The 60,580-nt window shown below is 43.6% G+C and overlaps 1 protein-coding gene across 9 annotated transcripts; it reads left to right on the top strand.

Moving 5' to 3' along the window:
- The first annotated feature begins 4,736 nt into the window (after positions 1-4,736).
- CEP170B (centrosomal protein 170B) lies at positions 4,737-59,399 on the top strand. 9 transcript variants are annotated; one of them, XM_054161761.1, is made up of 21 exons: positions 4,737-5,027; positions 5,943-6,078; positions 18,343-18,432; positions 21,226-21,306; positions 24,134-24,190; positions 25,417-25,555; positions 33,581-33,682; positions 34,652-35,128; positions 37,298-37,360; positions 38,150-38,916; positions 41,001-41,189; positions 41,379-41,487; positions 42,844-44,619; positions 48,040-48,184; positions 50,364-50,523; positions 54,087-54,125; positions 54,637-54,780; positions 56,270-56,358; positions 56,891-56,984; positions 57,752-57,803; positions 58,540-59,399. In XM_054161761.1, the coding sequence occupies exons 2-21, from the start codon at positions 5,974-5,976 to the stop codon at positions 58,773-58,775; spliced, it is 4,914 nt and encodes a 1,637-aa protein (XP_054017736.1). In that variant the 5' UTR covers positions 4,737-5,027; positions 5,943-5,973; the 3' UTR covers positions 58,776-59,399. The 9 variants fall into 9 exon arrangements, with proteins under 9 accessions (XP_054017736.1, XP_054017737.1, XP_054017733.1 ...); XM_054161758.1 differs by having other exon boundaries at positions 4,738-5,027; positions 47,935-48,184; XM_054161762.1 differs by lacking the exon at positions 54,087-54,125.
- Positions 59,400-60,580: the final 1,181 nt, after the last annotated feature.

Raw genomic sequence — 60,580 nt, 5'->3', positions numbered from 1 at the left:
TGAAAGGGAGTGTTAATACATATAGGGGTTTATTTCAGTAAATTCCATAGCAGTAAAATTAAATCTCATGTTGGTACACAGGTCTATGTTGTGGGAAAAAAAAAACAGGGAAAAGTCTTCAGCAGGTATTTTATGAGGATCCCAAACAAAAGCCATTTTGAATAATGCTACCATACTCTAGCTAGGAATCTAGAGTGAGAGCTGGCTAATAAATGGGTTAAAAATACTAGTATTATAGAAAGCCATCCTGTAAAACCATCCAAAGGAGAGAGGCCTGTCCCAGTCAGCCTGTACCTCTGCAAACATTTATGCCAGAGAATAACCATGCACATGAATGGTCTTATTGTTTTCCAGTTGACTAGGCAGGTTTGGGGCCTGTTCCCAGCTGTACAGGAGATGGGAATGTTGGCAACCAGCATAAGTGAGATAGTGCACAGAGCAAAAGACTGATGCTTAGACAGAGAGGAGAGGCAGATCGCTTTTGCTGGTCCAAACTCAGCTCAGCAACATTGTTACACCAGTCTTGCTAAAATTAAGGTAAACATTCATACTCAACTAATACCTAGTCATTTAAAAAGCAATCAACAAAACAAATTAAGGGAAATAGTTTCAAAATGGCACTTTAAAAGCACATTTTCAGAAGGGGGATTATTTGCATTTTATGATGATCCAGCTCATTCTGATACCCAGAGCCAGTGATGAAAATCTTTAATCTTAGGCTGTGCAGGAAAGGCCTTGATCCTACACTTTCTGCTGGCAGGCAACTGCACCATTAGCTGTATAAAGGACACACGTTTAGACTTGCAGTGTCCTCTTGCAAAGTCCACAGATCTTTCCATGCACAGCTCCCTGCAGCAGGGCCAAAAGAACTATCTTGGCTGCAGTTTTGGCTTTCTGCAAAAGAAAATAATCACTGGGGAGCAGCATCCATCCAAGTGAAAAAAGGGTGTTAAGAAACCCTGTGTGATCAGCTTGCAAACTTCTCCTGATGCATCTCGAAGTAAGTTAGCGCAGAGCAAATGAAATAATCTTGGGGAGCTATGCCTGATGACTACTTCTATAATCTCTTTGATGCAAAGCAGCCAGGAAGTCATGAGCTGCACATGTTTGCGAGTATACATGCGTGCAGCTGGGCGTACCAGATGTCAGCAAGTCTGTTAATCGGGCAGAGTTCACCTAGCTGTCCCACATGCCCTTACTCAGAAGCTACCTGTCATGTCAATATCTAAGCAATAACGAAAATAATTTCTTTCCCTTAACTCATGCACAGTGAAGACTGCTCTTAATGGGGAAAGCCATGTGGGATACCCGAATCAGGCAATGATCAGTCTGGAACAGAAGCCTCCTCTGCAGCAAGATGCAGCAAGACAGTTCATGTTTTGGAACTCTTGTCAAAAATTTCCCTTACATCAGAACCTGGCAGAAAGAGCTTGATTTAGTTCAGCTCCCCTGGGACGGCAGGATCTTAGTTTCAAAACACAGATCTAAAGTAGTTCTGCCTCAAGTTGTGATAGCTGTGGGTTCAGTGTCAGATAAAAGGTATTTCAGTAGAGCAGATGACCTGATTCAACAGCTCTGGGTACAGAAACCTGGCTTTCTTATAGCCCTGTGACCTGCTGTTATTATTCTGCCTGGATATTTTATCTCACCTGCAATCTCATTGTTCACTGAGAATGAGTGCTTTTGGATGAGGACTAGTCCTTACTCTGCATCTGCACAATGTACAGTACAGTGAACCTCCTGCAGGTTGTGCAGGTTAATACAGCTGTGGGCATGTCCCTTGTAGTTGAAAGCGACAGTGATGAATGTGAAGAGATTTGCACAATAAGCACCTTCTATTGCAACCTTAGTGTGAGTCATATTGTGCTGCTGCTGCACCCAAGTTCTTGAGGTCTTTCCCAGACAGGAATAGAGGAGTTTAAAATGCTTCTACAGTCTGTATGTGTGTATGGTCAGACTACATGGTTGAGCAGGCCAAGGGTAGCAGTGGCTGGAAACGGGGCTCGCTCCAAAATGACAACATGTGAAAAACAAGCACAGCGATGCAACAGCTTCTCTTCCCCACAGACACTCTCTGCCTGAGATTTAGAGCTAATAGTGTAACACCAGGCTATTCTGCAGCCCTTAGTGCTCACACACTGCTTTGAGAGGAGCAGTAGAGAGAAGAAAGGACTTCACTTATTAGCTTTTTAATTCCCTTTAGATCACTGGAGTAAAACAAAGAAGCTGTAATGCAGCATTCAGCTGGGTCTACTGTATTGGCCTGAACTCCATCTTCAATCAGGTCAGAAGACATGTCATGGAAGCAGGAACGATTTTTCTTCTCTATAAACAGTGAAGTACTGACTGCTCATATAAATACACATGTATAAATGAACAGTAAAATTTGGCTTAAAGAGGGACTAAAGCAAACACTAACCTTTTTATAGTAACTTATAACAAAGCTTTGCCTAGATGGCAGGCTTGCATAAAGAAGTAAATTATCCTACTTCCTTACAAAACTACAGAGAGGCTCTACAGATGGGCTCAGAGAGCAGCCTCTCCACTAAATAGATGTGGTTCATAACAAAGTGAGTCATATTTATAAAACTGTAAGCTATAGGTCAAATCAATAACAAAACATCACTCAATGACAGGACAAACTGGCAAATATGGTGGAAGCCCATTTTTTATTTATAAAGGATTTCTGTTACTTTATGGCAGCATTCAATGCAAAGGCCTTTGAAATGCCCTGAAGGTGGTGGATGTTCAATCCGTCCTGCCTGGTGACTGAGGAACGTGGCATGCTGCAAGGGTGTGGTGCTCAACTCTGAGGAGGTACCAAGTGCATTCCAATAAAACATAGATGCTGCAGTCTCAGCCAGTTTTGAAGCCTTTGAAGATAATTACACCTTGAAATTACTCTGGGGCATGATGTATTTGACAGGGAAGAAGCCAAATGTTGATTTTAAAAAGCAGTAATATAATCAATTAAAAAAAAATAACAACATCCTGCTGTTCTTCAGAAAGAGGAAAAGAAAAAAAAGCTGTTTTCCATCTCACAGTCCTGCTGCTGCTTGCTTCACCCTCCCTGGCTCCTTCAACTTGCAGTAAGGCTGTAGGCTGGGAGTCAGCCCATGAAGTGACACTGCTGTAGGACTGCCCCCAGTGAGTGTCAGAGTGGACCTGTGCCATCAGACTTTATTATGGTTATATCCTGAGCCAAAATTCTACATGATAGCATTGAAGACACAAAGGGAAGCTTGTGTAGGTGAATGAGAAATGATACTCAAACATACAGCATATAAATGCAAAGACACCTTTCCAGATGGAATATGAGCCTGGGGAAACATCACCAAGAACTTGCTGTCTTCCTATAGTCTTTCCTTAGCAGTCTATGACAGTCTGAGACAGAAAGACAGTGTGAAGCTACTGCTGTTTGCAGCTTCATTGATTCTGCAGGAGATGGGGCTTCTCTTGAAGATGCTTTGGCATCTGCAACTAGTTACATCTGTTACCATGATACTGTCTTCCTCCCACTGGGGAAAAAAAAAACCAAAAAGCAAGGTCATTGGTGTCTGCACTTAAAGCTCTTGAGTTATTTTCTAGTCACCTACAATTGACCCCATAGACTGGTGTCTCCTTTCACAGCACCCATTTCAGGTTTTTTTCCCATGGTCACATCCTTGAGATAAATTTATTCACGTTAAGAGCCTTTAGATACTGCATTGCAAGAGGACCTAAAGGGTGCAGGTGAAATGGATGCCATCCTACTCCCTGAAGGTCAGGGCAGTACCTGGAGGGAGAAAATGATGGTGTTGGGACTCACTTGGGTGGGATAGGAGGATAGCGTTGTGTCTTGGGTGGGACTGAGGCTTGGGTGGAAGAAGAGGCTAGTGTTGGGGCTCACTCCGGTGGCTAGAAGAGACATCATCTCCCATCCCACGACCTTGAGCTTGCCTGTGAGGCCTCCCAAGGTCACGGACGACAGCACTCCGATCAGGGTGTCGTGAGATGTTGAGAGGTGTCCTGCGGCTCTTCTGGCGTTCAGCGAGTGCCTCCGAGAGCCTGAAACGGAAGATACTGAACGAAGGCACGGCTGTTACTGCCCCGAGGAGCCAGAAGACTGAAATCTCGCCAGCCTTTGTCACACCTGTCGTTCAGGTACAGGACCCCGGGAGGGCCAGTACCAGCTACAGCCCGAAGCCGGAGCAAGGTTGGCTGCCCGGCCCAGCCCAGCCCAGCCCAACCGGGCCGCACACGGCCGCAGCAGAGGCGCCAGAGCGGACGCGGCCGAAGCCGGCGGCTGGAGCCGCCTCCTGACGTCGGGAACCTGCCGCACGCGGGGGCGGGGCGGGCGCCGGGAGCGGCCCGCGGGGCAGGCAGAGCCGGCTGGCGGGGCGCGGCGCCCGGCCTGCCACCGCGCGAGGGCCGCAGCAGGTAAGGGCGAGGGGCTGTGGGGGGAGCTGGGCGCCGGCTGGTCCGCCCCGCTGCGTGAGGAGGGGAGCTCCGCGCCGTACCTGGCCTGCTACGGCCCCTCGGCGGCTCCTGGCGGGGCTGCACGCCCTCCTCTCAGCAGCGAGCGCGGCCCGGACGGGGCCCTGGGGAGGGGGCCGGCCACGGTGGCTGCCCAGCAGCCCGGCTTGGGGCGGTGCGAGGCAGCCGCGGGGCTTGACCGGCGGCTCCCGGCTCCCCTCCCCGGGCGCTTTGTCGGGGAGGCAACGTTTGCTCGGCAGGCCCGGGCGCAGTGTGGCGGGGCCGCTCGCCTGTCGTGACACGGGCACGCAAGCCCGTGCCGCCAGCTCTCGGAGCGGCTTTGCGTGTCCGCAGCGGCGGAGCAGCGGGAACTGCGGTATCTCTTCGCCTTTCCCCAGGCCTGCTCTTTGCCAGGGAGGTCATTCATCCTGCCTGCGAGTGTCACCTGCACGTCCCCGCGGCCGCTGGGGCAGGGGGACCCGGCGATCAGGCCGGGGAGCGCAGTGCAGCCCAGATAAAATGGAGATCTTCTTTCCTCGCTGCATTTAGGAATGCAACTTCGATCCCGGGAGGTGGGTGAGGGGAAGGCGAGAGCTTGATGTGTGCCACTTTATTTTCCTTCAGGCAGGGGGAGGAAAATGCGATATTGTGGGAGAGGGAGGAGAGGCCGCAGGAATACTCTTCCCGCAGCCGGGCTGTGGCAGCCACAACAAACAGGTGTGGCCGGGAGAGTTCCCGATAAGTGCTGGTCGCCGGTGCTCCCTTGCATGTTACAGCTGCCTGCTTTTCTGCCTGTTGTGGGTGGAAGAAGGGTGGTGCACCCCAAAAGCCTCCGGTGGGAATTGAAGCCTGCATTTTCTGGCTTGGGGTAGCAGCGTCGTTTGGCTTTTGGTCCTGCTCACGCAGCGATGAAGGAAGGAAGGAAGGAATGATTTGTGGGCCCTCAACTTAGATCACTGTGGAAGTGGGATGAGCAATGGGGAGGCTGTTCTCCTCCCAGCACCGGTGTAACAGCTCCAGGGAGTGTACTGTGAAAGGTTGTGTGAGCCAGGTTATGTCATCTTACTGATGTGCTGGTGCAGATCATTGATGACGGGGAAGGCTCAAACTGTGATTTGTGCGCAGACCTGGTAATGAGGAAATGTTCTGGAAAGGAGATTTTTATATATTTTTTTTTACATTATTTTTTCTCCTCCACCATATTTCATCATTTCATTGATTGGACTCAGCTGCATGCTTCATTTTTCAAACAATCCTTTCTTCAGCTCTTTAGTGTTATTTTGCCATGGGAATATTTCCAGGGCTGCACATGGCACATGAGCAGCAGATCCTGGCACACGCTTCACAAGTGCTTGTTGCCACGAGACATTTCAGATGTGCAAGAAGCAGCATGGGTTCCATGGCACAGGGAAATTTGGGAGCTGCAGCCCTGGAATACTTACACACTTCATTAACAACTCACTGTGACATGATATTTTTGTGTTTAGGATGTATAAAGATTAAGTGCCAAGTGCCAAAATGAGCGTGACTTCGTGGTTCTTGGTGAGCAGCACTGGCATTCGCCACCGGCTCCCTCGGGAGATGATATTTGTTGGCAGAGATGACTGTGAACTGATGCTCCAGGTAATGTGTTGGTTTGTTTGTTGTTTTATTTTCTTCTTCTGAAGATGCAGTAGATGTGAATGAAATGCTGAGAATCTGTAGAGATGTTGCATGCTTTCTTCAAATGACATCTTTTAAAAGGAACTTCTGGTTTTATGTTGAGTCTGTGGTTCCCAGGAAGGTGTTGTATGTTTGTGAAAGTAGAAGTGATGTTTCTTTCAAATTGCCATGTCATCAGATGGATAGGATCTGATGCTGCTAGAAGCAGTAAGCCAAGACATGCCATTCTGTCCTGATCTGCAATTATGCTGCTGTTTTTTGTAGCTTTTAATATGTGCACTGTTTACTTGTATGTGTGATTTGAATGGGGGCAGGGTTTTTTGTTTGCCTGTTTTTCTCTTGAACTTTGATTATGTTGTCAGTGCTTGCATCTCTCATTTAGGCTTTCTTTATTAAGGAAATACTGATGCTTAGCAGAGAAACACTTACCTGTTTTGGCAGGATGAGTAAGGTGATGACCTCTTCTTAAAGTAATTGTGTTACTTAGGCAAACTTGGAGATTCTGTTAGTGCTTCCCATACCAGCATATGTCTCTGCTGGACCTAATCCAATGTGTTTGAAGTGTTGTCGGTGGTCTGATAGTTGACAAATGGAGCTGGAATCTTGCAAAGAGCTTTTGACAGGAGCAGTTTAGCTCAGAAATTTGTAGAAGCTCAGAATTAAATTGATGCTTCTGCTAGGCCCATGCCAGGAGTACCTAAGTGCAAAACCAACCAAACAAAAAGACAGCGTGATTGAACCTGCCTGTCCCCCTTTTGCAAAGGTGGAAAATACTCCTTTTGGTGTTAAAATTAGGAAGCTGCCTGCACACTGGGGATTCTTTCCTCAAAATTTCCACTGCTGACCTGGTCACAGGTATGTCCTAAATGCTTTGCTGATGATTTACCAAGCAGGCTGTGTTTGGAGTTACTGCAGAGGTTTTGTGTAATACGTTAGTAGGTCTTTTTAGGGGGCTACCAGTTCTTGTACAAGGTGTGCTTGGAAGGCAAAGTGTTGTCTAGCTGTGATAAAACGTTAGTGTCCACAAAAGGAGATCTTGCAGTGTTTCTACTGCTCTGCTGGCTGGCAGTGAATGGCAAGATTGTGCTGTAGTGGTAGAGTGAAGCATACTCTAATAGCAGATTGTTTGTTTGGGTTTTCCCATGAATCATTCTATCTTTCATTTCATGTTTGTACATGTCTGACTGGTGAGGCATGTGAAGGTGAGACATTAAAAAATGTCATGATACTTTCTATAAGTCTGCTTTTGGCTGCTCAGAAATTCGATTACTGCATTCTCTTCTGACTTGAAGGGAGAAAACATGCACAGTTGCCTTGATTTCCAAAGACAGCCTGAGTTTTAAACTGCCCATCTTAATACCTTTTGAAAGTAATTGTGATAGGTTTTTTCCCGTCAGTTTTTAGCACTTCAAGAGTCACATGTCTCAAATTGTGCACCCTGAAATTAAAGTACCCAGATATCAGTTATGCATTGCTTATTTCTCTGATTACTTACGGGGTTAACTGCACAGCATGGATTATGAACCATTCCATACCATGCAGAGTATTTCATGCTTCTTTGCAAGTCTGAGCTGGCTTGTCAGTCTTGAGTGTGGACGAGCAACCTTGTGATGTTTTTCATTTGCTATGCTCTTTTCTACAAGGTAAATGGGTTGTGATTCCTGGAGGAGCCAGCAGTACCCGTGCGAGTGAGGTGGTTGTATTTGGGGGCTTATAGGTGATGGTATTAAAGGAGGTTTTCATTATGTCATGAGATTGAAGGCTCTGGATTGTCTGTAAAAGCCAGCTCCTTCTGTTCCTAGGGTGATTTACATGTGGCCCTTTATAAATATAGTGGTTTGCTGTCTCCAGTAATAAAGCGTTTTTCTAGGATCACGTGTAAGGTCCTATTTTGAACAGCACAGCACATTGTTTTCCTAGTTGTTTGTTTATAAAGATGTTTTCCAGAGCTACCCTGGGCTCCGACTGAGGTGGTTGTACTAAGTCTCAGTGCAGAAGAGAGACTGTGAACTGAGACTTGATGCCGAGCAAAATTGTGCCTGAGCAGATGGAGGATGAAATCTAAAAATAGACCTTTTTTTCCTACTGTGGCTGTCCATGTCACAAAATTGTGCAGACTGGCACAATCATTTGTCTTGGGGAAAACTCATGAAACAGGGCAGTTAGCAGAGCAGATGGACAGAGCTCTTGTGACAGTGTTTGTGCTTTTACTATTTCTGTGATACTGACCCTGAAACTGCATATGCACTGCACAGTTATTTTGCTTACATATTCCAAGATTTTAATCCCTTAAAATGCACAACTGGGAGCAGACTGGCTTCTCTGGGGAATGGACTGGATGACCTGGTCAGTGGTTTTCATCTCTAAGACTGATACTGCTTAGTGATTTCATCATGATAAGGTTTATGCTTCCTTGTTGAGATCGTGTGTATTAGTGCAAACCCTTGTCCTGAAGACTTTGTCTTGCCTTTCTTATTTTACTGTTTTATGAGTGTTCTTGGAACATGTTGTCTCAAGGTATCAGATCCCTAAATGGCAAAAATGGCTTTGCCACCAGCCAAGCAAGCTTTAGTTTCACTGGTGTTTGCTTCATACAAGTACTAGATTTGCTTTCTGGTTAACAAAGAGATGAAGAAAACTAGAGCCTTTAAGTTTAAAATTAAGTAGGTTTGATAGTGGGGAAACATAATCTGCCTTGAAATCTTCTGTGCCTTCTAAGAGGATTGGAAATACTTTAAATGTTTTTGCAGCACTGTAAAGCTTCTAGTACAAGTAAATGCAAGATTTACATTGGGTTTGAATGTTAATGCATGGGTGAAAATGCTGTGTAACTTGCCATGCACAGTGTCATTGCACAGAGTCGGGGGCTCAGGTCAGCCTTTTTTCTGAAGAGTAGTGCTTGATTTAACAGTCTCACTGGCTCCCTTCAGGTAACAGCAGGAGTGTGAAAGTCTAGACATTCACTAACTGGCACTGGCATGTTTTTTCTGTGAAGCTTGGTGGTGGTAGGAAGTAATTATCTTTTTTTTTTTTTTTCTTTTAAATAAGATATTTGTTTTGGACAATCCTGAAAAAAGTAAATTTCCCCCCCTTGCAATGCAGTTGTTATTTTTATCAGCTTTGATCATTTGCTTAATGTTTGTCTCATTACTAAATACCTGTGACATAACTCAACATTTTCCCTTAACCATGAAAACTTTTCCTTCTGCCCCTAGAGAAAGCATATTTTGCATTTTTGCTAATTGTAAATATTTAACAGAAGGGAAAGCAGGGTCATGATTTCCCTTTTTTTGTTTGAGAGGAAATGTTTGCTAGGAATTTGGGAAAGCAAAATGTTTAACTAGTGCTTCCTTATTTCCCTCTCTTTAGAGACATGGTTTGGGCTTGCTATTGTCTTACACTGTGTGAGTGTGTACACGTGAGGGTGAGTTACAGCAGGAGTAGGTGCAGAAGACATGATGTGTTCTGGTTTATGCCTTTGTCCAGTTTCACACCTCCTATCAGAAGGTGCTGTTTGCAATTGATTATAACTCTGCTACACTTTGTAACTGTTTGGGATGAGAGTTTATTTTCCATACTTCTGTTTTAGGCAGTGTGTTTTGGATGGGATCAGCTCCCTTCTTTGGTCTTTGCTGTAAGCAGCTAAGAGAAAATGCCATTTCCTTCCTGAAAACTGTTAAAAAGTGTATTTAACCTGCTCTTTCAAGTTCTAGCATTGTAGAGCTGGGGCGGTGGGGAGGGGGCAGGAAAAGGAAATTAATGCTTTTCAAGAATGAATGCCTGGGCTGGAGGTGATTTTTGCCCCTATCAATTACCTAAATGAGTTTGACCAAGTTCCAAACCTTTGGAAAAAAGTTGGAGTTTGCATGTGGTCAGCAGGGACTTGTTTGACAGTTTTAAGTCCTATTTCATCTGGAAGCGAGGTTGTGAAGGAATGGACTGGAGGTTGGCCCAAGAGGATCTAGGCTCAGGGATGCGCAAGGCTAGGGGTTTAGATGTAAGAGCAACTGTGCTAGATTAGATCAAGGTTTGTCTAGCCTGGTATCCTGTTTCAGGTGGTGGTCAAAGCAGCTGTTGAGGAAACTGCAAGGTCAAGCTAAGAGTGTGATGATAACTTCCAGAGTATTTGCTAAACCTCTTGACTTGTATTTCAGGAAGCCAAAGGCCAGATCTTTGCATATAGTCATTGAATTTCTACTCAGAAAGGCTGCACTAGGATATTAAGATTTGGCTGAGCAGGGAGGCACAAGTAGTCTGTCATTTATGCAGAGTGAGAGGAGGAGCAGTGGGACTTGTAAAGGTGGAGAGTGGTGCAGATAAGGGCAGAAGCTGTTCAGTGTGGGGAACGTGAACATTACTGGACATGACTGGGGAGCAACATCTTCCTTAGGCCTGGGATGGGTACAGACTTGCTTTTATTCTGAGGCTCACAGATAGCTGTGAAAGCTGCTGGCCAAGCATCTGTCAATGGCCCATATGGGGCATTGCATGCTGCTTATGGTACCAGTTAGTCAGTCCAAGTGCTAGGGGCTTGTAAACTGAACACACAAGTTAGTTCTGCTGGTGAATCATATAGATGGGTGCTTGAGTAGGTACTTTCCCTCTCTTTGGCTTGCTTTGGTAAAAGGTAGGGAATTACAATGTTTTAGTCACTGAAGGGGCATCAAATGTGTATAACTGCTGAGCAGTTATGCCATACCAGTGGGAAGATTGCCTGTGTAATCCTACTTCTGCCCCTGCATACATAGGCATGGAAATGCCATCTGTTACTGTATTGCTACTGGGTAATTCTTCCCTGCAGGAGCTGTTCTGTGTTTGGTACACAGGGTGCATGGCACACACTACAAATTACACAGTGTGGTGGTGAACTCTGTCTATGTGACATCTGGTCAGATTGACCTGATGTATCCTTCCCTGGGCCATACTTGGTCATACAATGTTTCTCCTATGTAGTTTAGTAAGTATACACATAAACAAGTGTGAGTAGTTGTGGAGTGGTTTGTCTACAGTATTGTGCTGGGAGGAAGCAGATGGTGTGAACTTGGTATATTTTTTCCTGGTACTTCTGGGTGAATTCACTGTGATGTGGAAGTATCCCTCCATCACTCGGGTATTTTCTGCATTGGGAACTCCTGGTAGAAACCTGGGGAATCTCTGCTGCCTTTTGTGTCCCAATCTCTTCCCCTATGGAAGTGTGGGGCTGGGGTAGGAAGGTGTACTTGGGACAGGGTGGTGTCCCACTTAACACTGCTGCAGCTGCACAGAGGTTGTAAACCAGCACCTTGGTTAGTCCCTGGGCATTGGGAATTGCTGAGAGCAATTAGATGTCACAAGGGAGGTAGGTGTCTTACAGGTAGAAGGGGAGAATCTAGCCTTGGGAAAGCTCTGCTTTTGGACAGGCAGTGTTTGTAGGTGCCTGTACATTTGTGGGAGGAAGGATGCACATCCCGTATTTCCAGGCCTAGAGTTATTTTCTTGGCTTTTGCCTCTCCCATTATTTTCTGTTAATGTGCCAGTGATGGGAGGATTACACTGTCTGATGAAATATGGGTTGAGTAGGCTGGAGGCATGGCAGGATCCACACACTGAGAGGGGATTTCACTGCCAGAGGCAGAATAGGGAGAGGGGTGATGGTGGGACGCATTGTAAGCAGGTAGCTATTAGGGGTGAGAAGACTGCATGCACTTGGCAAGGTGCTGGAAGTCTGGCCTGCAGAGAGAAAGTTTGACTCTTTCTGGAGCAGGCAAGGTTAAAGGGGACCCCTTCCATGTCTGAGATCCTAATCCAGGCACTAGCATGTAGCTAGGCTGTCCTATAGAAATTCAGGCTTCTGTTCCATGGCTTCTGGGTGGCCATGTAAAATGAAGCCAGTGCATCTGTGGGCAGCACATTCTCTGCCTGTGGTCAGTATCTGACCCTGGGTCACTTGAACCAGTGCTTGACTTTGGCAAAGGGGAGCCAGAAAGCAAAAACCCACCTGCCCCAAAGTAATGGGTTAAGTTATTATGGGAACTATGCCAGCCTTCAAATCCTTTTGCCAGGCTGTGGGAATTACTGTTTCATTTTCCTGGGGGATTTCTCTCTTTTGTTCAGTACCTTATTTATTTGCATGAATACTCAGGCCCTGGTCCTGCCACAGATCTGCTAAGCCTATGATCTTGACTGCAGCAATGCTGAACGTAGGAGCCTCTGCAGTTCGGGAGCTGTAAAGTGAGTCTAGCCCCAGGATGAGGTGGCTATACTTACTGAAGAGACATTTGTCTGCTGAGGCAGAATAGTTTAGAAACTATGCTGGGTGCAATCAGGCTGCCTCATGTGGGGGTGTCACACATGAAACCAGACTGGGGAAGCATGGAGCATTCACTGGTACTGTGGAAAAGAGCTGTAGTAGCCAATATACACAACTCTATGAAATGCTTTGTGGGGCAAGAGGGAGACCAAATTTCTGCATCTGTCATGAAATGTTACCTGGGGTTTTACTTTTGAGGAGCAAAAATCATTTCAGGCCAAAATACATGGAACTTAATTTTTTAAAAATTTATTTTAATTTGGCTTTGCCTATTTCCCTTCTAAAGTGGAACAGTAGATGAGGTTTGTATTTCCTTACTGGGATGCTTGTGCAGAGCATAGTATTTGCAGAAATGTAACCTGTTCGCCATGGAAAATATTTGAGCAAATGTTTATTGCGTGCTGCCACCAGAATGCTGCAGTTATCTTGTGCCAGACGTGCACAACAGACTGCAGCGAGGAATAGGGAAACTGCTCTAGTTTGTTTATTTTATCTCCAATACCATGATGCCTTGCAGCACTGACAGGGCTTAGGTCCAAATCTCAACCCCAAGCAGTAGGTCTTTGCCCATGGTAATTCTCCTGGGGGAAAAAAGCATCATCTGTATCTATGTAGACAGCTGAGCTGCGTCTGCTCCCTGGCCCTGTGGGGAAACATGCAGTCTGGCTGTATTTCTCCTCCTGCCTTCCTAAGCAGGTCTTGTTTCCCTGTGGATTTTACTTGGCATCTCTGTAGCTTTTGCTTTCATCCCAAGTGCCCTGTTCCGTGTTTCACACCCTTCACCAAACACAAAGCTGTAGGGTATCTGCATCATCTGTAGCCAGCATGAGACTGTGCAGGCTTCTGAAGCTTCTTTTGCTGCTCCCATGCTAAGCAGGGACTTTTGCTAGTATGATGTGTGCAGTTTGGAGATTCACAAGTGAGCTGCTTGGTTGCATGTCTGATTGGAGACTCTTAATTTAAGATGCAGGTACTTTTATAGAACTGGCAGACCCGTAGGTACCATTTCTGTTTGATTTGGACTATCTGATTAATATGATTGTGGGAAAAAAAAAGAGCTATAAAGTAACCTCTGTCTTCATATTGCAGAATCACAGAATGGTAGGGGTTGGAAGGAACTTCTGGAGTTCAACCCCCCTGCCAAAGCAGGCTCACCTAGGGCAGGTCACACAGCAGTGTGTCCAGGTGGGTTTGGAAAGTCTCAAGAAAAGGAGGCTCCACAGCCTCCCTGGGCTGCCTGTTCCAGTTCTCCAGCACCCTCACAGCAAAGAAGTTTTTCCTCATGTTGTGATGGAACTCCTGTGTTCCAGTTTGTATCTGTTGCCCCTCATCCTATCATAGAGTACCAGTGAAAAGAGACTGGCCCTATCTTCTTGATGCTCACCCTTAAGGTATTTGTAAACATTGATCATATCCTGTCTCAGTCTTCTCTTCTCCATGCTAAACAGCCCCAGGTCTTTTAGCCTTTCCTTGTAAGACAAATGGCACGTGGGCATTTTGTCTGCTAGATATTTAAAATGTGATGTCTTGTAGATAGTATGATGGAGAAGCAGTATGGCCTTTTATTAGGAAGTGATTTTAATGTCTGGAAATGCAGTAACAAATCAGTGTCTATGTTTTGCCTTCAGAGAAGTGTAAATGTTGTTAATCAGAAAAGCACATGCTGGGTTTTACTCAGAGTTGCTTTCATTTGATAACAGGTCCGGTGCTAGGATGTGGTGAGAAGGCTGTGTCCCTTCTTCATTCCCAGCCTGTCGTGAGTGTAGCCTTTTTTCCTGCCTGCAGGTCACTAGTGCTTAGGGAGGACATCTGCTGCCTTTGCCCCTTCTCATTTTCATCTGAGGTGCTCTAGCTCTTGTTTTGCTGTTTGGGTCTAAGCAGAATCTCAGGGATCCTTGACGTACCTCAAGAGGGCTGCTCACCCTGTTGCCAGTGCTTTTCCAGTTAAACAGATAAACTGTGAGAGTGTACCATCTGGGTACAGGCACTTCAGGGTTTTTTAACACTTTGTGGAAATTCGTATCTCTCTTCTGCTTGACAGACGGATCAGTCTTCTGTTATAGAGGTTGTGACTGATCATAAGCAAGGTGCAGTATCTGCTGCAACTGTGCAATGAAGTTAGGAGTCCTCTTACATTTGTGATTTGAATTAGTAGTAGCTTTTCAATTTACAGATGGCTAAATCTTTTCCAGTGGTGTTGCAGACCATTGGGAGCTCTGCACCTATGGGCTGCTCTGTAATGTGTGTTGACTCAGGCTTCTTAAATCACTTTGTGTGATTTAGTGGGTCATGTATTAAAAACCACTGGTCTGCTAGGCTGAAGTGACGTCTGCAGGACTGTTCTCAGGCTCTCAGCTGTTACCAGTCTGAAACTGGCTGGTCTTCTCTTTGGAAGTGGGGTTGAGTCAGTCTGCTCCTCTGAGAACAAAAGCACGATCAGCTGCTGGGTTGCTGCTGTCACTGCATGCAAGAACAGTTTATGTGAAATGTGGCTGATGTTGAAATAAGCCACACCTTGGCTCTCAAGTAAGAGTGACCTTTACAAGTCTGCATCAAAATAAATAAGGTGTGATTTCAGGTATTTTAGGTTGAGTTTCCTTGGAGATGAGCCCTTAGGAGCTCCTGCTGCCAGTTCCTGTAATGTTTGCTGGTTTATCATAAACAAATTTCCTCTCTCCTTCACAGAAGTGTGAAATTTCACGGAAGGGTGATCTGTGTAACAGTTTACCATGTTCTAAATATACTCTTTAAAGAGATAGTGGAGGTTGTATCAGGACTATGGGTCAATTTTTTTGTATCATATTGATTCGAGCTTAAACATAGCTGAAACTTCCTTGGAAGACAGAGACGTTTTGGCATAAATTGATTTTTTGGGTGACCTCTTCTGACTTTTATGTAGGGGAATATCATGCTGCTGGAATGCATCTCTCTCTGCTCCTCTGTGATGACCTTTGTCTGGTTTGGGACCCTGGAGTGGCTGTAGTCAGCTGTTGTAAAATATGGCAGCTCAAAGACTGTGCTTGGTTACACCAGGGTCAGATGCAGGGCAAATTGAATTTTTTTTTTTGGAGACAGCTGGTTCCCAGAAATAAACCCTTTTTAAAGTGACTTGTGACTAGGTACCAAATAAAATCTACCCTAATTTTTTGTCTAGATCAGCTTTTTTGGGATGGAAGCCTTTCTGCCCTTGGAAGAAGTCTAGAGGGATTGTTCTGCTTTTAAATCCTGTTAATCTTTAAATGAGTGTCTGTGACATGCTGTAAAAAGCTAAAGCAAACACTGCTGCCCTGGTTAATCAACATTCTCTCACATCCTGTTGGGAATAGTGTTGTCCACAGCTTTGGGCAGCAGAGGGAGTGGGGAAGACCTTGTTACCTCTGCTGTGCAGGCAACATCCTTGTGTCTAGCAGGATGAAATATAGTTATATAAATGTCCATGGTGGGTAAAGGGGTTTCTTATCCCATGATTGTGGCGATGGACCCTGGGCATGCAGGGCAGTGTAAGGAGACCACCTCATATATACTTGGAGAGTGAAGAACAGTGTGGCAGGTCAGGTACCACCTAACTCCAGCTCTATGAGGAAAAGCATAGGGTTGTTTAGCCTGCAGAAGAGGAGGCTCAGGGGAGACCTTATTGCGATCTACAAACACCTGAAGGGTGGTTGTAGCCAAGTGGGGATTGGTCTCTTCTCCCAGGCAACCAGCAACAGAACAAGAGTCTCACGCTGTGCAGAGGGAAGTTTAGAATTGATCTTAGAAAAAAATTCTTCACAGAAAGAGTGATTGCCCATTGGAATGGGCTGCCCAGGGAGGTGGTGGAGTCAGCTTCCCTGGAGGTGTTTAGGAAAAGACTGGATGGGGCATTTAGTGCCATGTTTTAGTTGATTTGATAGGGTTGTGTGATTGGTTGGACTTGATGATCTTGAGATCTCTTCCAACCTGGTTGATTCTGTGATTCTGTAAATTGTCAGCTGCTTTGAAGTGGATGGAGACATTCCTGACCTCAGGGCTATGTGCTGAGGTGCAGGTCCTGGGTAGCATCCGTCAACCATCCTTACCTTATGCTGCACATGCCTTCAACAGCTACTTGGGTGATTGCAAATTGGACTGAGGGGCTGAATCTGTAACAGAGAAGCAGCAACTTCACACTGCAAATGCTTAAGACCTGCCCTACATTGAGGTCAGGGTCAGATACCAAGTGTTGGGGACTGCATGGGGGTGAGAGGTTTGTGTGCTCCTCCTGGCAGGGTGTTGCTGTGCATTGCTTCCCATGTTTAGGGCTTGACCTAGCAGGCAATGCAAGTGGGGTGTCCTCGACTGTGTTGTCTCTGCTTGTCCCATTGGCTGTTTGTTTCTTTGGGGAGTAATTGCTGTCTGAGCAGCACTGGTTGAGCAGCAAGGCATCGAGTGCTGCATCATTTTTCATCTGCAACTCATATGAGTTGACACCTTGTAAATTAAGCAGTGTATAGATTACTGTATTAGTGGGCAGCTGGAGTCTTGGGGTTACTTGCTGTTCCTGTTGCCTCTGCTTGTGGTGGCATCTTGTAAATGCTGTGAGGGACCTCACAAGGTGGAAGGGCAGTCTTCTGGTCAATTATGTGCTTATTTCATGCTGGTACTTCAGGGTTATTCTGAAGGACAGTTCTCCTGGGCTGACATAGGCTCTGAAGGGGAGGAGGTGCCATTTATCACCTTTTTTGGTATTACCAATGTACTCGAGATTGGCAGGGGCAGAAGAAACTCCTGCAAATGGCAACAGTTTGGTAAAATCCTTTTGTGTTTTCACCAAGGAGTTTTCCTGAAACAATATTTGCCTCTGCATGCTCACAAGGAAGTAGATAATGGCTTGCTGAGAGCAATGTTGTGGAAACCAACGTGTTTATACTTGGGAAAAGGGAAGGACTTTTCACCAAGAACCTGTTGGTTGATGTCCAGGAAGAGGAGGAGTCTGGCTCGCCTTGGTGCGCTGGTGTCACACCCTATCCTCCACAGCCTGAGATACCAGGGAGGTCTTATTGTTGTGTCCATGTGTTGATAGAGTGACTGGTCCCAGTAACCCAGTGAGGTCAACTGCAGCAAGAATTCAAGTTATGAGAGGCAGTAGGTCTAAATACAGTGTCTGGTATCTTTATAGCTGTAATGCCATATTTGAACATTGAGAGATTTTATTCTAACACTTCTTCCTCAGAAATCTGACAGTGTTCCTGCTGAAGCATTATACTCTCTTTTGAAGATAAAGTGTACTTGATACTTGTGTGCAATGGCAAAGCCAGTGGCACCAAATCAATGTCTGGTTCAGTGTTCTCCAACCAAGCTTTAAATTTGGATTTTCTTACCGTTGCTTACTTTCTCATCTCAAGTTTGTTAACCTCTTTCCTGTGTGGAAAACATCCTAGAATTTAAATCAACTCCAAGGCATAATCCTGGGAACAGTATACATTATTGTGAATAAGTTTGGATTGTAACTTAAGAAAGTGATGATTTTCTCTTTGAAAAATAGGAAGAAATCCTCCCAAATAGGAGTGTCCCTAGTGATGAAGCCGCTGGCTTCAGCTGGTGAAAAATGGAGCCCTTCTATTTCACCCTGGATGAAATCCTGCCCCTAGGCTTTTGGTTTGACTGGTTTTGTTTTCAACGTGTATTGATATACTTTATTGAAATTATGGCATAGTCTTGACAGCCTTCAGTGATATTTATTTTTAATTTTTTCCCCTCTGTAAATCGTATATTGTCTTCAGTGAACTGTTTGAAGAGTGATGGAAGCATTTACTGTTTATCCTTTATTTATTGTAGTAAATAATATTTAATCCTTCCTACTTTCCCCCTCTCTCCTCCTTCCCTATGTCAAGTTAGTTTAATGCCTAAATGTTGCTTTGGCTCACAGTGTCTCTCATGCCTGACTGGTCTCACATTCATTGTGCTTTCATTGCCAGTCCCGCAGTGTCGATAAGCAGCATGCTGTAATCAACTATGACAAGGAGAAAGATGAGCACTGGGTGAAGGATCTTGGGAGCTTAAATGGCGTAAGTAGCAAACCTCATGGCTGATGAAGGTGAACATGCGGCGTGCTGAGTCTGCAAGTGCTTGTGTGCTTACTTAATTCTGCTGTTAGACCTTTTTGGGTCACTGGAAGTGTTGGCATGAGTTAAGCTAAACATACATAATTATTTGCAAGGCCTGAAATACGGAGGTCATGTAGCATCTTGACTTAGAAGAAAGCTTTGGCGAATATTGCTTTTCTTTTTTCCCTCTGGTGCCCTTGCAGAATGCCTTGGAGCTCACAAAATCATAGAGCCTCTTGCGAAAGAGGAGGAAATAAATTCAGTCTCATTTTAGGAAGGTTAACATTAAAGTGGTGAAGATTCTGGAGCAGCTGTTCAGTATGAGCAGGATGACCTTTTGGCAATGAAGTCGTCGGTGCATGGAGTGATTTACGAGACGATGAGATGTGCAGTTTCTTGGTGAAGAAACTCTTTAAAACCACTGCCCCTTTTTTTTTTAATAATAAAAATTGTTTTTTGCCCACCCTGAGCCTGGCTTGTGTGAAGACCATGTGGTAATATGAGCCTAGAAGAGGGAGCTGAGCCTGCCTGAATTTTAACCCTTGCTCTGGTCCTGATTCATGGGGTGGTGTTAGGCCGCTTGGTGAGGACTTTTATCTGCCCACCTTAATTCTGTGATTTTTAAATACACTGTCATATTTAAAACAGTTCTAATGCCATGGCATGTTTCTTTTTTGGCTGTTTCATCATACCAGCAAAGCTGTTCCTCTGCTGGAGCAGGTCTAAGCTAGACTCACATCAGTCATTGTTTTGGGTTTAGAAACAGAAGCCCTCCACCATCATAACCACAAAGCCACAAGATGAACCCAGAAACTTGAACAAAAACAGTAACTAAAGCAGACTTAAACTGTTCTGCCTCTTCTGACATCTGAAAACATCAAGAATGAGTGCTAATCCTTCTCAGCCTAATTGCTGAAGGCGAAGAGCCCTACTAAAATCGGAGTATTTCCAGTGACTGGTCTGGCCTTTGGCTGGATCTCTGGTTCAAAACTTAGTGGCAAAATAGCAGCTGAAAATTCTGCTTGCAAGAGAGGGAAGGCTCGTACCATTAATTCTCTTTTATCTTTATGTGCTAAAGCCTGTGAATTTACAACATCTTAATAATAAATGTGTGCTCAGAGGGACACTTTTGAGGACCTTGATTTAATTCCATTTTTAGAATGTGCTTTTATTTTACATTTATTCTATGGCTTGTCAACAATGCATTACATGACTCTTCTGGGTAATCTGGTTCATATAATTGTCAACATGTTTTTTATTATTTTTGTTACAATGCTTATCAGATTCTGCAGTTTTTGTTCTGGGTTTTTTGGTTTTGCAGGCAGCAATTAGCAGTTTACTTGGGTTATTTCATCTGAAGTAACTGCATATGAGTAGATAATGACATAAAAATTTTCTTGCAAACTTCTGTTCTGCAGAAAATTCAGCAAATAATGATTTGTGTTCCAAATCGGACTGTTGTGGGATTTTTAAATATTAAAATATTTCATGCAAATAGACATTCCATGCCTTTTAACCAGCTTCACTGCTTTTTTTCTGAAATTACAGGCCTGTTCCCCATTAAATTGCTAGGAAGCTGGGGACTGTTGTCTGCTGAAGTTCTAGTTTCCTGCTCTAGTATTTATTTTTCTCCTGTGGTTAATACTTTGTCTTATCATGTATGTTTGGCTTGGCTGAGGTGAGAAGGCAGAAGGAAAAGACTGCCTCAGTGGTGACAGCATGTAAATTAATTCTTTGTCTCATCAGAGTGCAACTGCATTTATATTGAGGCTACAAAGACCCAGCAGTGGGTTTCTGGTCCATGAGGCTGAGTGAATCCCACCTTATGAGGCAGGGTGACTCTTGACATCTGTGACTGCCCCAGGTGCAACTCAGTGCCCCATCAGGACATTGGTGCTTCTTAACCAAGTTCCTGATTGGTTTATATTTGGCCCAGGTTATTACAAAGGTACATTATTTGTGAAAGATGCCCACAAGCACTTGATTTGTTCCATGAGAATTGTACCTTAGGGAGTTGCCTCAGCAGACATCTGAGGCATCCATGACATTTGTTCACTGTGAAGTACATTTCTTGCACCTTTATGAGGATAACTTATTTTCTTTGCCTGGAGCACAGGAGAAATGAGCATGTGAATCTTGTGTGTGAGTGGCCTGCTGTACTGATAGATGGTGTCTTGGATAATGTGGCCTCAGACATCATGGTGAGGCCACTTCAAATGCTTCCTTTTCCTGTGTATTTCCATTTCACCTTCCTCTGTGATAGATTTTGCTTGTTAAATTACCGGGCCTTGGGGCTGACACCAGTCTTGTTTGACATGAATGGAAAGCTGGTTCCCAGCTCAGTAATTGGAGTGTGAGTTGTACTGTTTGCAGCTCTTGCTGGTTGCAAAGGGTGGAGGAGAACTGAGACTGTCTGAAGTTCCTAACTTCAGGCACCTCATTTACATGTTCAAGTCGGGGACTAAAATTTCCTTTGCAGCTGGTTGAAGAGTAAATCTCCCTAGAGGTCCCTTCAGAGCACTGTGTTTTGAAGCATAATTGGAGTGCACTAATGTGCCCATGGGAGCTACTTGCTGTTGTTGGTTTTCCTAGGGAACTTAGCTCCTCACCTGGCTGACTTTGTGCTAGTGCGCCTTGAATGTATGCAGTACTGCTGAGAGATGGGCCTGCGTACCCTTCAGGAGTGCTGTCCATGTGAGATGCATCACCTTGATACCCTCATTCAAAAGCCATTCCTGTGCTTCTTTCCTGCAGACATTCGTCAATGACGTGAGGATTCCTGACCAGAAGTACATCACCCTGAAACTGAATGATGTTATTCGCTTCGGCTATGATATCCTTCTTATCTGAAGAGGGAGTGGGCTGGGATCTTTGAGCTTTGTGCTGTTTGGTGCATGGACAGTAACAGTGCTAATTGTGAGTAGTAAGTAAGGGTGTTTTTCATGCCTCCTGAAGCCTTTGGCTAGCTTATAAACTTGAGCTTCTCCACCATGGACCTGATTTAGAGCATATTAATCATCATGCCTACTCCCTTCACTGGACTTTGAATTGAGCCCTGCACTGACAGTAGTGCCTGGAGGTTGTGTTTGGAAGTGCTTCTTCAGTCTCTTTCTAAGGAAGCATTGTGAGTTTCAATTTTTCAGTGGTAATTCTAGCTGGTATTAAATAGGGAGCAAACATACTTCATATACTTTTGTATGAACTAACATCTTCCTACTTTTTTCATCTAGCTTTTGTGATTTTGTTAGTCCTTAAACACAAATGCTTGTGTTTAAGGTAGTTTGTAGGTCTTCAGCCTTAAACACTTAGCTTTGGGTTTTGTGATCAGACTCTTGATTCTGCGTTGATTGATGTTTGCCTGTGCAGGTTGCTTCTGACACAAAATGCGAGAGTAAATCTCTCTTCAGCAATAGCAAATTTCACTTCTGTTGAAGGAGGCTAGATTGCAGTTACTGCTTCATTTACAGAGTCACAAATCCTGCTAATGTCTGTCAAAATACCTTTGCCTTTATCCCTTTCCTTCTTATCCTGATGGGAGTGTATGCCTGGCTATAAGCATAGATGCTAGAATGCCTTTCTCAGCCTACAGAGCAACAGTGGTAAGTAGAGGCTCTTATTGCTGCCTTTTCATGTAAACTGATCTTTTTTTTTCCCACTTTTTTTCAGTTGCTTCTGTCTGCCAGACTTTACCCACTCAGGCTGAATTTAGAAGTAGCAAGTCTCTTCTCTAGGTTTCTTTCTTTTGTGGGAAAATTTCAGTTAAATGGTTTAGATATTTCTGAGAATAGAGGCAGAGACTAAGTTTTACCTTGAAAGGGGAGGAATTGTTTGGCTGGAAAACTGTGCATTCTCGATCCCAAGGCCACATTCTTGTGCCTTTTGTTGGCCCCATTGCAGTCAGTTTGTGTTTGGTCATGCTGTAGCTCTTGAAATACTCCAAACATTGCTGAAGCAGTGAGGAGAAGCTGAGCCTCCCTGGTCTTCCAGGGGCTGTGGGCACCTTGGTTCTAAGCAGTGACAGCGCAAGAGCTCACTGTTACAACAGAGGTGCTTAAACTCTGATGTGTATGCAACCCTGAATCTGCTGGGAAAGAGTTTTCAAGGGCTTGTGTGAGGTCATACTTTTGGTCTTGCTCTGTCTCTTGCCACTTTAGAGATAACAAATCCTTGCCTCACAGTGAGGTGGTTATTTTTTTTTAAAGTGAGGGAGGTGTTGAATCTTTTTTAATAAAAAAGGAAGGAGACAGATTATTTGCCTTCATATCAGTATTTAAACAAGATGCAGCTGATGAGGATTCAGGCATACATGAGAAAAAATACTGAGTGCTGCCCGGTGATATAGCCCTGTCATCTACATCATTAAAAGTGGCAACTCGGTGCACATATGATAAAGCCCGTTAGAGTCCCAGGACAGCCTCAGTTCTGGCTTTTCTTGACTTGGCAACTTTGCAAATGTTATTTTGATGTCAGTGGTCCTGTGTCTTCTAGTCTCTAGATGTGTGGGGAAAACTGTGCAAAACTTGCTGTGAGCTCCAGCCTAGTGAAGGCATAAGGCACGCCTACCGTGTGGGTGGGTTTTAATGGATGCGATACAGGTTTACACTTATAGAAAGCAGTTCTGAGCACTAAGCAGCTGAGCTGAAGAGTTTAGTACTGCAGCCCTTACATGAATATTCATGTTAAATGAAGGATTGCTTTTATGAATAGTCAAATTTATTGCACTCAATAGGAAAACTTTAAAGAATGGTAGGTTTTAGAGTCATCTTTTTACTTCAGAATTCTTGCTATGGCAGTTACAGTCTCTTTCTCTCCTTTGTAGCACTTTCTGTGTGTACTGCATCCAGCTCAGTGTAGATGGCAGCTCCTGAGGTCTCAGCCAGCTGTGTGCTGTTGCATAGGAGCCTTTGTCACTTTTCCATTTACAGTTTCACTTACAGACTGAGTGGCGTTTCCCTGCTGTGCCAGTTTCACTGGGTTTATTTTTAGTCTAACATTTTCCATCTTTTCTTTTTCTTCCTCTTTGCTCTGTGCTGATTGACTTGTTTGTGATGGCATTGCCAGATGCTGCCCCTTTTATTTTTTTTCTCCATGCAGTAGTGCTGAGGATTATTGCCTAGGCACAATCATGTGGAATGCCTCCCTCCATAAGAGGTCACAGCAGCTCATGACCTGATTTAATTTTCATCCAGGAAACTGCAGTGGCTGAAAGGTCTTGTCAGCCAGGAGAGCACAATAGGCCCCAGCATTCCTGCAGGGAGAAGAACTTGTCTAAAGAATGCAAGATAGCCCCATTTTGGCCAGAATATCATGAAGACAGAGTGGTCTGCCTGGAGCTGCCAGCTGAGTGGAGAGGAGCAGGATGTGAGTTGAGTCAGGGCTTTACTTGCTCCCCTGAGCTGCATGGAGCTGCTAGTGCTCTCCCAAGTTGCTCCTGCCCTGCTCCCCCATCTGCTGCCCTTCAGTTGACGAGGGTCTTGCCAGCAGACTTGATTGCATGCTCTCTTGCAAAATACGCTCAACAAAGACCATGGTGGGGTGCAGTGCAGGCAACTTTCAGAACCTTATGTATTTTAAGCTTCTCTGGTTTTGTGATCTGTGACTAAATGCTACATTTCTCCATCCATCAAATTCCTTTGCCGTCTCCTTAACGAGTGCTGTACATTCAAACATGTACGTGCTGGAACAAATTCAACACAAAGTCCCAGAAGAAGCATTAAAGGTAAGGATGTCTGCATACAGGTGCATTTAAAAAAATAATTTGATAAGTGCTCTAGTAATGGTCAAGCAGAGTGAAGTAGTAAAGTGCTCTTGATGACAGTGAAACATTCCACTATGTGAGGCTCTCCTTGGATTGGAACTTAAAAAAACTGCCTTTGAGGAGAGGTACATTCTCCAGTTATCTCAATTCTTAATTTCTCTTATCCCTTTGCTAACATATAATTGAAATTATTTATGATATTATTGCTGCCAAAAGAAAATGGTTACCAAAGCTGTAACCTGTTAAAGAATACTCAGCACATTAGTTTATGGGCAAAACACAGCAGAACTTGTTCCCTCCCAGAAGCAGAGTGCAGATGCCTTTTTCTGAGCATGGTGATTCATATACATCATCTAATTTTTGCCTTCAAGCTCCCAATTTTTACTTACTGAGCAGTCTTCTTATGAGTGAAGTGTTGTTTAAACAAAAACTGCAGTAGCAGGTACAATCTATTCACGCATCCTCTTATCTAAGGCAGAAAAGCAACCCCCTCTAGGCAAGAAAGCTGGCTTGTTCAGCTGAGGCACTGGGTTATCAGTGCCAAGGATCACCTCTTGGCTAGCAAATAATTTCCCTAGCCCATGTTCCATGTATAGGACTTGGAGAAGATCTGAAATGTAACAGCTAGAATTGGGCAAATGATTAATTGAGTGTGCTCAGGGGTAATCTGGATGTGTACACCCTTTTATTAATTTGCTTCTAATAAACCCACTTTTAAATAGCTCATTTACTATGTTAATGGGGAGGCTGTTTTAAGGCAGAATCGTTCCTAGCTGGAGAGAGGGGTTTGGAGAGAAAAAATTAAAGTATATTTTAATTGCCTTGGCTGAAAAGCTGAAATAATGCAGCCCTGAAAGAATTTATAATGTTGCTTTGAGAACAAAAGGGATTTCAGGACTTGAATCCTGAAAGGATTCTTCTCAGTTTATTCTTTAAAGGGTTTCCTGATTACCTGTTTTGCAAACTTAAGGCACAATAACCTTCTCCTGGATTTAATAACTTCCAAACTGCATATTTGAAAGCATTTCTGTAGCCTCTACTCGGGTGTGCTTTCTTTTTATGGCAGAACATGGCTGCAGTATTTGCCTTTGTGTTATCCATTTGTCGGGGAGAGTGGTTTTGTCTTTTCCATAGCCTAGCACACTGGTGGCACGGGCATCCTACAGCTGTTGCTTGTGTCTCTGCAGCATGAGAAGTACACCAGCCAACTGCAGATGAATTACAAAGGCACGCCAATGAAGAGGGCGGAGCAGCCCATGGAGCATGGTGTCTACACTGAGTCCCCACAAGCAAAGATGGAGAAAGGAGAGAGGAAAGCAATTACAGGTACTTGCTTGGAAACCAGTTAATCAAGATTCAGAGCAAAGTGCATCTTGAGCTCTGCACTGGGTCATGATTCTGACAGTACAGTGTTGTGGGTTGTGTCTAGGAGCAGTTCCAGAAGAGTCATCTTTCTAAACCACTGAGTATTCCAGACTCTAAATTTTTGGAGATTCAGCCTCCAAAGAAAACCAGCTGGCATTGATGGCTCACACATGCATTGTCTGTGTGTGTGTGCTGGAGAACCTGTGGCTGAGCAGGTTTGGCAAGTTCTTTGGCACCTGTCTGGTCTATTTTTAATTTCCTGATTGTGAGCTGGTGTTTGAACAGAGATGATGACTCAGAGGATGTATGGCTGCTGTGGCATGGTGCTGGCAGGCAGGCAATGGAACAACAAACCCTTTCTTTCCAGAAGCCCTGTATGGTTTTTAATGGCTGCATTTCCTAACATGTGGAACTGAAACCGACTTCCAAACTGGGAGATGCTTACTTCAGGTTATTGCCGTTCCCCAGCTCAAAACTTTTCCATTTGAAAAAATTCCTCCTGTTCTCCATTTCTTGTGCCTTCCTTTACAGACCCTTTGCCAAACTTGTTCCCTCCCTGCTCTCCAGCAATCTTGTCATGCCCATCTGACACAAGTTGCCCCCTTCCATACATATTGCCTCAGCAGGTCTCTCCCCAGTTCTCAGGTATTGGTGCCCTTCAAGAGGTTTGTGATGCAGGGGGGAGATAGATATGGTCTTGTAGAATCCCAGTGACAGATGCCAGTCTGGTCTTGTGGCATCAGGGTGCTAGTGATTTGAAAGCTTTAGGGTCAGCAGGAGACTGCCCTTGGAATCTGTTGGAAGAAGAAGCAGGGAGATGAATGGAGGGAAGAAAACGGGTAGGGGAAAGAGTGAGACAACATTTTGGGCAAGGTGACCTAGAGGCAGATACAGCAGCTTTCTAGAAAAGTGTACAACTTTGGGTAAATCTGTTAAGTCTCTGTGGTAATTAAATGGAGTGGGTTGGATGACCTTAATCTCCCATGTATTGTCTTTATGAAAATCTGTCTAAACTCACGTGGTATACTAAAACAGAGTAGTATTTCTCCCTGGTCTCATAGTGGCTTCCAGCTGTGAATCAAAGCACATCCAACATGCATCCATGTGCCCAACTCACATTTCCCACACCACAAAACCTTCCTATGTTTTGCTGTAGCTGTGCCCGTGTTTTGCCCTCCCCCTGTGGTGTGTGTGTAACTTTGCTTCACAAGCATGCAGTTAAAGGGTGAAGCTGGTGATTATTAACCTTGATATCATGGAGGGTGAGAAAAAGTGAACCTCACTGTGGGGAGAGCTCTCCAGCTGCCTTTCAAGGGGCATGGGGTTTGTGGAAAGCATTGCCAGTGACTGGAACCAGTTTGCATTTGCTGCTGCTAGGTTGTATGAACACTCATTTTTATTCTTGCCACCTTTCAAATTACGCACTGGTTGGTTCTAACCTACATAGCATAAGCACTTATTATTTGGAACACCTTCAAAGTCAGGTCGTTGGGTGACTTTTCAGCAAAGTGACCCATTTCTCTAGCGTTGTAGCTCATAGACCTGCAGATGTTTCTGTCATCGTTAGTGGGTGTGGAGCATAGGTCTAAGTCGAAAAAGGCTGTGAGTACGTCCTGGGGGACTGTGCCGAAGTGTGTCATGTGCAATGGGACTAAGATACAAACAAAAATAATCTCTGAAGTGCTGCTAACCCCACTGAAAGATGGAAGAATTCGGGACTTTTTGTTGGAAATGTTTTGCTAGGTTGGACTGAAGCCCGTGGAAGCAAGATGGAGTCTGAGCATTAAATCAGCTCTCCAAATAGCTTCTCTGTCACACGAGCAGAATGATCAGTGGGTCCCTTTTTTCATCTGCGATGTGACTAATTCACCTTGTCTTCAGCTGCACACATGCACAATTTCTCCTTGGTTGCTTGGAGGAGTGGCAGCAATTTAAAATGAATAGTGGAAAGAAGAATGTAGTATTCTTACTGGTAGTGGGCTTGCTCCCTGGCAGCAGAAAGAAGCTGTGGGGAAAGAGCTTTTTGCTAAGCCTGTAGGTATTTAGGAATTTGCATTCACTAATTAAAGCAAGGTCTGGAGTGACAAAAGCCTTTAAAGGATCGCTTCCCAGGGCCAGGGTGGAAAAGAGGCAGAGGGAATGCAAGCTTTCAGGGAAGAGGTTTAACAAAACAATGTGAACAATTAGAGCTTCTTAGAAATGGGAGGAGGTGAGGGGCTGAGGATAAAGAGTTCAAGCAGAGTGAATGGGAAACAGTCATTTAGTCTTTTATGCTGTTGAACTGGCAGCTTTGGGTTTATGTTGCCTGTAAGCAGAAAATCGTTGATCTTTGTGAAATGTTTGAGGTAAGGAGCTTGGTAAAGCCTATGAGTTGGATATGGATATGAATAAGAAAATTGCCCACAGGTCTGTCAAGTATATTCTAAAAATAACCATCAGCACTTATGTTTAAAACCTTAAGCAATCCAGCCTTGAACCGAGCAGATTTTGAGACTCACAATCCCCATCTGTTGCTACCTGAGTGGTGGTACTGGATGAGATAATCTACTTTGTAGTCTTCTGTTCTCAACACATAGTTAATTCTCAAGCTGAGGTCAATTATTTATTTATTTAAAAAAAAAAAGCCCTCACAGTCTGATGGGACTAGATAATGCTGAATCTGATGACTAACCTCTGAATAACTGCTGTAGGTCTGAGTTTCCTGGGGTGGAGGCTGCCCACAGCATCCAGCTGAAATGGGCATCACCAACTGCAGGAGCAATATTCAAACTTTTCCTGGGCTGTGTGAAAGAGGCTTACTGGTCAGGTTAGCATCTGTGTCATTAGGGTGTCCTCTCAACAGAGTGACCTGCTTGAAAGTCTGGTTCATGTCCAGGGCTGAGGCCAGCAGGCAGCATGGTTGGAGGCAGTGGGAGTTACGCCCAGCAGTGAAGTGGTTTCCATGGTCTTTGGCTGCTTTCCCCATGAGATCATGGCAATAGTCATTTAGATGCACAGCTCTACCCTGACCTTTAATTTAGACCAGTGGTGGTGGTGAATCTGCTTTCCATTTGAGCTAGGGTGGTGGTAGCTGCAGCATGTTAAAGGTTTTACTGTGTAATTGATACAAATAAATTTGTGATTATCGACCTGATTTGAAAGCCTCTGGAAGCTGTGTATGTTCACAGCAGGTACAAAAGACCAGGGCTTAGGTTTGCCACACATGTGAAATAAATGCTGCAGCAAAGTGTCAGAGAATTCTTTTTGATTATCACAGTGTAACTAAGGTTGGAAGAGACCCCAAGGATCATCGAGTCCAACCTGTCTCCACAGACCTCACGACTAGACCATGGCACCAAGTGCAACGTCCAATCTCCTCTTGAACACCTCCAGGGACGGTGACTCCACCACCTCCCTGGGCAGCCCATTCCAATGACGAATGACTCGCTCAGTGAAGAACTTTCTCCTCACTTCGAGTCTAAACCTCCCCTGGCGCAGCTTGAGACTGTGTCCTCTTGTTCTGGTGCTGGTTGCCTGGGAGAAGAGACCAATCCCTTCCTGGCTACAACCATCTTTCAGGTAGTTGTAGAGGGCAACGAGGTCACCCCTGATCTTTCTCTTCTGCAGGCTAAACAATCCCAGCTCCCTGAGCCTCTCCTCATAGGGCTTGTGCTCAAGGCCTCTCACCAGCCTTGTTATTCCTACTGAGTCTGAATTCTTGATGTTAGAGGGGAGTTAAAATGCAGAGATGTAAGGAATTAATTTTAAAATGTTCTGGCTAGATCATCTTTGTGTTTTACTTTAAAACCTCTGCTGTAAAAAGACTACTTTGCATCTTCTGAAGACGGACATTATTGTTATTAATAATGAATCAAAAATGGTTTGACTTTAAGCAAGCTGGATTTCTCATGCTTTTGTTGTGAGTTGCTGTAGACAGCTTTAAAGCTGTGTATGTTTCTGTCAGCAAAGAAATCTGCTCTTGCTGTTCACTTCTCCTTTGTAATGGTTTGAAGCTTTGTGAGGACCTTGGGGAAGCGCAGCCCTTATCATCTCATGACCACAGGGGACGCTTTCAAGGGAAACCAGACCGTTCTGCAGTGGAGCTGTGCGCCTGTCATAACAGCTCTTCTGCCCACGCTCTGATTGAAAGCAGTGTTAATAGAGACTTTCCTCTGTCCCTTCTGTCACCTTGGTCCTGCCATTGTGGTCTTCTGTGTGACTCACTTATCTGTAAATACATCTTTTGTATAGACATATCTTATTTCTTTTGTTGTGGTGCCTCTCCTTCAGGTGATCAATAGTTCTCTATTAATTTAACAAGCCATGTTCTTGTAAGATTTGTTAAACAAATGAACCTCCTTTGTTCTGTGCTAAAGCAGCCTTCATTTTTCCTTTTGAGTGACTGCCCCAAACACTGAAATGCAGGAGCAGAACGTACATGTCACTGGTCTTCCCTGTATTACATCGTCACTGGTGGCTCAGTATTTATCTGTCTGAATGCTTGTGCTGACCTCAATTCAGGTACCTAGAAGGATGGGTTTCAGGCTGTCTGCCTGAATTGATGAGCCAAGAAATATGTCTAAATGAATTGGCACCATCTGGACAGCCTGGCACTGAGTGGAGGGAGGTGGTAACAAGCTGCCATCAATTGGAGGAGGTCTCATATCATTAAAACGACTGAGCAGTTAGTTTTCATTGGTGTTCTTAGCTTCCATTGCTGATTCAGTCTGCTTTTGCAAGAGCTGACATCTTTCACTAAAATGCAGCAGACAGGTGGTAGCATCAGAGTGGCATACATGTCTCAGGACACAGGCAGATGCACTGCTTTGGATGCTGCAGATCCAGGTTGAGACTGCCACCCAAAATGTATCCCAGCTGGTGAAGAGCAGAGTCCTCTGGCATAACTGCATGTAGCTGCTCTCTGGCTTGCTTCTGTCACAGGCATCTTGTTTTTCTGCCTTACTATCATGCTGTTTGTTGTATGTGGTTTGGGTTTTTTTACCCCTCCCCTTTTTATAGACTATTATTGTGTTAGATCTGGAGTGGAGAGAGACATCAGCTTGATTGTACTGGCTAGTTAGAAGGGGTGGAGGCTTCTGATAAGAGGAGTGCAGTGAATTCATACAACTCTTCTGAAGTCAGGAATATTTTACTCTGGCTCAGGATCTGACCACTTTCAGCAGTAGCCACAAATGAAGGTGTCTGTGTCACTTCATGATGTTATTCAAAATGCAAATTAATATGAAGGCTTGGTGGAAACATTAATTGATCTTAAAATATTGAAAATGTCCCCAGATAATGAGATCCTGCCCTGAGTTTCCATCTGTGCCTTTTGCAGGCTTTGAAGCGGAGCGCCAAAAAAGTGAGCAGATGTGTTGCACGCGTTGCAACAGAGCATTGCAGGTGGTGCCACATAAGGTCTATGTCATGGGGCAGGAGGGACCTTCTGCCACCATCCAGTTAGTGCAATGAAGCAGCTCACATGCTGGTGGCCCCAGGTCTGTGCCCTCTGGCCAACCCAATGTCAGGGCTCCTTGATGTGGCCTGGGGGTTTGGGTTTGTGCTACCTTTTCTCAGAGGGAGAATTTGGGGAATACCAGGACACTGCTAGGGTTCTTCAGGGTAGGGGATGGAACTTGAGAAGGCAGAGGAGATGACTCATTATTCTTTATAAATATTTTTTTTATTTTTCCCTTCAACTTTCCTTGCAATCCTAAAGATTCTGTCAGCAGAAAGTCTAACCAAGGTTGACTTGCTCCCATAACTACCTTCTACTACCCTGTAGTAGAAAAGCTCCTGAGGGACAAAGGCTGTAGCTGCCATGTTTGGTACACAGGGGAGGGGTACAGATCTTGGGGCAAGAATAGCTTATGGGAAGAATTGTGTCCTGTAAGGATGGATGTGAGCTGTCTTGTCTTACTTCTGCCCCTTTGGAAACAAAATGTTCTTGGAACAGGTAACTAGAACCTAATAGACTAGGGTGCTTTTGTGATCCTGTGAGAGGATGACGTGCTGAAGCAATGAGCTGTAGTGAGGCAGCTCCTTGTAAAGTACAAGTAGTAGCACTACCCATGTTTGTGCAAGATGCTGTTTGTGCAGAGTAGAATCTGAGATGGTCTTTGCAATTCATCTGCAGGGTAGTATGCTCAGGATTTGTTCCACCAGCAACTTACAATAAGCCACTGATGAGTTTTTATAATTGATTGTATTAATCTGAGACAGGAAGCCAAAATTTCTCTTCAGGCTTGAGCCCTTCACTGTGCCCCATTGACCTTTAGGTGGGAGCTACCTCAGACACGGCTGGCTGTTATTAGTGGATTTGTCCATCACCCCAGAGTGGTGTTCTGGCAGTTTAGAGGGTGATAATTCATTGCAGTTTGTGCCTAAAAGAAGAGCCTGACATTAGTAGAGCAGATCCTGTGTGGTTGGGGTGAGGATCTGCTCGGTGGTATAGGGAAGGATGGCTTTCTGATGGGCTGTGTGACAGAAGGTCTCAGCCTAGCAGAGATCAAACCCAGCATTTGGGTGCCTCTGTTAATTGACAAGCTTGTGAATCGGTTTTTGTTGTGTTTTTTTTCCCCTTTTTTCTTTCCACTCTCTCGAGTGGTTTACCCATCCTCAGTTCTGAAACATATTTCTCAACAGTTCCAGTTTATTCAATGTGAGAAGTGCTTTCTGCTTTGAACTTTCAAAGACCGCCTACGTAATGGCAACAGAGTTTATCTTCTACACACTCTAGGCAGAAAGGAGAGTAATACTTCCAGTCTCTTTTGATGTTCAGTGTGAAGAGAGGCAGTATGCTTAATTTTGAAACACAAAGATTTCTTGGACAGGGACTGTGGGCTGCATCTGTAAACCAAAATTCTTGCCTGTGGACTGTCAGTGTATGAGCTCATCTATCTCTGGAACTATTCTAGAATAAAAACATCTACTTTAGATGTAGTAGTGCTCATTGGGTCTGTATAGCTTCAGAAACAGCAGCATGAAATCAGGCTTTTTTTTCCTTTTACTTAATTCCCCTTCATCTCTTGACTTCTCTTATGCTAATGAGTGCTTTCTGTCGTGTCCCTGTTAAAGTAGGGAATGCAGAGCTGGAGAGCTGTTTGGTGGCTGCTGTACACAAAGCACTGTGTGGTTTAAAGCTACTAAGCAGCAGCTGACAGTAGAAGCCCAGCTATTGCTCTGTAGCTGGAGCCAGGGTTTGAGATGTGGTCAGTAAAGAGTGTGGTGATGGTTGCTTGGGTAGAGGCAGAAGCAGCTAACAAAGCTGGAGCTTAACATCAGCCCCTTTCCTATCCTTGTGTTTCTACTACCTTTAGATGAAGAAACAAAAGCTACTTCATTTGCTTCTCTTAAACCATTATAAAAATACAATAATAATAACTATACCACATGTAAATTGAGGCATATTCTTTTTACTTGTTGCATAAACAGCAGCAGCCCCCAAGGCACTGCCCAAACACAATCTTGTTTTGTGAAGACAAAAGCAGAAGCAGTCAGTGGGTTCCTTTTGGTACCAATTGTTGGAGCAAAGCCTGATCTTCCAATGAATGTTTGCTGAGCAGAGAAAATGGTAGAAACCTGGCTCCATAAGAAAAACTTCTGTCCTGCGTAGAATATGGAACCACTTGGTTCACATTAAGCTTTAAAGAGCAAGAGTCTACTTTATGTATGTGTAAGGCAGTAGTTTTACCATTTCCCTTAAAGCTGTAATGCTGCAAGAATTTCCTGTTATGGGATATATGTCACTTAGAGTGGGAGCGGTGGAAAAAAACATGAGAGCAAAGGGGGAGGGCGAGTCAGCATCTTGCAGCAGAATGTAAAAAGGCAAAAAAGAGAGGGAAGAGAAGACTTAACATATTCACTATGTATAATTTGCTGTTACAACTGCAGGTACAAGATCTCGTCTGGCCCTGCTACTTTTCCTTTTTGACATGCGGGTTGACTTCTATGAACCTGGTAAATGTTAATGTTTCTGTGTCAAAGTATTTGTTTATCCTCTTCTAGAAGCCAATACCTACCGCACCCCTCTTTATGGGCAGCCCTCCTGGTGGGGGGAAGATGATGCAAATAACAAGGAGGACAGAAGGCAAGAGGAACATTACTCAGGTAATGGAGGTGATTTGGGGTGGGAGAGGGTGTAAGGGAGATGGGCAAAATGTTTGCACCCTTTTGACATTTACCATGTGAAGCCATCCTGCTTCAAGGCTGTAGTTACACTTCTTTTTTTTTTTAATGTGCTCATATTTGCATATTCCTATCTGTAGATTGATGAAACCAGAATAAGGGAATATTAAATTTCCTCTAAAATACCTGCACTTTAGAAAGATCAGTTGTGGAATAGTTCACTGTGGATGAGAAACATCTTGCTAAGCTTGTTTGAGACCTAGTTATACAGCAGTGCCTGTGATTCTCTGCAGCCTGCCTGAATAAACCATCCACTGGGTCTCCCAGGAGTTTCCTGAGATGGTTTAAGATCATTGACTAGATTTGAGCAATGTGGAAGCAGTCTGTTTCTCACCTCATCATCCTTGGAAGCCATTTAGTCTTACCACTCTTGTTGTTGTGAATCTGTATATGTGGAAGATGCATCTTTTCTCATTCGTACAGTAACTTTGATGTTTCTATCAAATGCCTGTGCTTCGCCCCACAATGTAGCGCTTTGATGAGTGTGCAGCATATCTGTTCTCTACCAGAGAGAGGTGGTGATTGGCAGCCATCTCAAGAGGTTGAAATTAGCACATGACCTTCTAGTCAAGAAATTTGGGTACTACCGAAAAAAGTGTGGCTTGGTGATATTAGAGAATTAGCTGTTGATCCAGCAAATTCATGCCTGTGATTACCTTTGCACACTCATGCTTTTCCATTGAACTGTGGAAAGCTGAGTAGGTGTACACATAAGTGAATTCAGCAAAATGGAACAGGTTCTCCCCACATCAGCCCATGCATACAAAATGCCACCGACCACATAGGTTTCTGCCAAAACATTTAACTTCTTTTTTTTCTTTTTCAAATCCATTTCAGCTAGTGTTTGTGAATTTAAGCTTTTCTTGCCTTCTTTTTTTTTTTTTTTTGTAGAAAGATCAAAAGAGATAACCCAACATGAAGAGGAACTGAATGGTAATATTTCTACTTATAGAGATTCCCAAGAACGGTCTGTGTTTGCTTTTCGGAGAGAGCCAAGTTACTTTGAGATTCCAACTAAAGAATTCCAGCAGCCATCAAAATCTCCAGAAACACAGGTTCATGAGATCCCAACAAAGGATATTGATGCTGTGGTAGCCCCCGTTGTACAGAGTCATGCCTCATTCACCATTGAATTTGATGATGGTACTCCTGGTAAAATAAAGATAAAAGACCACGTAACCAAATTTTCACTCAGACAGAGAAGACCGTACAGTAAGGAACCAGCTCATACGGAGGTGATGTCAGCAGAGAGCAAAGTGGCTGACTGGCTGGTCCAGAATGACCCAAGCTTGATGAGACGGCAGTCTCCAGGAGATGATGCCTACAGTACAAAGAGTGACCTGCCAGTTCATGTGAGAACACTTAAAGGTGAGTGAATGTCTTGTGTGGGCGTGGTTTTCTGTTGGCTATGCAAATGCAGCAGAATAAAGGGGGAAACCCCTTCTCCTGTCAAGAAGGGCTGGACTTAATTATCTCTGCTTCAGATTTGCAAGATGAAGGATATTTCATTAATGACTGTTAATGTCTTGAATCCAACTAGCAGACTTTTCACCTGGCCCTGAAGTCATGTGTGATGCTGGCATGGGGACACTCTAATTTGGTTCCTCTACATCTATAATATCAGCTCAGCAGTAACAGAGATTGAAAAGAAGATTTTAATTTTTAAATGTCTAAAATAACTTCCATGTGTTCAGGCAGACTGGTAAAGCCAGATATTTCAGTGGCTTCTCCTAGCTGAAGGAATTAACTTCCTTTTGGCTGTAGTCACCCTGATGACTGTAATCACCAGATCCACATGGCAGGATGACCAGAGGTCCTAACAGAGAGACTGGTGATAGAGTTGAGATGTACACAATCACTGATGAAGAAAATTGATGTAGTGTAGAAGAAATTAAAGCTTCTTTAAAGCCCTGCTCTGTTCAAAAGCTTCATTTTGTGAACCTGTGTCCTGTTTTCTGTGACTGTGAGGAATACACTGGGAATTTTAAAAGGTCTGAAGTGTAGTTTGGAGCCCAGTTCATAGTGCAGCTGGTGGCACTCACGTGATTCTTATGTGCGTTTGAATAGAATCATAGGATCTTATTTTGCAAGATTTGTACTTGCTTGGATGTCTGTCTTGGACCATGCACTGAACAGCTAGTAGGAAACCACTGATACCTGCATCCTTGCTACCTTGCAAGCCTCAGGAAGAGCTATCATTTTGAACTGCAACTTTTAACTGATTAAGTCATAGTGATGGTTAGCAGACTAGCACTTGAGGTCCTTATTAAATGACCGCAATACCTTCTTTTCTTTAAAGAAATGTTTTCTTGGTCCTTGTTGGAAAAACCTGGTAGTGTGAAGACTTTCTCTTGTTACACCTGCAGCTTGCTGTTTAGTGTGCAGTTCTTTTATAAGCTCCTGTGGTCAAAAAAGACTCATATACCCAGCCCTGGAGTTTGTCATGGCGTGGAAATTGAGCTGCTTTGTTGTTGTTGCTTGTTTCTCAATAAGAGGCAGTGCTGCAGTGCCCTGCCTGATTACTTAGCGTCTTATTTTTGGTCTACTGTGACAATGTGATAGAGGATTTTGGGATTTGGGTTGAGGTTTTTCTGTTAATGTGCTACAGGATTTTGTTGACTTGTTGGAGAACATCGTCAGGGATAGAAATGTGCTTCAGTAGCTTTGCTTTTTCCTGTTGGTGAAAGTTAGGCCGCTGCTGAACCTAGGATTTTCCTGAGCAATTCACAGGAATACTAGATTGACTACACTTGCCTCTTTACAGTCCATAAGGCATGGAAAGAAGCGGAGGTAATTGAATGCATTCTTTGCATATCAAGAAATCAACTCTTTGGACATTTGATTAAAACATACACTGTTGGTGGCCTGAGGAATTTATCCACCTCTACTTTGGCAGAGGACAGGCAGTCATTTATCTGCGATAGCTGTGTAACATGTTCTTCTGACAGCCCTAATTTTGAAAATGTCTTGGAGGCTACTCTTGGCTGCCTACCAGCTTTGTGTCTTCAGGACCAGAGATTCCCACCATTAGGGCTCATTAGTGACCTTTGTTCACTTTCAGGAACAATGTGGTGAACATAAAACCTGGTACCAAGACTGGAAAGTTCGGGTCTTAGCAGCTTGAGAGGGCATGCGTGGTGGTGTGCTGGGACATCTGTGGGCAGGGTGGGAGGTTTTTTGTTGTACCCTCACATTCAACAGAGTTGTTAGGCAAAACCCTTTAATTTAAGAACTTTTCCCTTCCAAGGACAAAGCTTGTCATCCCTCAGGGTACAATGCAAAGCCAGCAGGCTTCCTTCATGAAGGTGTTGGGAACATTCAGAGGACTGACTCCAGGGTTGAATGGATCTTGTATTATATTGTAATCTTTCACAGCTAACTTGAGATAATAGATGGTTGTCATCCATGTGTCTGGAGAACTTGCAAAGTAGGTTTGAGCAGTTTTCCTTTCAAACACGTGGTATTTTAGCCAGTATATCTTGCTGCATATTACAGTCTAGAGCGCAGAGACCTCTTCCCCCCTTCTCCCGATGACAGGTTCCTGGTCGTTGACTGAATCGTGTTGTGTGCCTTCACACCAGTTTCCTTCTCCAAAAAAAGGTTTGTTTTTCGGTTTACTTTTAACTTTTTGTTGTACTTAACTTTCTTGGCAGTCAGATGCTGAGGGGCAGGCATCACTGAAACACAAGGAAGGTTGTAAACATGGTTGTTGTGAAAATAATTGCAAACTTACTTTAAGCTTTGCTTGGCTGGTGCTTGGCCCACTTATGGGGTGTCTTGGTGTGATTCTTAAATCTTCAGGAAAAGTAAGGAATAACGCAAATTCACTTTTCTTGTAGCTTCTGGTTTATTTCCCTCAGTTCAGATACTTAAGAGGTGCATGCACTCGCAACACACTGATCTTGCCTTTCATCATAGGAATATGATTTCATGGGATGTAGTGTGGGGGGGTTATTTACTGATTCTGCAGAGATATTTCTGCTCTGTAACAGAGAGAACATAATTAAATAGTCTTGACCTACAATAATTGGAAGAATGGCAAAACTATGTCATAATTTTTATTGAAAGGGAAAAAAAGAAATAAATAACTCATTTTGGTATCTAAATCTGCATTACAAAATCAGAAATTCTTGGGGTTGAAATGATTTCTTGATTGTTTTTTAATAACTTCATAGCCTGCCAGTTGTGAAAAGTGGGTCAGGAGACAGCTGCTGCTTTTGTTTCGTCTGATGGGACACAATACCTGTACCACAAAAGATGTCTTTGGATCTGTTTTAATACTACAGCATTTGTTTCTTTTAACTGAAATGATAAATTTCAACCAAGAGGTAATGACAGGACCACAGCAACTGAGAATATGGAAGTCAAATGTACATACCTTGTTCCCAGGCAATAGGCACGAGGACGGGACACAGAGTGACTCCGAAGACCCTGTGGCACCCAAGGCAGAGAAGGAGGCAATAACAACAGGCAGTGAACGTGCGACGGAGCAAGGCAGGCTACAGCGCCAGATGAGACGTGATCCCCATGAGATGCTGCACAACAAGCAGGCCTTTGTCATTGAGTTCTTTGAGGACACGCCACGGAAGAAGCGGTCACAGTCCTTCACGCACAGTGCACAGTCCTCCCAGAGTGACACCGATCCAGGGCTGAAGACCAAGGTTGAAAAACGCAAAAACGCGTTGCCAGCAGAGAAGTTGGGAAACGTGGCACCACCGTCTCACCTTGGCGCCCAGGGTGGCAAACCCAATAACAGCTCCTCTGGGGCCCAAAGAACTAGCTCCTTCAAGAGGGAGAAAACCGAGGATAGGATCAACTCTTCATCCTCCTCTGCTTCCAGAGCATCAGCCAAAACATACGGGAGTGTTGGAAGAAAGTCTAAAATGGCTCAGGATTTTATGGCTGAGTACTTGAGGGAGACTGCTCAGTCTGGGAAGCCAAGCACTGAGAAACCGGCACCTCTGCCCGTGCCGGTAGCTCCACGTGTGGTTGTATCCTCAGAACCAGAGTCTGCCACTGCTCCACCTCCAGAGGCAAAGTCAGCCCAGGGTAGGAGGAATGATGAGGAGGACAGTGTGAGCGAGACGGGCACCTACACCATTGAGACAGAGTCACAGGATAAAGAGGTGGAGGAAGCACGAAAGATGATAGACCAGGTAAATGCTGCTTTTCTGTGCTTAGTGAGCTAAGGGCTGAAGGCTTGGGTTTCTGCACCTTGTGATTGAAGGCCTAATTTTCTTAGCTGTTGCCATGAAGGACTGCTCCTTTTTAAATTGAGTGCAGCAGGGGTTTATGGTTAGGAGTGGGAAATCATCCTGGATGACCTCTGTTAAGGATAATCCCCAATAAACTGAGAGGCTGGTCTTCAAAAAACCCCAACAAAAAAACCCACCACCAACAAAAAAAAAAAACACAAGTGAAAAACCTACAGAGTACAAGAAGGCAAGGTAAACCCACAGCAAAGAGCTGCCTTGCTTCCAAAATGGAATTTGGATGTGAAAATACAAGAGTGGGGTTGCCATGTGTTTAGGGGAAGGGCAGCACCAGAATAAAGATCAGAGTGATTCTTCCAAGAGTCATGGCTGGGAGCAGCTCAGCTCTCTAGAACTGCTCCCAAGCCTCTGCCTTGGCATTGCATGACCTCCTGCCCACTGTTACAAAGATGGGAGCTGCAGCCCAGCACTGATGCAGTATCCTATGGTTGGCCAAAGGTAGACCAAAAGAAACAGAGACCAGGGGCTGGTGCTTAATGGTAGGTGGTTCTGTGTTTGGCTGTGCCTGGTTAGAAAGGGAGTGCCTGCTGGCAGGGCAAGTGGCAACTAGTTGAGGTAGTGAAGGGTGTGTACTATGGCAGGGGCAATCCTAGATGGATCTGTACTTGTTTGGATTTTGCAAAGTGAATGATAATCTAGAAATAAAACCCCAGAGATGAGGGAGAGGCTTAACAAAATCCACTCAATTAAGCAACCACAGGGCAAACCAAAGTTTGGCTGATTTTCAGGTTTAACTTCCATCTGCGGTCTATTATGCAAACAAAGCTGGCAAATTGCTGTGAAGGTTTAGTGAAGTATAGGCAGGAGGGTGATGAGGTTTAAAGGAAGCTTTAACTGACTTTAGATCTTTGTATACACTATTCTGTAAGCCTGGATATAGCTTCCCTTTTTTGTTTATTTATTACATTTGTTCCTTATGTCTTGTTTTAAATGTGACTGGAAGCTTTTGGAACAGGATGTTTAGGCCACAACAAGGCTCTAGTCCTGACATTAGATGGTTAATTGTTATACTGGGGAAATGTGAGGAAAAATGCCACAAAAATACAATCATTTCTAGGGAGTAGTCTTGGCAGCCATGTGACTTGGGCAGGCAAGCTGGCCAAGTTCTGCTCCTAACTATGCTGTAGACTTGGTGCAGTGCAGAACTGCTGCTTTGGAAACAACTGATAACCAGACCTCAGATTCTGTCCAGGAAGAAAGTCAAGACAAATTCTGAACTTGCCGAGGTTTTGAGGTGAATCTGCTTTTTATTCCCCCATCATTGCACACACACTTTTTTCTAATAGAAATGAGAGTGAAGAACTTCATGACTATCTCTGCCCAGCCTAGGTATCCTTCACGGTGACATCTTCTTCTGAACTACTTGTAGTTAGGGAAGAGAAATAAGTCCTTCTGAGGCATGGATCTTGATCACTCTCCTAGGAAGATCTGTTTATCTCCAGGGAGAATATGGCCAGCTAGCTCAAACACTGACTGGTCTCAAAGGTATATTATTTCCTGGGTCCTCATGTGGCAATGCAAGGCTGCTTTGCTCAACTTAATCTTTGTTACAGTCTATCAAAGACTCTGGAGATGGAGCTTTCCCTTTTTTTCTTTCTTTTTTTTCCCTAATTCTCTATGAATGAGCTGGTAAATTACTTTCCTGACACTCATCCTAAATTTTTCATAGCTGAAAAGGGCCTCCTTTTCAGAGAAAATTACTACTGTTAAAGATAACATACTGAAATAATGAGGGGAGAGAGAAAAGGTAGGTATGAGTGGGATTCTGTGAGTAAGTGTATTTCAAGCTTCTGCTGTGGAGTACAGCAGAAAGTGATTTACATAACTTGTATGGGAGCGTTAGCAAGTGTTTCTTGCCCTTTGGGATCATATTTTGTATCTGATAATATTTTGTGGATTTGGATTATTGGGCAAATATTTTTTTGTTTTCTTGGATTTTAATATTTCCCATGCAAACAACTTTTCAGGTTTTTGGTGTTCTTGAATCACCTGAATTTACCAGAATCTCTTCAGCCTTTAGACCAATAATTAAAGGTGAAAAAGATGACTCCAGTTCTCATCAACATCTAATCAGTGAAAATGGCACTAGTCAGAAGTCACCCTTGCTCCAGGCATTTGCCTCAAAAGCTGTGAGTGGGTCTCAAGCTGATGTGCAGGTATGGGCAGTCCAGGTGGATTTGCTGGGATGGTGGAGGTGTAGATGTGTTTTCTGTCTGTCTGGAAATGCAATGCCCAGAGTGATTTCCATTTTGAGGAGACTGATGTGTGGATGAGAGGAGAGATTTTGTTTCTAGGATTTGGTTTACAAACACTCTTCTGACACCACCTTCCCTACCTTGTTGTAGATGTCTGCAGCATCTCAAGGGAGTCAGAAGTGGGTGTCTAGGTGGGCAAGCCTTGCGGACAGTTACTCTGACTCTGGATCTGTCTCTGGGCAGGGTGATGGAGCTGCAGGTAAGTCTCATCCTGACATTCCTGTTTGAAGGTGACTGAATCTAGGCCACAATGATATGAAAAGCAGAAACTAAGGGCTTTTATGCATGTGGCTGTGGCTTATTTCCATTTTAGTTAATGTAATTGAGGATGAGAAGGACAGAATAACTTGTTCCCGGTGGAATAAAGGTGGTGGAGAGAGCCTTCAGTATGTATTTCAGAGTCACCCAAGAAGTTCTTAACTGTTATGTTTGACAAGAATAAAGGGTACCTGGAAAAGAAAAAAGTCATAAGGACTGCCTTATGATGCCAGATGGAAGTTCTTTGCAAATTGTCCTGGACTTAATTGCTAACTTGTGCTTTTTTTGTGTGCATGCTTCTCCTGTGTCCAGCTGTGCTGAGAATTATAGGCAGTTGTAGGGTTTCCTGTCAGTTGGCAGGTTTGAAGCATTGGAGATCAGCCTAGAAAAGTGGGTATGAAAGGGAGAAGGGGAACAGGAGGGGATCAGACTTCCATTATTACTGGGAAGACAGCTTACAGAACCTGTGGTCCTGTTGGTGAGAAAGGGAGAAGCATGCTTTGGGTTTTGTAAATGTTTTCAACCTCTGTGGGTGGAAATACTACCTTCTTGCCATCAACAGCTGTAAGTAGAATCCATAAAGATTAGATGAAACCTTTGTTTTGAAGGTCATTGCCAGTGTTTTCACATGTGAGAGCCTGGCTCCTAGAGTGTTTAAAATAATAGTCAAGTAACCAGTTCTGGTATTTAGAGGCTTCACTATCAGATATGAAGCCCTGGAGGCATAGGATAAATAAGAGCTTTGAGTTGGTGATATGTGTCTATGCTGATAAGCCCACCCATGCTGGGGTGGTGAGCTGTAACTCAGAGCTTTTCTCCTGGAGCTTTGCTGTGGGATATGCTTGTGTGAGAACTTGGTACTGTGAGGAACACCATATATTTAGTCAAATGGGCAATGTTGTGTAGAGTGGCACTTATAGCACTACATCATTGTAGTTGTTTGTCTAATGTTTTTTCATTTGATTCCTGTTGCCTGATTTTTGGTAGATAGGTGCCAGCAATACTGTTAGGCTCTAAAGTGGGAGGATGGATCTGAAATCCTGCCTTGACAGAGGGAAGGTGTTGAGCCACTCTGATCCAACAAGGGAACTAAGTATGACATCTGTATTGATAAAGCCAAGGGAATGAGCACCAGCCAGGCCCTATTGATGTTCATATTCCATAAAAGCTTAGTTCTAAGAATGTCTTGTGAGCACTTTTATGAGCTTGAACTGTGCAGGAGCAAGCTGTTCCTAAATAGATAAATAAATGCTATAGTTGTACATCAGTTAATTCTTGTCCATTTAACCCTCTTCAGAAAGCGGTGTAGCCCCAAAACCTGGGGAACCAGAAAATGCTGTGCCCTTGAGAACAAGGCGCCTTCTTCCCCAACTCCCACCAAGTGATAAATCAGACAGTCCCACACCTGCAGCAGTCCTGGTTTGCCAGGAGTCCTATTCTGAGGTTACCAAGAGAACTATCGTGAAGGACCACTGTGTGGAAGCCTATGGTGATCCCAATAGCTGCCTCTTCATCCAAGAAGACTTGGATCCAGATAGCCTCAGTGATGCCAGCAGATCTGATGATGGCTTCAGCACAGACAAAGGCAAGAAATACAAAGAGAGCAATAAAATGCTAGAGCAGATGGGGGAAGACACAAGATCAGAGAGCTGGCAGCCAGGATCCTCCCAAGTCTCAAATGTGAGAGCTGTAAGTGAGCCAATTTCAACTTCTTTCTACATTGGTGATGACAGCAATGATGCAGAGATACCCTCTAAGCTCTCTATGAACATGTCACATGCTCGAGCAGACAAAGACAGCAAGGATCAGGAGTTTTCCTTCAAGTCTGCTGGCACATCAGTTCCTGGAAAGCCACCAGTCAAAGATGTTAGTGCTTACGTAAACGCAAGTGGAAAAGTGGTTATTTCCCTTCATCAGAATCTTCCTCAAGATCAAGAAATCGTGGCAGGAAAGGAAACATCATCTTTTGTTAGGCAAGAAAGTTTTACCAAAGATAAATCAAGCAGTGGTGTTCCTCAAAATAAACTCCCACATATTTCAAGTCACCCTCTGCTTAAAGATTTAGAGGCTGTTCGATCAACTCGTATGGACTTTGGTCAGGAAACTCATCTTCTCCTTAAAGACACTGAAACTGCCTTGGCGGCACTGGAAGCCAAATTACTTTGTCAAAGTCAACATCTGGAGCCCTCAGAATCTGCTGGTCAGCTGGAGGACTCCTTGTCAGGGGACTCGGATGTGGACACTGCTAGCACGGTCAGCTTGGTGAGTGGGAAGAACGTCCCAACAAATGCCCCAAAACGTAAAGCAGTCACAAGCTTGCAGAAGGAGAAATCTTCCACGCCATCCATCCAGGACCAGTATGGGCAGCCCAGCGCTCGGGACAGGTTGACAGAGAAGCGGAAAACACAAGCTCCAGAAGCATCAAACCACACGGACACTGCTAAACGCTTTCAGATGAAGCGGAGCACTGGAACTCGAGGTTCACTTGACTTCACGGATGATGAGAGGAGCTCAGGCTTGCCCTACTTGCCAGCCCCTGATGCGGTTGTCTCTGACCATGAGCACTCAGTAACTCGTCCAGTTCCCAGAAGGAAACCTTTTACTCAGGCCACCAAGGAGGACCACAGCAAAACAACCTTGAATGTGCAGAAAATCCAGCAAGTTCTCACTCGCTCCAACAGTTTATCCACCCCACGGCCCACAAGGGCCTCAAAGCTACGTCGTGCCCGGCTGGGAGATACTTCGGACAATGAATGCGTCGATTCCGAGAAAACAGCTACTAACCCTGAAGCTACTGCTCTGGGCACCAAGCAGTCCACGGAAACGAAGAAGCTCTCCCGGTTGGACATCCTTGCCATGCCAAGGAAACGGGCAGGTTCATTTACAGTGCCCAGTGACTCTGAGACAACGCAATCAAGGCCGGGCTTTTCAGGCCGGAGTGTGGAGTCCTATCGGAAGACGACGACTGCTTCGGAGGTGAGAGCTGCAGCAAGGAAGACGGCAGCTGCTGCCTCCACAAAGCAGCCTTTCAGCAGGACCCGTTCAAGCAGTGTCAAGTATTCCTCCTCATCCAGTAAGTGCTTGTGCTTGATGTTTCTCCCCGATTCCCCTCTTTCTGCTTTGTAGGCTGCACATGGTTGCCAAGGATTGGTATCTCAGCAATATAAATGCTGCATTGGTGAGTACAGATGTAGAGTAAACAAGTGGTACAGAGGTTGAGATTTCCTGTGGGTTTGGAAACAGCATATCTCACACCCAATGATATGTTATGGTGTTGTCTGTGAGGATACCTCAAATTGCTTCCTTCTTTCTTGTGTTGTTTTATTGTTGTTGGTGTTTTTTTTTGCTTTAGTTTTTTTTGTGTTTGGGTTTTTGTGTTTTGGTTTTTGCTTTGTTGGCTTTTGGTTGGTTTTTTACATGACTTTGGTTTTTAAACAATGCCCATGTGACAGGAGCATGTTAGTAATTTTTCAGTTAAAAAGCAGAACTTAATGCCTTTCTAGTGCTACAAGGAATTATGTTCTGTTTTACTTTGACTTTTAAGATTCAAAATTTATTCCCAGAGAGCTTATAATGGTGTTGATGACAGCTAATGTCCAAAGTGGCATGTCTGAAGGCATCTGAAACAGGAGAACAGGAAATAAGTGTCCCTGTGTTGTGAAGCCTGTTCCCTTGCTCTTCCTACACCGGACACTCCATGTTGATTTTCACTGTGTATTTTCATTCCCAGTTGCCGTAGGTAAGGCAGAGGCACAGCTGTGTTTCCCATGAGGTGCAGGGGTTTGAGGGCTATCTTGCCATGTAGCTGTGCGTTTAACAAACCCTTGCAATATCAGTGTCTGTCACAATGAAATTTGCCTTAAATTAAGAGCTGGGGCCAATGTACGTGACAACTCAAAGATGGTGATTGTCCCCAACACCTTTGGTCTTAGTCCTGGTCTGTGCCCATTGTCTGTGATCTACCATGAGTATGGCAAAGCAGATCTGTTTGCTTAGGTTTTCAGGAATGAAAGGCAAAGGGAGGCAAAGGGACAGGAAGAACCCTTTGGCTGGGTTTCCCAGGCCCATTAGGAGGGATGCTTTTTTCAGCAGATCTGTGTTTTTGTAAGGGGTCTTAGAGTTTTGGGTGTCTCCATTTCACATATTTTCGTGCAGTTGAAATAATTACCCTTCTTGCACTATTCATTTTTATTGCATGCTAAAAATGTTATTTGCTGCTTGATTTGATTTGGATTGTTTTAGAGCATCCAGCTTCCCTTTAATATTTTTTTTTCTTACCTATTTATATATGCATGTAAATCAGAATGTGAATATGCTGGAAGAGTATGTACAGTCTCTTTTGCCTTGAGATGATGCTATTATTGATTTATTTTTAAACAATAACAAATTTAAAGCAAAATAATGTGGTCAGAGTTTCCTGAGCAGGAAGCACTCTTTGCAGTCTCTCTCCATTTGGACCACAGACTTCAAATCGTTTGGAGAAAAATAATAATAAGCATTGGCCAGTTGTTGGTTTAAATGAATTGGTTTTTGATTTCCAGAGCTCTGTAGTAGCATGCTAATATCTTTTCTCATGCATAGTTGCAGCAGATGATGCTAATCCTTTCTCCGAATTAGTTGCTTTTAAAACACTAACCTCCTAATTCCTTGACAGGATTGTGAACCTTCCACAAACTCCTAAGTACTCTCTTGTACTTCATGCTTTATTGTGCTGTGCCATGTGTGATGCATGTTCCTACACTAATGCTGTTAGAGTTATAGTGAATCAACACCTAGCACAAGAGTTATTGATAAACTAAATTCTTGCACTGTGCCATCATTGCTCTGTGTGATCAAGACATCTTTTAGCATGATACAATAACCCTTGAAAGCAGTGAGTGTCAAGCTTGGGAGTAAGGAGGCAGGTGTGGCCAATTTATTCAAGGATTTCTTAAGGCGTTTAGCTAACCACAATAGTTTCCTACTCTCCCAGTGGGAGAAAGTTAATTTCTGTAAGAGGAGCAGGATGAACTCTGGCTGTGAGACAAGAAAACCAGTCGATTGTCAGGCCATCTGAAGTAACTCTGTGGAATGCTTAGATAACATCGGAATAATCCAAGTTACCAATTCTGAAAGCTAAGGGCCTGTCATCTCCTGCTCCTCTGTGTATATGGTTTGTTTACTCAGTGTAATTTGAATGGTACTGTGGGAGTTGATTCTCATTTCCCTTGGCATACAGGGATGGAAAATCAGGCTCTTCATTTAAAAATTGCTCTTCAATGACAGGGTGACCTCTTGAGTCTAAACCTGTGTTTAAAAAAATTATCTCTGATTGAATATGAGCAAATTTGTTTCCTCTGTGTGTGTGTATGTATGTGAATCCTAAGTCAAGACATTTACATAGCTAGAGCAGACATACCAATATCTAGGAATGCTTCTTTCACTACACAGTAACTATCTGTTCTTTCCACCTGCATTTTTTATGCCAAATTTATTATTTTTGTTTGTATGCTCTGTGATGCTGGTTTAATTTGCTTGCAGTGCTTCAGGGCTATGACAATCCTGGTAACTCGGCAAAGCTTTTAGGTGTTTAATAACTTGGTGTGTTTAAAACTTTTAGGTGTTTTAATGTTATTTTAAGTAAGTAGGCTGATTCTGTGTTTGGTGGGTCTTGATTCTCCAGGGAAGGAGGGAAGGGAGTGGTGCGGTATCCATAGAGAGTGTAGTGAGGCAGCAAATACTGGGAGCCCAGTTTTCAAAGGAGAACATCTTGATTCTTCCCGTGCAAGGAGAACCTGGGTATCTATAGATGTGTAGAACCAGCTAGGATAAGTGGACAGCTTCCACTTGGCTCCAGAGATTGGAGCTGACTGTGTGAATACTCTTTCATGTAGAACGTTGTTAATGGTGAATTGGGAGGCAGGAGGTCAACCTGGGGGCATGGACTCTTACACATAACACCAAGTACTGTAGTCTGTTCTTCACTCAAAATCTCCTTCTTTTGCTTGTTCTTGCAGCTAACTGGAAAGGTGTTTGCAGGCTTGAAAATTGGGCTCTTTTTAGAAAACGACTTCTGTGGGACTGTGAGGAGTCTGAAACGTGCTACTTACACACAGAGCTTCTGTGCATGGAAAGCCAAGTCTGTGGTAGTAATTTACTGCACTGGATTTGTTAACACAGTCATTTTGCCTTTCCATTGGAATTTCACACTCCAAATTTGTATAGCAAATGGGAGCCATAGAAGTGCTCACATTTGAAATAAGCTCTGAGAATGTACTGTTTAACTTAAAATTTGCACAGAAACTCTCATTTCCTTGTGCTCTTGGGCTAGTTTTGTGTTACCTTTTTGCCCTTTTGTAGTTGTTCTTTACTAGTTTCCTCAGTCTGAAACCAATTCATTTTTTATAAGCATCAAGGCGGAGACCACAGGGTTCAGATTACACTTCTACTTCGGAGGAGGAGTATGGCTCAAATCACAGCTCCCCTAAACACAAACGCTCCCATACTTCAACAGCCACACAAACACCAAGGATACGTGGCTCTGGACTGAGCAAGCAGAAGCACAATGGCAGAGAAACGGATGATGATGAAGAGTTTGATGACCAACCTAACCCCTACAACTTCATGGCGCAAACAGCAGAGATAGCAGAAATAGCCAGGTGAGGTGGGGTTCTATGCACAGACTCACATGCTGAAAATGGATTGAGGGTTTGTTTCAGTGTTCAGAACAAGCTCAGGTATGGAAGTAGAAGGAGAGGTAATCTCTCCTGTTGTTGTGTCCCCCATCTCCTTCATATCTGAACATCAACGTGTTCAGACTTGAAAGGCTTTAATGAAGCTTTACAGCTTGTGTTAGGCAATGCATCTTTCTTCTAAAACACGTCAAGGTGCAGGGAAGCTAGGTTCTGTCTTTGTTTCTTGTTCAAGCTGTGAACAGGTATCTTCTTTTACCTCTAAGCATGTCAGAAGATGTGATTGTTTGTACCTGTTTATCTGTGCTTTCTGCTGGAGGTCACTGTATGCTCATGGAGTGGTTGGTGTGAACTGTTCTAATTGTCCACAGGGGAAGTCAAATGGATTAGCAAAGACTAAATGTGTAAGCTACTGAAGCTGCATTGCCTGAAGCCAGTGAGGAAGCAGTAAGCAGTCACTGTGGGGCAGAAACCTCTTTGCTTGGCACAATTGAATCCAAACAAGAAAATTTGTATAAATGCATTGCCTTTGCTTAGCTTGATGTCCCTGGATACGGGACCTATTGTGTATTGGTGGTCTGGTGGTTGCCTGGAGCAACTCATCCGTAAAGCAAACAGATTCTTTTTTTAAACAGTGGCATTTGAGGTTTGACATCTCTAGTATGCAACAGTGTTATGCCAATTTTCCAGAAATAGTGGTCTTCCACTGCATGGCCATGCTTGAAAGACTTTCAGCTGAGGAAGTCATCTTCTGTCTGCTTTTGGTCAGCAGTCCACATCACCCTTACGCATGCTGCACTGATCTCAAAATGGCTTTTCTTGTGTGAACATTGCTGTCGAGCTTCTCAGAAGCGTGTCATCATTCAAGCCAGCCTGCATTACCTGTGCTGCATGAAGAGCGTGTGGGAGATGCTGGCTTCCCTCCAAACAGCATTTGTAGCGTGGGGAGAGCTTCGGGTTGCAGCAGCTATAAATAAATGGTTGCGTCAGACTTGTCTGGCGCTGCACATTGCAGGGCTCGGTCACAGAGTCTGCTTGGTAATTGCAGTTCTGATTTCCGTTGCTGCTCCCATATTAACTGGGAGGGGTTTAGAGGAGTCAGAGTTAAAAGGGAAAATGCCTCTTGTTTACATTAAGTGAATCGCATAATGGATGCGATCGGTGACAGCTCTGTTCAAACCAGCGTGGACAGAGGACACTGTAGGCAAGCACAGCAAACTGCTTGTTATTAGTTCAAGCATATTAAGTAAACATTTTCTGAGAAAATATTTTTATCAACTGACAGTTTTATCCCATTAATTATTTCTTCTCATTTTAAGAAGGTGTCATTCAGATAAAGCTGGATAGCTAGAAGATTTTTTTTCTTTCAAAAGCTTTTCTTTAAAATCACTACAACAGCTCCTTGTGGTCTGAAGGGATGGTGGGTTTTTTAAGCTCTGCTAGCAACAATCCAGAGACTTAGAAACCATTTTTGAGATCTAGAGCAAGTGGAGCGGAGTGCTGCAATCACAGAGTGTTGAACTGGACAGTTGTAAAGGGACTTGAAGTTTCAAGACTTGGTTTCTGCAAACCAGATCACTCTTAGTTATGCCATGCTTACTGATTATCCCTCAGCCCTTCTGGAGAACATGGACTATTTCAATTTACGGTCTGTAAATCACAAGGAAGAAGAAAAGATAATATGAGATTTTATTGCTTCAGTAACAAAGAAAAAAAAACAAGAACTTTTTTTCCCTTGTATGGGCTTTTTAGGGAAAACAAAGAAGCCCCAAGAAGGGAAACTGACTGTGTTCTATTTAAAAAAAACCGGAACAAACTAGGAAGTAAAAGTAGATAAGTGGAGGAGCAATAATGTAAAGCTTTTTGGATTATCTTCAATACTTTCTGGTAGTGTGTAGTCACTAGAATTTACTCTTTAGCAAATATCTACTTTGAAGATGGGTTCAGGAATGGGGAGGATTTATTTTGTATGCAGCCAGAGCGTCCCTCAGCACCCTGCCAAGGCACTCAAAAGCCTCAGCTTTCCCCAGCCTCTGCTGAGGTTATAGTTACCACAAACTTTTTGTGGCTTCCTTGTTTATATTTTATGACTGAGGCATGTTGAATCATGTATCCTCATGGTTCTGCTGCATGCCTTGTGCTTTAGGCTTAGCCAAACCTTGGTGAAGGATGTGGCCATCCTTGCTCGAGAGATTCATGACGTTGCTGGAGATGGAGACTCACAGAGTTCATCGGGGACAGGACCAAGCACTTCCCTCAGCTCTGTGCCCAACACTCCTGCTTCCACCATATCAGCAAGAGAAGAGGTAAGATCCTGAACAACAAAAATCTCTGCCTCTGAATGCTAGTAGTAAGTAGACAGGGCACGGTTGTGGTGGGAGACCTGAGCAGTATACTGAGTTGGTACAGCATTAAAAACCCCTCACCCCTGTTCTTGAATATACCCAACAGAAAGATTGACTACAATCTGTTTAGAGTACTCTTTCTTTTGCCCTCCTCTGTACCACAGCCAACCTTACCAGAGGTGGGAGTTTAGTATTTCTAAAGGCAACTAGTTGGCGTGGCAGCTAGTTCGACTTCGGTTCCTGAAGTTTGCATCTGAGGACCAGGATGGAGCAATGGGTGTGCTGGACCACTGTGCCAATGAGCCTTGTTTCAGACAAGGTGTTGAATGCGTGCTCTGGCTGCATGCTCTCTCAGCTCTGCATTTTGTACCTCTGTCCTTTCTTCTAGGGCTGTTGAAATGCTGTGCAGGTGTTACTTGAATTACTTCCCTTCACCTCTGTATTGATGATTGGGGAGTCTGTTCTCCAGCCAACAGGTTGGGCAAGGAGGAAGGCAGTTATCTTGGGAAGTCTTGGTCTCCAGCGCTTCAGTGAAGCTGTGGCTTCCTCCTGAGCTCTGTGTAGCATGGTTTGTGTACACTGGTGATTTCTGAATTTGACTCAGTGCAGGGACTCAGCTCAGATCAAACTTGACTGCGAGGTCACCAGAAGGCTACAGCTGCTAAAGCAAAATTGCCTTTGCTTCTGTTTAAATCTAAACTCCCTTCTGTCTACCACCAGCAGGTGCTTAAGAAAATACACAGCTCTCCTTATCTGCTGTTTAGAGGGACTTCTTGGCCCTCTGTTGTCTTTGACAATTGGGAGAATTGCAGACCTGTCCAGGGTTCAGAGCTGAGGACAGCACCTGCCAAGAAAGCAGTTACGAGAGGCCCTGTGACCCTGCTGTGATTGTCACTGAAGGTGCAAAACACAAATTTAGGGAGATACTTAGAAAATCAAGTGAGTGTGGCCTGTGCTAAGCTGAGGTCAGCTGCAGCCTGCTCAGGAAGGGTTTTTAGCCTGGGGTTGCTTTGAGCTGCAGTGCACAAGTGTTTTGAAATAACTTCAGGCTCTGAGATAGTGTTACCTTGCTTTGCTTCCTTGTAAGTGCCACACCTGCAAAACTGGCTTTTGTACCATTCTTCTCCAGCAGTTATGGTGACAAATGTTCCTTTCTCACTTACAAATTAAACGTTTGCCATGTGTTGGTAATGACCAGTACTCAGTGCCCAATTGCTTCCAGAAAAACCTACATTTTTGTCAAATGCCACTGAAGGGTGCAACCGTGGCTGGTATAGAGGGATTGTCCTCTGGTGCTAAAGGAAGAACACCTGTGAAATGCAAGGTTTCTGCTCTGTGCAACAGGATGGGCTCCAAAGCATATGGTTGTGATGCTGAATGGTAGGCTCACAAAGACAGGATTACTAGGACCCAGACAATTAAGAGCTTCTCTGTGATGTGGCTTGGCAGCACTGCCATGTGCTGTGTGGGACATGCCAGTCATAGTAGTCAGGAGAGCCAGTGTAGGAAATGATCCTGACAGTACCCAATGTTAGGGCAGTTTTTGAGATCTGACAGAGGTGTAAAGGACAAGAGCTGGAGCTTATGAAGATAAATCAGAGGCCTTTTTGAACACCTTTCTACTGGTGATGCTGAGATGTGGAGCTGAATCCTGAATAGCTCAGGATCCAGCCCGTCTCATGAATCCTGGGGGTTATGTTATGAATGGGAGCAATATAAACCAACATGGGTTTAACAAACACGCAACTTGTTGGAACTGGGCTAGAATTAACGATCACACTTCTTCAGCTCTGGGTGCTGCTGAATCTGTACTAAAATAATTATTTTGACTTAATGCAGGGAGGTTGCTTGGAAGCATCTGAAGATAAGTGTGTGATGCTAACCACTGTGAATTTATTGAGTGCTTATTAAACAACTTCATATTAAATATTCTCAGGAAGGACTTAGGGATGAGGAATAGCTATTATGGTTATAGTAATGTATTGAAACAGCTGATAAAAGGAAGTATGTGAATAAGAAATGTCTCTTACACTGTTCTAGCTCTTGCTGTGTTGAATGTCATCCTGTTAGGACTTGATTTTCTACTGTTAAATGTTTATACCTATTCAAATAAAGTGGGGAAAGATGCAGGAAAAATAAGTACTGTTGCTGGGATCACTTTTGAGAACAGTTCAGTGCCATACAAGAAGCTTCACTTTAGACTAGTGTGTGGCCTGGTATTTCTTGGCCTCAAATGGACTGCTTTTAAATTATTTGTATTGTGAGGCTTGGTTAAAGATTTAAAATCATGAGCATTCTCTTAAAAGTTAAGACAAAACCTTAGATTTGAGCCTCCTTCTTCATGTTCTGTCCTTTCAGGTCAGGCGCTGGCTTGTGTATTTGCCAGGGAGATGTTCAATTTTCCCAGTGCGTGTTTGCAGTTTTTTGTTTGTTTTTGTAACCTCAGCTGTATAGTTCATAATAACCCAGATTCTTGGCATACTGAACTGAGTACTGCTACAAATTAAGCAGGAAAAAAACAAGCAAACAAACAAAAAAAGAGTTCAGCAAGGGTGAAACCTTCGTGACTTCTGTTTACCAAAGACATGGGTTGTTTGGGATGCCTTGGGTTGTGGTTGTGTAGGTTTTACAGGACCCAGCTTTCTGCAGAGACAAGCAGTCAAACTGACAGCTGTGCTTCTGCAAGTGAGGTCAAGTGGGTCATCCCAAATCACTGGCCACTCCTGCAATTCTAGCCCTGTGTTTAATTCTTTTGGTTAGTATTTTTTTAAAGTTGGTAATGATATAGTAAAAAGTGTCTGGTTATGTTTGTTAAGATGTTGTCTAACATACTTAGTGTAAGTGTTGGTATGATGAGAGGAAATGCTTACAGGTGTGACAGAACAGAAACCATGAGAAGAGACCAGGTCACATGGAAGTCTCCTGGTGACTGGGGAGCTGGTGCTGCGCTTTAGTGTGTTTTCCACAGGTCATGCTGAGAACTGGTGGACTGTTGCAATATCTCATTCCCTTCTTACACTGTTTCACCACTGCAAGCAGCCTAACTTACTGTTTCTGCAATTTATGAAATGATGCTTAGAAAAGGGAGAAGCTTTTTAGCTGAACATTTTGGCTGTGATGCCCCTGTATCATATCTCATACCTTCCGCCTGTGCATAACCCAAATGCTATTGCGTAGGGTGTGGGGCGCCTGGGCCTTGGATGGCACTTGGTGTCCTCTGAAGAGCTGTGCACTTTGCCAACCAAAGAGCCTCCTGGGCTGTATGTTTACTCTATTCTTTGTGCTCAGAGCACTGCTGGATTTCACTCAGCACACTCCATTTTGAAGTAACTGGGGAGCTGCCTGAGACCACCTCTGCAGAACTGGGCTTCAGTGCACATGGGAAATAGGCATCAAGTGCTGGTCCTCAGGAATGTGCTTTTGGCAGTGTCAACTCAAAATAACCCCAAAATGTGTTCTTTCTTTGATACTTGCTGTCACAGTCATTCACTAGCATTGATCTTTTTGTTTCTGTTTTAACACAGATTGCTCGTAGATCTTTTCGGCTGGCATATCCATCTCAGGTGCACTTTCCATCCCATTATTTTTGTATCTCTGTCTTGTCAGTGTTACTTTCCTCCCCTTCTTTTGGAGTTTTTTTTGTCCGTCAGTCAACCAAACAGGAGTAGCTATCTTGTATTTTCTGTCCTTCCTGTTAAATATTGGCATTATCAGTGGGTTTGTATTGCTTTTTCATCTCTTCCATGTGTTACTAAATGGTGTCTGTTTAATTTTAGTGTGTCTTTAATGTTGTGTTGGTATATTGAAACATATGATATGGGACAACAGGCCCTTTTTTGAGCTATGTGCTCAAGACTGGGAGTTATAAAGTGGAACAGCCCCACTGAGTTTCACAGAATTACTCCAGTGGGTAGATGCTTGCAGGATTTGGGTCTAGTAGTTTTTTTAGGAACCCATACCTGTCTGAACAAGTCTTGATTGGTACTTGATTGAAAATCTGCAATACCTGCAGAGACTGCCTGTGTGCCTCCTTCCCTACTAATTGTAAATGACTCATTGCTCATTATTTCCAAGTTGGTGCAGCACATTCCAGAAGCAAGTCTGAACTACCAGAAAGTGCCTCCGGGATCAGTGGAACTGAAGGATTTTGACCAAAATATGAATGATAATAGAGAAGAGGATCCCTCAAGAAAAACAAGGACAAGAAACCGTGAGGAGGCAGGCCACCTTTTTCTTTATATATGGCATTACTTTAAGCTGCAGTATGTATACCTGCTCTTTCTAAGCTGCAGGAGGCTACTAGAACTAAAAAAACCAAGCCCTTCTCAAAAGCCCTGACTTGTAGGTATAGAAACAGTCTTCTTTTAAAGAGAAAAAGAACAGAAACACAGAATTGCCCTTCTTACCAATACTGACTGGATGTTTCTTCTGTTCCGTAAAACATGAGGCTTGTCCACTTGTTTAGAGGAAGCATTCAGTGTCAGAACCTATGTATACTATGTCACTGCTATTTTAAAGAGAAACACAAAAATCTCAACTTTAAGCTATCAGTTGTGCAGATTTCAGTGGCACCTTACTTTTATGCAACTGGCATCCTGGCTAGAGCTGCCCATGGAGCAGCGATGATGAAACCTGCTGGGTCTTGCAAGTAGTTTCTGCAGCTGGGTTTGAATGCTGTGGCAGAGCTGGCTTGCTGGACCCTGCAGACAGTGAGCCACTTGTTCTGCATTGCTCCCTTCAACAAATAATTTGATGCAATCCATCTGGGCTGAGAAAGTAGAGTAACCTGGGAATCACTGGGATGCTGTTAAAGTGCAAGGGGTCATGACCTGAAACTTGAGGCTGGGGATGGTGTTGGGGTGAGGGGTGTTATGAAGTGATGGTGCTTGGGGAGCAGAGGAGCAGCCTCTTGCTGATGCGGCACTCAGCTGTTGCTTCTGCTTGCATTCTGCCTGCCGCCTCTGGGATAGAAAAGCAGGGGCAGAAGCTCTGGGGAGGCAGTGCAGGCAGGGAGGGAAAACTAAGCTCTGGCACAGTCACTCCTGCTCTGGAGGCAAACTGTGACTTGGATGGGCCAGTGGAGGTGGAGCTGCTGAGACACTGGTACTGATCCTGTTCTGTGACTGACCTGACTCAATCCCTCACTCTTTAGAGGTGCCAAGGATGAATAAAGTTGCAGGTTCCGAGTGCCCCAGCTGATGTGCGCGTTCCTGACCTGGGGGCTTTGCTGAGCCACAGGACTTAAATATTTGGGATTTGGTGTTTCTTGTTGTTGTTTTTAATAAAACATGATGTAACAAGGTGGGATACTTTGCTGCAAAGCTAGCTCGAACTTACACAAATCACATTAAATGGTTTCAGTGAGACTGTTCGTGGGACTTCTTGCTTTGTGATTTGGCTTTTTGTTATGTTGTTTAGGTTTTTTTTTGGTGGGGAGGTGCTTGTGAGGCTTGGAAGATCTTCAGCTTTTTCTTTCAGAAATGCTTAAGTGGTTACATTACTGGAGACAACTCTGCCTCTAGAAAAAAAAAATCTGAAAAAATTAGCATTAATCTTTTTGCCAGAGTGCTTCAACAAAGCTCTATGTCTATCTCCCTTGAGCTTCAAATATCACCCACATAGATCAAGATGCTTCAGTGGAGATCATTTACTATTAAAAATTGTCCATTTTTATATTACGGCACTCTGATTTGTCCCTATATTCTAGGTAATCTTTGACAATCTGATGTTGAACCCTGTGTCCCAGTTATCACACACAATCCGGGAAAATACAGAAAACCTAGCTGAAAAAATGAAGTAAGTAACTTTTTGTTCCTGGCCTGAAGTGTTGACTTGCTGCAGAGTTTGTTGACTTGTTACTTGGGGAAGATAATGCTCTCTCACCTCAGAAAGTCTCTTTATCAAGAGGTAGGGAATGTAGATATAGGAAACTGTGTAATGAATGAGATATAATACAATTATTTGCTATCTCTTTTCCTCCTACATTTGGTCTTTGGAATATTAGTGTTGGATTTGTAATTCCTGTTGATGCCTTAACTGTAACATGTAGCCTGTGCAAAGATACAGCAGAAAATATGTGGATTGTCTCTTCTCTGTTGCAAGGCTCTCAGAAAGCCTGCAGATTACCAAGTATGTGAAAGCTCTTCAAAAGTTCCTGTTGCTGTAGAAGACATCAGTTAGAGAAGTTCCAAAATCAGCTGAAAGGTGCCACGTCCAGTTACTAATTCACTAATCTCCTTTTTTGCCACATCTTGTAATAATTAAAGATCTTTTAAAAAGCAGCTTTTGGGTAGCAGTTTTGAGACCTGCTCCACTTCTTGTGCTGCAGGATTCTGTTTCAAAACTCAGAAAAGACCTGGGAGGAGATGGAGGCCAAAATGAATTCAGAAAATGAAGTGCCAATTCTGAAGACCTCAAACAAGGTAAGACCATGCAAACAAGTGAACTACTGAAGGCTTTCATCCATGAAACCTGTAAGATACCAAAAAAAGAAGCTGTGGCCCTTCTCAAATCCACTTCTGAGTTGTCTGGTCACTTTGCACGTGTTGGGACTGATCCTGTTTGGATAGTGACAAATTGAGGTCCTTCAGCTGCTGAGTTTCAACAAACTCTCTCATTCTCCCCATGTGATTTATCTGCAAAGACTCAGACACCTAACAGATGCTTAAGTTCAGGTCCTAAGGAAGTGCTTCTGCTCTCATGTCATTGGGGACTGCTAGTAAGGATATAAGTACAATAATGGATCCAGCAAATACAGTTAATGCTAAGCATACCTGTCACCCTGTGTAGCTTGGTGCTACATGCAGTGTATATGTGGCCAATTGCTTTGTTTGGCCAAGGAGCCAAGTTTACAGATATCTTCATGTATTTGATGTTAAGGAGGATGTGGAGAAGCCTTTGCATGGTTTGTCTGGCTAGCATTTCAAATCTAAAATCCACTCATCCACTCTGGCTATGAACTGAGGATGTTTTAGCACTTGCTGAAATGACGCAGAGCAGAGGTCCCTGTGCACTGACCAAATGCACCTCTATATAGATACTAGCATTGTCTTTTCTGTTACCCAAGCAAGGCTGGAACTGACTTTGAATCTTCCTGATCCGATAAGGCAGAAGGAGTAAGACTAGGTTCCTGCATCAGTTGAGTACTTAGTTGCCTAATTTTTCATTCTAATTTTCATTTTGTTTCTAGGAAATAAGTTCTATCCTGAAGGAGCTCAGGAGAGTTCAAAAACAGCTTGAAGGTGGGTCACTTAAAGTACTGGTTTTGTCTCTCAAATGTCAGTAGCACAAAGTGAAATAACATGGCATGATTTGCCAGTGGAAGCTGGGAAAGGATGCAGAAGTTGAGTTTGTTAGCATGGTGCTCTCTGGCAAATGCATATAGAAGGAGCAGTAGATTTATCCTGTGCTGCCAATTTTTAAGAAAATTGTTGACTTTTGAAATGTGGAAACTGTTGCTGCGGAAATTACTTGTTTGTGGTAATTAGTATATTCCCACAAGATGAACTGGCAAAGGTGTGTTCTGCTGAAGTAATATTTAACAGCTCTTTCATCTGTGTTGTGTTTTTTGGACTTCAGTTTTACACACAGAACTCTCTGCAGCAGAAAAGGCAAGACAAGGTCTTGCATCATCTAAAAGCTTAATAAAGCCGTATAAAAACATTTAGGTGTCATTTTGGGCTCCTGCTGAAAGCTTACCATTTGACTGCTGTAGTTTATCTTTTCCAACTTAACAAGAAAGTTGAGTGTCCTCATAGCTTCACTTTGGGAAGGGTTTTGCTTGCTAAAGCTGTTTAGGCCTGAAGGTACTAGAGAAGAAAATACTGTCACCAAAGTGAACATGAGCACTGCCTACAGCTCTACTGCTTTCAAAACGAAGGCAGCAACCTTCTGTTTAGAAACTGCTGAGTGCTGCTAACATGTCTGTGTCTGTTTCTGTCTTTTTTTCCCCTTTTCTTTTTTTTTTTCTCCCCTCAGTCATAAATGCTATCATTGACCCTACTGGAAACTTGGATATAGTTGCCAGTAACAAAGCATCCTCTGCTGCTAAACAATCTACAGCCACTAAAGTCAGGACTGCTAACACTTCTGGGTCCACACTGGAGACTTTGTCCCCAGCACAGATGAGAAACTACACACAGAAATCGAACTGTGGATCTTCTAGCTTACAAGATTCAAATTTCATTCCAGATGGAGAGAAATATGTGATCTGATCTGATATTTTGTATTGCTATCATATTGTAACCTACTGTTGCATTAGTATTGTGTATGAGTGGTTTGTGGACAGTTTGTGTGGAGCAGTTGTTTGGATTGCCAACACATTGCACAAAAAAAAGGAAGAAAAAAAATCTATGCTGGAAGGGTGAATGGAAAGTTTGTGTACGCCTTTTAAACGAGAGTAGCACTGTGGAGCAGCACATATTCAGCACAGAGGCAAAGGCAAACTGATTTTTAGAAAATTACTCACTCTTCCAGGGTGCCATAAGCAAACAGGCTTTGCAAACGCTCCCATTCAATACTGCCATAGCTAAAGTATTCTTGCATTGGCCTGTTTATAATTATTCAGTTCTAACAAGGCTCAATTTCAACCCCCTTTTTTTTGGTACTACTTTTGGTTTTGATTTATTCCTTGGTATTTTTTCTTTAAATGTACAAGTGAAGCATTACAACCCTGTTGGAGTCAAGGTGCAAATCCAACAGAATGATTGTGCAATATCTTGGGTTTCTAGGAGAAACTCTTACTGCAGTTGGGTAAAATGTCCTCTCCAGTGGTCATAAAAAGAAAACTACACTGAAGTTGTGAATCCTTTTGAATCCTCTTTTTTTTTTTTTTAAGTCCAAAACAAGACAGAATAAACCCTTTGGTTTTCATTTGGGAAAGTATAAAAGTTAATAATGATGTTAATATAAAGACTACTCCTACAGTTACTATTTTTGATGACGTCTCAGGCCCAAAATTTGGGGTAGGTACAGTTCAGCTTGCCAAATTTTCATAATCTTGGTATAAGTACTGTCTTTAAGCTCTTGATTTTTCTTTTATTTTTTTTTCTGTTAATATATACAATCTTCTTACAATGAGCTACAAATGCTCTTGGCTGGGCCAAAGATGAAGATGCTTGTGAATTGCTAATTGCTGAGAAAAACGTCTTTTCCCGTGGCTCATGTAATAAACTCAGTTGCACGCTTGCTGTGAACTAGCATTCACTTGACAGCACTGACAAAACAGTGGCCTCAATGTAGCTCCACCTTTATGGCTAGTTCTGTTACGAGTTGGTTTTTTTCAATGCAAAAGTGCTTGAAGACCACCAGTCTGTGGTATTTAAAAATGACTCAACAGTGTCAAGTGCTTGGTACCTTTTGGGTTTTTGTCTGGATTTTAGTTTTCATCTGTTATAATCCTAGAGACACTAAGGATTATGTGCAGTTGCACTGAGCAATTTCTTGTTTAGAAAAAGCTGATTTTTATATTACGCCTTTCAGTTAAGCCACAAAACACTAAGCAATTTTTGCTATTTCAAGAACAAAAATTACGCTTTTGAGGGGGATCTCTTCCAGATGTGTTTGCTCACAGGTTTTTTTCTGTCTTGTATCGATTTCCTTTTTCATTCTTCCTGGTCAATAAACAGTAATCAGGTAAAGAAATTCTTTTGTAGCTGTGGAGGATATGTTTACTGGGAAAGGTGAGCAGATGAGTTCCACTTTGCCCTCATACAGTGTGTAGTTTAACCAGTGACAATGGTTTCCCAAGCGTGACTGCTTCTTGTGTGCTGACTTTATATTTTAGGGTGGGTAGTGGATTCCTTAGTTTCAGTAGTTACCTGAGCTTTTCTGCTAGAATGTTGTAACAGTGGAAACCTGTTAAAATAATTTAGATAAATAGGGATGCTCACAAGTGTTTAATCTAACTAATGAAGACCATGATTGCTTTCCTGGTGAAGCCAGTGAGGGCTTTCTATCAATTTCAGCAGAAAGAGGATTGCACTCAAAATGGGGGCATGCCAGCAGGCCATTAGTTTCT

The sequence above is a fragment of the Dryobates pubescens genome, chromosome 5 (assembly GCF_014839835.1).
Source record: "Dryobates pubescens isolate bDryPub1 chromosome 5, bDryPub1.pri, whole genome shotgun sequence".
NCBI classification, from domain to species: domain Eukaryota; kingdom Metazoa; phylum Chordata; class Aves; order Piciformes; family Picidae; genus Dryobates; species Dryobates pubescens.
Note: the sequence above shows the minus strand (reverse complement) of the source record. Positions and strands in the feature narration are given on the sequence as shown.

Coding starts and splice junctions, on each gene's coding strand:
- CEP170B (XM_054161758.1), top strand. CDS start 5,974: ATGAGCGTGACTTCGTGGTTCTTGGTGAGCAGCACTGGCATTCGCCAC. Junction 38,917..41,000: donor CACGAAAGATGATAGACCAG/GTAAATGCTGCT, acceptor ACAACTTTTCAG/GTTTTTGGTGTTCTTGAATC. Junction 48,185..50,363: donor GAGATAGCAGAAATAGCCAG/GTGAGGTGGGGT, acceptor CTTGTGCTTTAG/GCTTAGCCAAACCTTGGTGA.